Here is a 72,089-nt window from a genome sequence, read left to right as displayed (position 1 = left end):
GAGAGGCATAAAGTTGCTATACATATGGTTATGTTATGATGAAAAGTTGATACTGTATTGGTAATTTAAGAGATCAGGTGAATTATTGTGGAAAAGACTCATCAGTGGTTTTGATGAGTAGGTTATGACTGACTGGTTTTGGTATGATCCGGGGTATGGATTGGTTAAGTAAGTATGGGGCAATTTTAAATGGAAAGGAAAGTATAGTAACTCTTGGGCTTGGGAGTGGGAAGCCTTGTGACAATTGGCACTGTGCATGGATTTGATATGTTTATGACATTTGTAGTGAGAGCTAGAGTTTTGTGGCAGAGAGATGCATGGAACTCTTAGCTAGTGTGGTGGATACCACTTAGATTGTGCTAGTGGAGTCAGGACAGACTGAATTAGTCTGTGAGTTCTGGATGTGTTTCTAGGGGATTTGCCAGGGTTCCTTTATATGAAGAGATAGAATGGTAAATGAATTGGTGCCAGGAATGGATTCAGGTTTTAGGGCACTATTTTGAATGGTTCAATGGAGTTGTAAGAACTAAAGGTTCGGCTAGTGAGTTAGATGGTATTCTCTAAGGTGGATCTTGGATCTGGTTAGTACCAGTTAGAGACCAGGGAGAAGGTTGATTAGAAGACTATAAATTTGGATAAGGGCACTGGGAGGGCCGAGTTATGATTTGAGAATTTGTTTAATATGAGCGTTTATGTATCAGATGAATAGAGCATTCAAAGGATTATTTGAATGGGAATTGTGATCGTCTTGGACGATGGTATCGTGATGTTTTCTCGGCAGAGATTTTCCAAGGTCAAGGAACACCTTGGTAGGCAGAAGTTTCCTTGGATGACCAAGATATTATATGTGCCATGAGAAAGAGTTATGAGTCTTCTTGCAAATCAGAATCAGTAAGTAGGTGGTTATGACACCTCAGTGATAGGGAGAAGTGAGTGCTTATGTTATGTGTTGGTTAAAGGATTTGAATAGATTTAGAGTAGAGTTTCTGGTGGGTCAGGTGGCCAGATTTATGCTTGAGATGACTATCTCAGAAAGATTTAAAAAGGAAAAAAAAAACAATTAAGTGAGCCATAGATGGGAAAGATTCAAGGGATGGGGCAAAGCATTTAGCCTAGCTATGCGAGGCTGTCCGAGGGATGGTGCAAGGCTCCTGGGTGCTATCGGACCTCGCGAGATGCGCATGGTGTGAGGGGGGTCGTGCCTTGCTACGCGAGGCTCCTTGGAAAGGTTGCACCTTGCGAGACGCGCGCGGGTGAGATGGGCTGTGCTTCGTCGTGCGAGGCATCTTGGCGAGGCTGTCCCCTGCGAGATGTGCGCAGGTGAGATGGGTTGTGCCTTGCTGCGCGAGGCTCCTTAGCAAGGTTGCACCTCGCGAGACGCGCGCAGGCGAGATGGGCTGTGCCTCGCTATTCGAGGCTGTCCCCCGCGAGATGCGCGCAGGCGAGATGGGTTGTGCCTCGCTGTGTGATGCTCCATCGCAAAGTTGTGCCTCGCGAGACGCGCGCGAGGCTATGGTGTGGCATTTCTTTCCGCACGGGATGCTAGCACGACCGAGGCATATGACTTGGGTGCCTTCGCCATACATGGCTCGGGTGTCCTTTGCACGTAGGTAGGCACATGCCATAGGTGCCTTTGTTAACTCTCACGTATGTGAGTACATCTTAACCTATGAGCAAGTCAACCTCTCTCGGGCACTCCAGACCTCATTATGTGAGGGCCTTGTGCACCCATTCTTTTGCAGTGTTTATTTTGTCCCCTTATCTTAGCAGGGCCAAACCCCATGACTCATAATGTGTTGCTTCCCTTGAGACAACCTCCCGTTTTCGAAAGGCCTACAGGCTCAAGCCCGATAGCATGACTAAGCGACCTTTATCCCTGTGTTCCAACCAGGGACTAGAGAGTTTTTTTAGTGGATTTTTGGCATCCACAGATAGATACAGAGAAAAGAAGAGAAAATAACGAAGAGGCTTAGAAATTGACTTGTGTTTAGAGAGAATTTAAAACCTATCAGAAAATCTGACTTGTGACTTGTCAAACTTGTGTTTTGACTTCTCTCTAAGCACTCTTTTTATAGACTCAATTATGCCATTTAATATAATTAAAAAGTCAAAAAAATAATTGCTAATTAACAGCCCTAGGTCAAAATGATCATGGGCTTTAGGCCCATAAAATTTCCCATTTGATTATAAGCCCATTAGACTTAAAATCAATGTCTGTATTATTTTCTATTGATTTAATTAATTAAATAATTATTTAAACCCTTTATCAAATTAATTATTTATAATTTGAACCTTGATTTAAACTTATTTATTAATTTAGATACCAATTTATCTTAATTAATAAATCTGCCCTAATTTCTCTTTTCTTCTCTAAATTACAAAACTCTGTGAAACTATCCAAAATTTACCTGGTCAACTTTGATAATTCTAATTGACAATTAAATCAATTAATTGAAACTATCTAGATAATTTTATCCCAGGTACAATGGGGACCATGGGCCTATGAAATCAAGCTCCAATAAGTTATCATAAATCTAACAAATAAATTTACTAACTTATTAATTCCTCGTGACTCTACTATAGACTCGGAATTGCACTCTTGAATTCATAGAACACTCTATAACAAATATAGATACGCTATTAATTATCCATTGTTACAACCATAATTGTCACTCAATCCTCTATAGATGATCTACAATGAGATGGGACTAAAATACCGTTTTACCCCTCATTGTTTTTTATCCTTAAAATACTTAGTTCCTTGAAAATGATATTTCAGTAAACTAATTTAATTACTGAAATGAGATCTCTATCATTTAACACCTTGAACCAAACTAAAAGGAAACCATCGTTTCACTTCTTCATCAGAAGCTATAGATGCTCATATCTATGATTAACACTCCCACTCAATTATACTACCGAGTTGGGCTAGTGCGTAGGGTAAGCTGGTAATGAACAAGTCAAAGAACTCAAATCATACAATCAGTTAGAATACTAACCACTTAGAATTGAGATTGAAATGACCTATGGTCAACTATATGATACGACTATAATAGATAATAACGGTATGTTTACTTATCTTATCAACTGTCAATATCGGTCCAGTCCGTTGTAACAAATACATCCGATCTTATCTACTTTGCTAATGTTCTGGAAAGAACATAACACGACAATGTGTCAGTAGATCATATCGTAGATTGGAAAGTCAGTGTAAATCCTGTGCACTGACTAATCTTAAGACTAACTTATTTTGAACATATAATCATATTTATATTCCACTGTGATTACGTCACAATAAATACGATTAGCTATATGAAGTTTATATTAAACAAATAATCATGAAAATAAAACATGTGAGCAAAGTGATTGACCAAGTAAAAAAATAATTTCTATTATTTTTATTGATAATAAAATGAGATTACAAAGAAATTGGGTTTTAATTAGGGCATAAAACCCCAACAGTTCTATATGTCGAATGGATTCCGAAACTGTGAACACTGATATTTTAATCGACCTCATAAGTTCCTTACTTTGTGACTTCAGCTCGTGAAATTTTGTTCTTTTCAAGATATTTCTTTTGTACATGTCTTAACTGAATTTGTTTCTCATGCAGCCATATTTGCGAGGACGGAGAAGTCCGTCCCCTCGGGGGTCAGTACGAGAAGTTATCTGGGGTTCCACCCAGTGAGAAGGACTACTGCCAGGTCATGATGCTGGCGTGCAAGTTATGGGTGATGGTCAAACATTGCCCTTAAGGAGTCGGGCTACCCTTTCGGTGATCCATGAGCTCCCATCCTCTCAAGAAGAGGCCTTGCAGCTACTGAAGGCGAGGAGGAGGAAGAGGACGATGTGCCTCTTGTGCGAAAAATGGGGGTTCCCGAGGCTGTTCGAGAACCTGATTTAGAATGAGTTGCGTTAGGGAAGCAGCCGGCCCCTTCGGCCAAGGTAACCCATACTCTTATAGGGAATTAGATAGGGCTGTTGCCGATTTTAGGTTAGTTCGATTTAAGCCAAATCAGCTTGTCCACTGCCATCCTTATAACCCGGGTCGATATATAACCCTGCTGCAGTGCGTAGACCACCTAGTGGTATGTCATGACAGCAGTTATCCCAAGGTCACAGTCGTAGTAGATAACACTTTATACTTTAGATCCACTATTTTATAAGAGTATGGGACTAACCGTAGGACCTGGCCTTCTCTGCTCCAGGGTGCATTTGCCCCTGGATTTAGACAGTATGTAGAGGAATCCAGCCCTGAGGAAGGACCTGAACCTGAACCCCTTAGGATCCCAGAAATATTAGTTGTAGAATCCCCCTCTCCTCCATTAGTTCCAAGACCGGAGGCCGTGATAATAGACTCCTCCTCCAGCCCGGAGGGTAGGATCTTTGTTTATTTTCTTTCTTTATATATATTTCTGACAACCTTATTTGTAAACTAATTCTTTTTTGTTCTTTTCAGGCGAAGATATGGAATAACCTGGAGCTCCTGACCTCCGAACTGCTTTCCAGACTAAGAAAGTCGGCTTGGGCCCCGTCATAAAGAGGCTCAGGATCACGAAGAAAACCCCTCCTACAGCGGGAAACCCCTCAAGATCCCTTGCCAAGGGGAAATACATGAGCTCAACTCGGGAATCAGTTATGGTGAGTTCTGTTATCGCTAAGGTTCCCCCTCCTCCTCCTCCACCTTGATTCGTACCTCCTCGGGCTCAAGTGATACAAGCTAAGCCCCCAGCTCCCACTGTCCCAGCTCCTACCATCCGAATACCAATAAATCCTCATGACATGGAGAAGACCCCTGAAACCTTTCAGGTATCATTTATGAGACTGCAAGCCATATGGTGGGGCACGCCTATAAGGCCAACTCGAGGGATCTGAGGACCATCGAGGAGTGCAGCTCGAAGAATGTCATGGAATTAGCTATGGGGATGAACCTCACTGTAAGTTGTCTTTCCTTGGTGGAAAATTTCTTCTTATTGTGATCAAGGGTATATCTCTGACTTGTTTTGTTATTTTGCAGTCTGTCCTGGCCTAGTATCGCTGCATAGCCCGTGCTAGGGCTAGAAATGATGAGCTCAAGGCCGATCTGAATGCTGCCAATGTTGCCCTGATTGCCGCTCAAGAAGGCGAGCAGGGCGCCAAAGCTGCCTTGGCAGCTGCTCAAAAGAGTGAGCATGACGCCAAGGATGCTCTTGCCTCATCCCAAGAAAGCGAGTAGGTTGGAAAGACTACATTGTCTGCCCTCCAGGCTCAAACTGCATAATTTCAGGGCGAGGTTGATGAAGCCAAAACAAAAATGCTCGAGGCCGAGGCCGCAGTCAAAGAAGAAAAGGTGGCCTCATCATCGTCCATGGAAGAGATGCTATACCAGTGCTGGGCCTTCAACTCGAATGAGAACTTCTCTTTCATGGGGGTCGAGCTGTGGGATCCGTACCTTGCAAGATTCAAGGCTCGGTTCTTGCAAGAATCATCAGAGACTGGTGAGGCTTCCAGAGTAGCTGAGGGAGATGGCGAGGAGGTCACCTCGGCGGGGCAAACTGGTGGAGCTCAATGATAGCTCTTTTGTATTTTTCTATAATTGTTTAACATTTTTTTATTAAACAATTGCCTTCGGGCTTAGTTCGAGGTTTTTCTCCTCAGGATAATTTGCCTGCTTTATTTCTTTATACATCTAACTTTTTGATCCATTTATCTTTCCTTTACTATCTCTCATGTTTATGAATCCTTATACTTGTACACTCGAGATTTTACGAATTGATTTTTAGATCGGGATAGAATTTATCAAGCTTGGTTATATCCAAGTTTTCTGTGTTGATTTGTATCATACCTGTTAAGAATCAGGCCTTGAACCTGTTTTTATCCGAGGTTTTTAATAATTTAAACATAGTTCATGTTAGGTTTATTGATAACTCGAGCTTTAACAAGCCCTTGATATTAAACAATTTTCCCAGCTTTCCAAGTTTCAGACTTGGTTGCGTCCAGGATTTTAAATGATTTCAACATAGTTCGTGCTAGGTTTATTGATAACTCAAACTTTAAAATGCCATTGAATAATCAATATTTCGAAGCTTCTAAATGTCAGACCTGGTTACGTCCAGGATTTTAAATGATTTCAACTTAGTTCGCGCTAGGTTCATTGAAAATTCGAGCTCTTAAAAAGTCATTGAATAATAAATTTTTCCAAGCCTCTAAGTTTTGGACCTGGTTGTATCCAGGGATTTTAATGATTTAAACTTATCAAGTAAACTTAATTTTTCCAATCTCGGGTTATATGCACCCCACTTAACCAGAATGTAGAAACTTTCTTGGTTGCTTTTACAAAACTAGAACACGAACTCATACTATCTTAAAGATTATTTAATAATCCACCTATTATTTAATAAAATGGCTTTTATAAATAAGCCTTACATTGATGGTGGTGCTACTGATAATAATTTTTAAAATGTAGGGCGTTCCAGGTTCGTGGGACTACTTCCCCATTCAGCCGAGCTATCTTGGAAGTTCCTTCTCGCAAAACCTCAACGACCTGATATGGTCCCTCCCAATTCAGGCATAAAACACCATTCTTAGGATCTTTATTTGCTAGAAATACCCTTCGGAGAACCACGTTACCCAATCCAAATCTACGCATCTTAACTTTAGAATTAAAATAGCGAGTGATATTTTGTTGATAATGGGCGAGCTGTAACTGCGACTCTTCTCGTTTTTCTTCAATCAGATCGAGGGATGCATTAAGTGGTCCCTCATTCTGCTCCTGGTTGAATGTCCTTTTCATGTGAGTGGCTACCATGGCTTCGACTGGAAGGACGACCTCGCTTCCAAAATTTAAGGAAAAATGAGTATGTCCCGTGGAGGTTCTGTGAGAAGTTCGGTGTAACGCCCTACTTCCTTAGAGCCGTTACTAAGTGAGTTTAAAATGTGCAACTAACTCGCTAATCGAGGTTTTAGGACAAAAGTGCAATTAAACCATAATCAGAGTCATAAACTTGAGAATAAACCTTTCATTGAAAATTATAAGACATTTAACACTTGGGATCCCAAAAACATTGTTTAGAAATATTTACAACTAAAAATATAACCAGGGTCGACTAAACGACAAAATTCAATTTTAGTACAATCATCTCCCAAAAACACCCCTGGTCGTGGCAGCCAGGCAGACCAGACATGTACGAGCCGCTCGTCACGCTCACCATACTCAAGGTTGATCGACTTTCCCCTTGCCTTTACCTGCACCATAGAGCACCCGTGAGCCGAAGCCCAGCAAGAAAACCCTCACAAGCAGATAATATATGCATATCAAGCACTTAACGTAAAATCAAGCCATCATCAGGTTATACACGTACGACCATGCCATCCCAGGCGGTTTACCAGGCCCTGGGTTCGCGGTCTATATCGTAAGGACATCCCAGGTATCCCTTGGGGTCCCGCCCTGGCAACTCGCACTCCGCGTGCTAAATACTGCTCCTGGACCCTTGTCGTTCTCGACCTTCGCCGTTCCTAGCCCTTGCCATTCCCGGCCATCGCCGTGACCGGCCCTTGCCGTTCTCGACCATCTCCATTCCATCATTTATATACACACATAATATAACTAAACAGACATAAACACATATAAATTCAATCAAAGGGCCACGCCCTGCAACACAAGCTCCATGGGAACAGTAGTTTTCTTACCTGCGTCCCGAGCTTTCCAGGCACCGATGTCCCGAGCACAATTCCCTAGTCCGAGCCTCGCCGAAACCCTAGTCACAATGCATTAACAATTTCCACCATCAAGTTCTAATCCATTAAATAGCTTTGGATTATGATTATAGTCTCCAGGACATTGAATTCTATCAATCCGTGTGATAAAATCCTTCCCAAGCCTAAAACCCCTCTAGAACCCAAAAATGCACTAAGTGTCGTGGCCCTAAGGACTCACGCCGCGGCCCCCAGCTCAACCCGAGGCCTTGCCTCAAAATAGCCTACATGCACCGCGACCCTTCTTAAAGGGCGCCGCGGTGCGCCTTCAATTCCAGATACCCCAAGTTCTAAGGGGCTGTGGCTCAGCAAGAACAGGGCCGCGGCCCGACCCTTCAAACCTAGAAAATTCCTCCATTTTCTCTCTTAAAACCCAGCCAATTATCAATAAAAATCAACCTAACAATCCAAACATTCATCACATTGGTTTTAACACAATCTTAGCATCAAAACCTAACAAAGACTAGCCCCAAAACTCAGCCAAACAATTAAGAACTAATCTAAACTTAGCTTACATGCATACCCTGAAACATCAGTAGAAATTCAATATAACTCATCAATTTAAGAGCTTACCTTTGCTTGATTGCACCTCCAAGTGATGCTGAGCAATTCTCCAAGCTTAAAGCTCAAATCCTAGCTTAATTTGCAAAGCTTCCCCTTTGTATGGTTGAGAGAAAATAAAAGAGAGGAAGGAGAGGTTTGGGCCAGTTCATACTGTTCTGAAAACTTCTAATGTATTGTTTCATTAAACTTAGTCTTAAAGGTTACCTCAAGGCTCGGGGTACCAAAAACGTCCCCGAGGGCAAATTGGTAAATTTCCCCAATATTCCCTCCTAGACATTCTAACCTCAAATATATCTCCAAATATTTATTTCCATAACCCGATAAACCCATAAAGTGACTAACAAACGATTTACCCCTCAACTCACCCCGAGTCAGATTTTTGACCCCGTTGTGACTTTCTAGCTAACCGCTCCCCAGAACTGTCTCGGATCGTGCAACACAGATATATCACAAGTATATCACAATTATCATGTTTATACCCTCAACGGCTAAAATTACAATCATGCCCCTAATAACCAGACGGGGCCCACATGCATCACTAATCACATATTCACACAAATTCACATATTAAACAATAATTCACTTATTGCCCTCCAGGCACGCTAATCAAGGCCATAAGCCTTATCATCGAATTCGGGTCGTTACAACTATCCCCTCCTTACAGAAATTTCGTCCTCAAAATTACCTGAATATCTCAAGATACCGCTCCTGTAATGCCCCGAATTCTCCGATATGGTTTAATGGCGGGAATAGTAGGCCGGGAGGGCCATACTTGTTTAATTATGCCATTAATTGATAAAGTGCATGTATACATGAATTATATTATAATATGATGTTAAATGTATGCATGTGGGTCCACGTTTTTAATTACAGGGGTGTGATGGTAATTTGGCCCGTTGAGGGTATCATTGTATATTTGTATGCATGTCGGTGATATGTTGTTGAGACCACATTATAATGTGGGTTTGTTCGAGCGATTTGGCATGAGACAATCTTGGATATTGATTAGTGGTTTAGTCATATTTAAGTTCGGGGCTCGGGTTGAGTCTCGGGTTGTTTTTAATGATTAGAGCGTTACCAGGAATTAAAGGGTAACAGGTTATGAATTATTGGTGTTTGAGATTATCGAGGATAGCGGGAATTGGAGAGCGTTAATTATGATTAACGAGATAGGTTGGAAAGGAAAAATATGCCCTTGGGAGCCTTTAGAAACCCATAATTGACCTAGGGGTATATTGGTCTTTTTACCCCTAGGATAGATATAAACTTCTTTATGCTGTGAAGTAGAGAGAAAAACAGAGTAAGTTTGGAGCTTACCCGTACCTTCCTCCTCCTTCATCTTCTTTGTGATTTTTGGTGATATTGTTGAGGATTCAAGCTTGGGAAGTAGACTTTGGGAGTTTGGGAGAGTGTTCCACCAGTGAAGAGCATCACAACTTGAGTTTGAGGTAAGTTTCCAGCCATTAGTTTTCTGGTATACTCTGTTTTGGCTTTAGTTTTCAGCTTGTGATTTCTTTGTGGATAGTTGGAATTAATGGAAGTTTTTGTTGGGGTTTGACTTGGGTTTTGATGAGGGAGTGATATAGATCAAGTTCAAGGGTTGTATTGGGTGTTTGAGTGGTGTTTGATCTTGGTTTGAAAGGTTGGTTCCAAGAGAAATCGCAAGGGAAGAAAAACAGGGATTTTGGCTGAACTGGAGGTTGGGCCGCAGCATGGCCAGGGAGGGCCGTGGCCCTGGAAGAGTGCTGAAGGAGGTTGCCTCTGTTTGAGGGGCGGGCCGCGGCATGGCCAAGGAGGGTCGCGGACCTTAGTGGCTTTTTGGCCAGAAATGGCTTTTTGGCTCGGGGATGCTAGCCTTAGGCCTCGGGGTCGATCCTACTACCCGGTTTAGTAGTGTTCGATGTCTCAGAGGCTAGGTTTTGGGTTGGGAGCCCTTTATTATTCATTTTATTGATGGAATCCCATGATTTGTTATGACCAGGTAACTGCTAAAGGACTAAAAGGTTGATCGTTCTCAAGGGTCGTTCTTATTATTATCTCTCGCTTGAGCAGGAGGTAAGAAAACAATGTATGAATACAATTGCACCTTGTATATGTATATGACATGCATGATTGCTATTGAGGCATGTTGATTGATAAATGTGGATGTGGATTGCATGTTAGATGCTAGTGAATGTTGCTTACTTGTATATGGCACTGACTAGTCAGGGACACTGACCTAAGAGTCAGAAACGACATAAGCGTCCTGAAGGAAGGGCCGAATGAAGATTAGATCTAATCGATATCAGTGTTGAATGGCTATAAGGCATTAACACTGGACTGACCCTAAGGTCGATGAACTTATAAGCGCTTGGCTAGTCTAAGACTGGTTACTGAGAGCCAGGGCATAAGGCCCGGGTGATTGCTTGTCACATGGCTAGGGAACGATGTTCCAGGGTTATGACTCTATGGTCATGAGGAAGGTTATGTTGGTGACCAGTCACTATGCACCTATCTTGTTTAAACTAATGAAAGGTTTACTTACCTGTTGAGCCCCGGTGACCCTATCGTCACAAGGTTGAAGGGAGTTTTTCCCAATTTAGTGGAGAGCTTAGGTGGTGATGTGTACATATGCGGCCGCTTGACCACCACGGCCAAGGAGTTCTCAGAGGAACTAGGGGGTTTACCCTATTTTTGTCGCTTAGGTTGGCGGGATTGTGAATTTGAAACAGTAATGACCATTTTGTACTGAGAACAACTTGTAAATGTTTTGATTAGCTCTGTAGAGCAACTTATAATATAAACTATCCCTTCCTTTTATTGATTTTTCCACCTTAACATGTTAATCACATTTAGAGCACATTTTTAACCAAAGGACTCGGGTAGCGGGTCAAATTTCCGGTTCACCGTAATTGTTCAGGGGTAACCAGGGCGTTATAGTTCCTGCATCTTTGATTCTAGTTCCCAAGTCGCCTCCTCAACCTTGTTGTTCCTCCACAACACTTTCACCAAGGCGATGGTCTTGCTCCGCAAGACTTTGTCCTTCCGGTCGAGAATCTGAATTGGTTTCTCCTCAAAAGACAAATCTTGATCCAGCTCCAAATTCTCATAACTCAGAACATGCGTCGAATAAGACACATACTTCCGGAGCATGGACACGTGAAACACATCATGAACCCCTGATAAGGCTGGAGGCATCGCCAACCTGTAAGCTACCTCTCCAACCCGTTCCAGAATCTCGGAGGGGCCAACAAATCTAGGGCTTAGCTTGCCCCGAACACCAAACCATTTCACTCCCCTCAAAGGTGAAACCCTAAGGAACACATGGTCACCAACCTGAAACTCCACGCTCTTGCATTTCCAATCTGAGTAACTCTTCTGGCGACTCTGGGAGGCGAGCATTCGAGCTCTAATCTTCTCAACTGCCTCATTGGTCATCTGAACCATTTCAGGACCTAAATACCTCTCTCACCTGTCTCATCACAATGGATAGGTGATCTGCACTTCCTCCCGTATAACATCTCATACGGAGCCACTCCGATAGTTGCTTGATAACTGTTGCTGTATGAGAACTCAATCAAAGGAAGATACTTACTCCAAGATCCCCCAAAATCTAGCACACAGGCTCGTAGCATGTCCTCCAATATCTGAATCGTCCTCTCAGTCTGACCATCTGTTGGGGATGATAAGCGGTACTAAACCGTAACTGTGTGCCCATAGCCTTCTGCAGACTTTCCTAGAACTTGGAAGTGAAGGTGGGGTCCCTGTCGGATACTATCGACCTCAGAGCCTCATGTAGTCGAACAATCTCCTTCACATATAACTCTGCATACTGCTCCACAGTATCAGTCATCCTGATTGGTAAAAAGTGGGCGGACTTGGTGTACCTATCCATAATCACCCACACAGAATCATGCTATCCCACGGTCTTCGGCAACCCAATTACAAAGTCCATGGCAACATCTTCCCACTTCCACTCCAGAATCCCTAGAGGCTGCAACAACCCTGCCGGCGTCTGATGCTCAGCCTTGACCTGCTGGCAAGTTAGGCACTTGGCCACATAATCCACCACATCCCTCTTCATGCCTGACCACCAATACAAAGCTCTTAGATCCTGGTACATCTTCGTTGTACCTGGATGTAAGAAATAGGGAGTGGTATGCAGTTCATCTAAAATTTCTCGCCGGATATCTGAATCCATCGGAACACAGATCTGACCCTTATACTTCAGTAACCCTATCTCCGAGATAGAAAAGTCCTTAGCCGCTCCGACTAAGACGTTCTCCCTGTGACCTCTCAACTGGGAATCCTTCCCCTGCGCCTCCTTGATCCTTTCAAGGAGCGTAGACTGCAGAGTGATGTTGGCTAATCGACCAACCACCAACTCTATTCCCGCTCTGGTCATTTCACCCGCTAACTTACTGGATATCTGCCTTGAACTATACAACTGTTCTGGGCCCTTCAACTCAATGTATCAGCCACTACATTAGCCTTCCCAGGATGGTATAGGATATCGTAATCGTAATCCTTAACCAACTTCAGCCACCGTCTTTGGTGCATATTCAGATCCTTCTGAGTAAAGAAGTACTTCAAACTCTTATGGTCGGTGTATATCTTGCACTTCTCACCATATAGATAATGTCTCCAAATCTTAAGTGCGAACACGACCGCTGCCAATTCTAGATCATGCGTGGGATATCTCTGCTCATACTCCTTTAATTGTCTCGATGCGTAGGCTATCACCTTCCAACCTTGCATCAACACACACCCTAAACCCTGTTTGGAAGCATCACAATAAACCACGAACTTCTCATTGTCCGTCGGCAGACTCAACACTGGTGTGGTGATCAGTCGTCGCTTCAACTCTTTGAAACTATTTTCACATCTGTCTGTCCAAACATACTTCGTCTTCTTCTTTGTCAGTTCTGTCAATGGTGTGGCTATCCTAGAGAACCCCTCAACAAATCGCCGATAATACCCTGCTAATCCTAGAAGACTCCTCACCTCAGGACACTGCTCAGTCTAGGCCAGTCTCTCACTACCTCAATCTTATTTGGGTCAACTAGAATCCCCTCCTTATTGACGATATGGCCTAGAAAGGTAACTTGTGGTAACCAACACTCGCACTTACTGAACTTAGCATATAACCTTTGCTCTCTTAACCACTGCAAGGCCAGACGTAGATGCTGCTCATGCTCTGTCTCTGACTGAGAGTACACCAGATTGTCATCGATGAACATAATCACAAACTTATCTAAATAATCCTTCAAAACCCTATTCATCATATCCATAAAAGATGCTGGGGAATTGGTTAATCCAAATGACATAACCAGGAATTCATAGTGTCCATACCTCGTGCGGAAAGTGGTCTTTCGTATGTCCTCCTCTTTGATTCTTAATTAATGGTAACCTGACCGGAGATCTATCTTAGAAAACACTGTCTTTCCCTGCAGCTGGTCAAACAAATCATCAATCCTAGGCAGTGGGTACTTCTTCTTACTGGTCAACTTGTTCAACTCCCTGTAGTCAATACACATCCTAAGAGATCCATCATTCTTCTTGACAAACAACACCGAAGCACCCCATGGCGAGAAACTCAGTCTAATGAACCCCAAATCCAATAACTCCTGCAGCTGAATCTTCAACTCCTTCAACTCTGTCGGAGCCATTCGATAGGGTGTCCTAGATACTGGCTCCGCTCTTGGCACCAACTCTATAACAAAATCAATCTCCTGTTGCGGCGGCAGCCTTGGCAGATATGTTGGAAATAAGTCCGGGAACTCACATACCAATCTGGTCTCCCTCGGTCCAACCGACACAACCTTAGAGGTATCCACAACACTCGCTAGGAATCCTGTGTAACCTCCCTACATCAGGTCCCTAGCCTTCAAAGCTGTAATCATAGGTACCCACGGTCCACCAGCTGTTCCCACAAATACAAAGGGTACGTCCCCTTCTGGTTCAAAAGTCACCATCCTGCGCTTGCAGTCAATTGTTGCCCCATACTTTGATAGCCAATCCATCCCTAGGATCATATCGAAGTCATCCATCACAAGCTCAATTAGATTAGCAAACAATTCCCTACCATCTATCTTTACTGGTAAAGCTCTAATCCACCTCCTAGATACTACCAGTTCCCCAGTCGGCAACAAAGTCTGAAAATCCCTAGCATACAGAACACTAGGTCTACACAGCTGATCTATCACTCTAGCAGACACAAACGAATGAGTAGCTTCCGAATCAAACAATGCACTATAAGAATAACCAGCACTAGAGATCTGACCTGTCACAACTGAGGGGCTAGCCTCCGCCTCAGTCTGAGATAAAGTAAACACCCTGGCAGGAGTGGGACTGTCGCCCTGCTTTGGCTCCTTCTTCCTGGCTCGTGGGCAGTCCTTCTTCAGATGATTGGCACTCCCACAGAAAAAACAGGCCCTAATCCTGCACTCACCCTGATGTCAACGTCTGCACCGAGGACACACTGGAAAACTCCTCCAGTTGTCACTTCCGCCCTGGCGGCCACTAAAACCACCCCGTGCCCCCCTATCAGAAATGGGAGGAACAAAGGAATCTGGAGCCTTCCTCTTCTGCTAACTAGAGCCACTACCCTGACTGGGTCCAATAAAAGGAGGCACTGTCCTCCTGGCATCACGCCTAACAACGCTCTCATTCCAAATCTAGTCCTCGGAGCCCTCAGTTGTAAGGGCCTTGTCTACAACCTGAGCGTAGGTAGTAGTCTCTGGATCCAAGGTGATCTTCACATCATTGGCGATCATAACATTCAATCCCCGTATGAATCTGTCTCTTCTTGCTGAATTTGTCGACACTAAATCTGGCACAAACTTCGCCAATCGGTCAAATTTCAGAGCATATTCTGTCATAGTCATCCGGTTCTGAGTCAGGTTCATAAACTCATAAACCTTGGCAGCTCGGACTGCAACACTATAATACTTCTCATTGAAAATGTTCCTGAACTCCTCCCAGGTCATAACTATCACATTTCTTCACTGAACTACTACATCCCACCAGATGCTGGCATCCTCTCTGAACATGTAGCTTGCACAAGCTACCCTCTCGTTTCCCTCAACCCTCATAAAATCAAGAATAGACGAGATCATATTCATCCACCACTCTGTCTGTAGTGGGTCTGGTCCACCCTCAAAGGTGGGAGGATGTTGTTTCCTGAATCTCTCATATAAGGGTTCCCACCTGTTTTCCACAACAGATTGAACCGACACTAGCGCCACAACTTGCTGGACTGGCAACCCAGTGACCTGTGGAGGGACCTGTTGCCTCAATTGTCGAAGTTCTTCTTCTGTACGCTGCAGTCTTGCTTCCATTTCGACAAACATCTCTTGCCAATTCTGTGGGGCAGGTGGAGGGTCCTGACCCTGGTTATCATCCCCGGCCCGACTGCCGCGGAGTCTAGATGATTGTCGAGGCATCTCAACAAATATGCCTGCAATCAATGAGGCCGCTCATTAGGCATGATAACAACATCCAATACCACCTCCCAATTACATCAGTCATCCATGAGCAAAAATCCACATAACGCACAGATAACATATCACACACAACGGGCCATGCCTTGACATCATGCATACATTAAATCATTCATCATGCTCTATAAAGAATAAGTAGGCAAACATCGAATTTAAGCACATATTTCAACATAATAGTCAATCATACCAACAAACCTTGAGTCGAGCTTGCTATTGATAGCGAGCGTACATGTTTGGTCATTCTCAAGAAACCATAAACCTTGGCTCGCTCTGATACCAAGTTGTAACGCCCTACTTCCTTAGAGCCATTACTAAGTGAGTTTAAAATGTGCAACTAACTCGATAATCGAGGTTTTAGGACAAAAGTGCAATTAAACCATAATCACAGACATAAACTTAAGAATAAACCTTTCATTGAAAATTATAAGACATTTAACACTTGGGATCCCAAAAACATTATTTAGAAATATTTACAACTCAAAATATAACCAGGGTCGACTAAAGGACAAAATTCAAGTTTAGTATAATCATCTCCTAGAAATACCCCTGGCCGTGGCAGCCAGGCAGACCAGACATGTATGCGTCGCTCATCACGGTCACCATACTCAAGGTTGATCGACTTTCCCCTTGCCTTTACCTGCACCATAGAGCACCCGTGAGCCGAAGCCCAGCAAGAAAACCCTCACAAGCAGATAATATATGCATATTAAGAACTTAACATAAAATCAAGCCATCATCAGGTTATACACGTACGACCATGCCATCCGAGGCGCTTTACTAGACCCTGGGTTCACGGTCTATACTGTAAGGACACCCCAGGTATCCCTTGGGGTCCCGCCCTGGCAACTCGCACTCCGCGTGCTAAACGCTTCTCCCGGCCCCTTGCCATTCTCGGCCTTCGCCGTTCTCGGCCCATTCCGTTCCCGACCATCGCCGTTCCATCATTTATATACACACATAATATAACTAAACAGACATCTAAACACATATAAATTCAATCAAAGGGCCCCGCCCTATAACAGATTAATATAGGGTCGAGCCCTGCAACACAAGCTCTATGGGAACAGTAGTTTTCTTACCTGTGTAACGACCCAAATTCACTAATAAGGCTTAAGGGCCTTGATTAGCGTGCCAAGAGGGCATGATGGGATTTATGTGTGATTTTATGAGTTAAATGCATGATTATGATTTAAAGTGTGTTATATGACTATTTGATTATTTGAGATGCATGACTATGTGTATTAGTATGCATGTAGGCCCTGATTGTGTTAGAAGGGTGTAATGGTAATTTTGGCCATGATGAGCATAACTGTATTGATATGTGATGATTGTTGAGACCACATTGTGATGTGGATGTATCTGTAATTTGTGACTCGAGGCAGTCCCGGTGAGCAGACTAGCGGAAAGTCGAGGCAGAGATTTATACCCGGCTCGGGGCAAGCCTGGGGGTATAAATAGGAAGTTAATGAGTATATTGGGGTTTATTTTGATATTAAGGAATATTATTTGGTGACTTTTCAGGTATTGGGAAGCAAGCGGGAAAATATTAGAGACACTTGAGGATTAGCGGGAATTGGGTAAAATGACTAAAATGGCCCTACGTGGAGAAAGGGTTTAGAATTAATAGGGAGGGCATTTTGGTCAATTGGCTTTTAGAGATTGATTTATAAGGCTTTACACTTAGTGGGATTTATAGAGAAAGTGTGTTGGCTGTGGAGAGAAAGAAAGAAAAAGGAAAGAAAGAAAAGAGAGAAAACAGAGGGTTTTTCTAAAGGATCGGTTTGTGCATTCTTGCACCATTTCTCTCCATTTTTCTTGGAGCAAAACTCAGTGGGGAGCTAGGATAGGTTGAGCATCAAGGATCTTAAGGTTATACTTGAAGATTTGGCAAGGATTAGAAAGAACGCATCAACTTTTGAGGTAAGTTTTTAGAGTTTTCAGTTTTAAGGGTTTGGCTGGTTTGAGCTGTGTTTTGAGCTCAGATGATGGGAATTTTAGGGAATTTCTGGGCAAGCTTTGAGGGAGAGCAAGCTAAGGAGGCCTAGGGTTGAGTCAAGGTCGAAATTGCATCAATGGTATGTTTTCTAAGTCCTTAACTTTGTTGTTTGACTGAATTTCTGGGTTTAGGGTTCATCTATGGTGAATCTTGAGATTTGGGATGTTTGTGCTTGGGTTTTGAGATTTGGGGATGCTTGGGATGAATGGAGAGTGTTTATAAGCTTGATTTTGAGTTTGGTAAAGATTTGGGGAAGTTTGGGTTGAGAATGGTTGAAAGAAATCGCAGAAAAAGAAGTTGAGAGTTGCCTGCCTGCAACTAGCGCTTCAGTGCTAGTCTTTGGGCGCTGTAGTGCTAGGCCCTGTTCTGGGGGGTGTGTTTCTGCTTGTAGCGCTACAGCGCCCTCTTTAGAGCGCTGTAGCGCTGCACTGTTCACAGAAAGGGATTTTTGGGCTTTTGTTGAGGGATTTTGACCTAGGGTTCGGGGCTCGATTCCGCCACTTTGTTTTGGGGATCTAGGACTTCCCGGGGGCTCAGGAGTGGCCCCGAGGCTAGGTATTCGGACTTGGGGTTCGGTGTTGACTTTGACCTATGTTTGTACCTAGGTGTACGCTAAGGCTCGAGTGGGATCGTGCTCAAGGAGTCAAGTGTTGAAAGCTATCGAATTGAAAGGTAAGAAAACTATAGCACCCGTAGGATAGGGCATGGGCCCATAGTGTGATTGCGGGGTACGGCCCTATATTCCATTACATGTTAGGGTGTAGACTTAAATGAATTGATATTTGTTTGAATGTTGTTTGAGCTATGCTATATGTGATTATTGTGGAATGAAACGGCAACGGAGCCGAGAACGGCAATGGAGCCGAGAGCGGCGAAAGGCCGAGAACGGCAATGGAGCCGAGAGCGGCGAAAGGCCGAGAACGGCAGTGGGGCCGGAAGTAACACCTAGCACATGGGATGCTTATAGTCAGGGTAGGACCCAGTGGATACATGTGATATCCTTACGGTGAGGACCGAGACCCCAGGCTTTGGTAAAGCTTCTGGGGCAGCATGGCTGTGTTTGCTTAGTCTAATGGTTGACCCGTTTATCTGTGGACTATCTGATATGATTAACTGTATAATTTGCATATGTTATGAACTGCATGAGTTTTCTTGCTGGGCTTCGGCTCACGGGTGCTCTGTGTTGCAGGTAAGGACATAGATTGAGTCAACCAACCATGAGTACGGAGAGTGTGAAGCGACGCGTACATGTTTGGCCTGCCGACTGCTTTGGTTGGGGGTTTATTTGAGAAATGGCTGTAATAATCTATGATTTTTATAATTAATCAATTGTAAACTTATTTTAAGATGTAAATAGTTTTCAAACCTTATTTTGGGATCCCAAATGTTTAATACTAGAAGTTTTTAATGAAACGACGCATTTTCAAAGATTACAGCCTTAACTTTTATTAGTCACACTTTTGTTTTAAAAACCTCGGTTAGCGAGTTCATTGCACTATTTTGTCTTAAAACTCACTTGGTAACGGCTCTAAGGAAGTAGGGTGTTACAACTTGGTATCAGAGCGAGCCAAGGTTGATTGGTTCTGGAGATCGACCGAACATGTACGCTCGATGTCAGTGACAAGGTCGACTCAGGGTTGGTTGGTATGAGTGATTGACATGTTTGAACGTATGTTTGAATGCCCTGTTTGCCTGCTTATTTATATGGTGCATGAGAAATGAGTGGACATATGCAGGAGATATTGTTGGGGCTGGGCCCTTGACTATTGTATGTTGAGATTAAAGTGTGCTAAATAATATTATTATGCATATGGATGAATATTGGCATAATGGTTCGCATATTGAGTTTATGTGGTTGATTGTTTAAATTGAATTCATATGTTATATCCGTTTATTTGCTTGTATGAAGCATGTTGAGACCTGGGTATACTTAGTGATGTTATAATCTGGTAGCTAAATGTATATCATTGTGGATTTGGCCTATATATGCTTTGTGTGTGCATGATAACTGTGATCATTTGGATCTAGTTGTGGTTTGGTTTAGAGTATGAACCGCAGAGCTCGGGAGTTTGGTCAGTTTTGACAGACGAACTCGAATTGTTTGTTCCAAGAAGAGTATGTGGACCTGATATTGTGTTGAAAAGGGGGATTCTAGATATAAGTTGGAGTTGAGATCTCCAGTTATCCCGAAAAGCGGTGGAGTTTATTAGTCGAGATGGAACAGAAGGATAGCAGATTTCTCTGGGGAAATAGCTGATATCAATGTTTTAACAGTAAGGTTACCAGTGTTAGTTTACTGTGAGGTATGGACAGATAAGGGTATTATATGAAAGGCTTAAAGGGTATTATCCTCTAGTTTTGAGGAAAGTTCGGGTTGACAAAGAATTTATCAGTGGATGGGCAAGGTTAATTCCACCCTTGGTTACAAGAGGATGAGAGCCCATGACTGAAGGGTTGTGTTAAGTATTGTGCTAGGGGGATGCTTGGAAATGGTACTCGGGCTGAGGTACTGGCTTAATGGGATGGAAAGAACCTAGATGCTGAATTGTTAGAAGAGATTATAAAGACATGATTGGAACTGTGGAGACTGGTGGGCTTATAAGTTTGGTTTGGACTGTTAGGGTAACAACAGTGTTAATCAATGGGTTTGGTGAATTGGGTAATTCATTTCGGAAATTTATACTGATGGATGTATCTAGAATTGATGGCGACCCATTTAAGGATTTGAGATCTGGAATAGTCTAAGGTATTTGGGCCACTCTGATGTAAGGACTTATCGTCTGTATGTGGATGGTGGAGAGGGCCATGTTGTTCGAGGAACTGATGGTCGATGTATAGAGCATGAGTGCTAGAGCCGCAATGGCAGTGCTTCCTTTGATGAAATTAGTAAAGATAGATTCGTGATAATCAAGTTAAAAGAACCCCGGATAGTGTTGTGGCTTCTGGTTTTGCCAGGAATGGGGAAAAGTTTGATTGATAAGATGGTACTTGTATTGATAGAATGCAACGAGGACAGATTCTCAATTTTGAGGTAGAAGGACCCCAGACAGTGCTTGGGCACCTAATTTGAGGCTGGAAAAAAGCCTGATTGAAAAGGTAATTATCAAGATGGTGACAGGAACCAGGGAGGTTAATTGGTATGCACATGAGGGAGAGGATGCCACCTGAGTGGAGGTCAGGTGAGGGCATGACTTCTACATAGAATGACTCGATATGTTAGGATGGATTTCCCATGGTGAGGGAACGGAGAACTAGAACGCATCGATTCATTCAAAGTTCGAGGCTGATTCCTCGAGGGAGAGTATTTAACTGACTGGAGTATGCTTTGGTCATGTAACGAACTGGAAGAACTCGGTGTTGAGAATGCTCCGAGAGAGAGATGGATTTAGAGAGGTTGCCTCAAAGGTACTATTCGAGAGGCTGAGGACAGTAATACTTATTGAGAAGAAATTAGAAACTCTGGCAGATGGATTGGGACATAAGTGATCAAGAAGTGCATAGTAATAACGACAGAGTTTGTCTTAAGGGAGCCTTAGCATGAGTCGCAGTGAGCGAATTAGTCAGTTAAGAAATAACCATGGATTGTAGAGGATATCATCTGGAGTATGTAAATGAATTGGGTGGAAACTGAGCTGACTAGTGGGAAAATTATATGAGTATGTAAAGAAAGATTGGGGGTATTTCAAGGTCGGACTACAGATAGGATTGGTATAAGGAATGTTGTAAAAGATGGTATTGGCAGACAGAAAGTCTATTGAAGCAATCGAAGGAATTGGCCCTGGAGTAGCCAGAGTGTTATACTGCGGGGATTGTTAGCATCGTCGGGTTAGAACGAAAAGTACAATGTTGGATACAAGATGGGACGATGTCTCTAAAGAGTTGATCTAGGACCTGGTTATTACCAGTTGGAAACAAAGGATAGAGACATTTCATGAATTTGTCTATTTTGCACCGGGTAGGGTGTGAGGAGTTGGTAACAAAGATTCTAGAATGGTTCAAGCTGCAGCAGCACGGGTAAGTTCTTTGGGCAGAGAATGCGTGAACGGTATGGGCAAGTCCCCTTCAAGCTCACGAGCAGTACATGTGGATTACTCCCAGACGGAAATGGTGAGCAAATGATTATGCTGAAGATGTTGTACCCAGAAGGCAGAGTCACAGGTAAGGTTTTGCGGAGTGTTAGTTTGGGTGTCGTTAGGAGTACTCAGAATAGAGCTACAAGAAGAAAGGACATGCATGAGGAGATTTGATTTGAAGCCACAAAGAAGCTAATGATGAATATCGGAAGAATAGAAGCATAACAGGAATGATAAGCGCATCACCTATTGCATAAGTATCTCCGGAGACAACTACATCAGAGATGAGGAGAACAGTAAAACTTGAGGTTAGACGGACTGGGTGGTGTCAAATCAGAAAGAAATTCAGAAGACAAGGTAAGAGTTGATTGGTGTCTGGTGATGCTGGAATATGTGGATGTTATGGTTAAGTATAGAGTGATGGCATAAAGGACCTGATCTATGGTAAGGATATGGAAATGGGGGAGTGTATCACGTTCTGGGCACGCCCAGGAATAAATTGATGCGAGGATGGATCGAACCTTGCGGGAGGTGAAAGAATGAACATGGTTGATATACTTGGAGCGTTAAGTTGACAGCTATGCATATCATAAGGTGCTTGAGTATTAGGTATTAGTAAGAAAGATAACGTTGAGACCCAGATGTGGTGAAAAGTAACAGACGGATGATCAGTGTTTGAAATCCTCGATTGAGCGAGGGGAAATTTAATCGGAGGCGGAACTCCTAACTGTGAGGCGTGTGTCAGTCAGGGAATAACGCCATAGATTGTAATGGAGTGGACAAGGCAACGACTGAGTTCGGCGTAACGTTATTAGGTAATGGTTAGCTGGTGAGTGTCACTGAACTATGGAATCTGAAGTGTTGGCTTTGGTCGAAGCAGGGAGGAACCCTGCCAAGGTGGTACAAGTTAAGATACCAGGATTGGATGAAAGATCCAATTAGATTTGGTTCATGAATGAGAATTCTGAATGGACATCATTCCACCTCCTAGGGTACGTTGTACCGGAAGGGTGGAGCAAGTGACAGAATCTAGTGTTTTCCTTTGGACCCAGAGGGGTTAGGCGATGTGGTGGTGTATCGTGGGATTAGACCACAATAGACCTTAAGTAAGGTATCCAGACATGAAAAGTTTTAACTCAGTTGATCGAGTTAATGTAGTTGGGTCAAGTGAACTGGTTTCAGAATGGAGCGTCGATGATACAGAATTGAGACCCTATAGTATTTTAAATTTTGGAATGGATCTAGAGAATGAAAAGAACAGAGTGGGAATCTGGAATTATCAGTTGATTGCAAGTGGAATGGCAGTCTGGAAGTTAATCAGATATCTTAAAGAATTAAGCGTTGACTATGCAAATACTTGAGGTATTGAGGGAAGTGTAATCCCTGATGAGTTAGTCGTGGTGGAAGTTGCTAGTGTCTTGTTAATGTAACACGACATAGGACATGGTAAGAGGTGAAGGATAGTGAATACTACGATTTGGCATTGGTTCAGAGAGAAAGTGGAAGAGGTTGTTGGAACTCTTAAGGCAGGAGTGTCTGCCTATCTGAAAGAATAAAAGAACTTGTAAATTGTTAAATTTTGGGAAAATAAAGTTCCAGAAGGAAAGATTTGTAACTCTACGTAATATCAGACAAGGATTTGTATGGTGTTCAGGGAAAGAAGGGAGAGTTCTGACTCTTGATTCAACATAAAATCCTGAAGTTGTACTAAGGGTTAGGCCAGTGGGGCCTACGAGTTGATCCCACCTGGTAGGGGTGATGACTTATGAGTATCTTTGGAAATGGGATCTAGGCAGCAAGGTAATCATTGTAATTTAAGCAGACTCTAAAGTTTCAGCAGGGTTGTGGTGTAAACAAGAAGCTAACAAAGGTATGGCTATTAGACAAAATCTTGAGGAGCAAGATTGTTACTCTTATGAGAGTGTTGTTGAAAAGTAAAGTAAAGGCGGTGGACCTTGGAAATTATGGTCAGTATTGCGGGTTGTTGACTGATGTGTTTGGATAAATTTCGAGGACGAAATTTTTATGAGGAGGGGATAGTTGTAACGACCCAAATTCGCTAATAAGGCTTAAGGGCCTTGATTAGCATGCCAAGAGGGCATGATGGGATTTATGTGTGATTTTATGAGTTAAATGCATTATGATTTAAAGTGTGTTATATGACTATTTGATTATTTGAGATGCATGACTATATGTATTAGTATGCATGTAGGCCCTGATTGTGTTAGAAGGGCGTAATGATAATTTTGGCCATGATGAGCATAACTGTATTGATATGTGATGATTGTTGAGACCACATTGTGATGTGGATGTATCTGTAATTTGTGACTCGAGGCGATCCCAGTGAGCAGACTAGCGGAAAGTCGAGGCGGAGATTTATACCCGGCTCGGGGCAAGCCTGGGGGTATAAATAGGAAGTTAATGAGTATATTGGGGTTTATTTTGATATCAAGGAATATTATTTGGTGACTTTTCAGGTATTGGGAAGCAAGCGGGAAAATAATAGAGACACTTGAGGATTAGCGGGAATTGGGTAAAATGACTAAAATGGCCCTACGTGGAGAAAGGGTTTAGAATTAATAGGGAGGGCATTTTGGTCAATTGGCTTTTAGAGATTGATTTATAAGGCTTTACACTTAGTGGGATTTATAGAGAAAGTGTGTTGGCTGTGGAGAGAAAGAAAGAAAAAGGAAAGAAAGAAAAGAGAGAAAACAGAGGGTTTTTCTAAAGGATCGGTTTGTGCATTCTTGCACCATTTCTCTCCATTTTTCTTGGAGCAAAAACTCAGTGGGGAGCTAGGATAGGCTAAGCATCAAGGATCTTAAGGTTATACTTGAAGATTTGGCAAGGATTAGCAAGAACGCATCAACTTTTGAGCTGGTTTGAGCTGTGTTTTGAGTTGAGATGATGGGAATTTTAGGGAATTTCTGGGCAAGCTTTGAGGGAGAGCAAGCTAAGGAGGCCTAGGGTTGAATCAAGGTCAAAATTGCATCAATGGTATGATTTCTAAGTCCTTAACTTTGTTGTTTGACTGAATTTCTGGGTTTAGGGTTCATCTATGGTGAATCTTGAGATTTGGGATGTTTGTGCTTGGGTTTTGAGATTTGGGGATGCTTGGGATGAATGGAGAGTGTTTATAAGCTTGATTTTGAGTTTGGTAAAGATTTGGGGAAGTTTGGGTTGAGAATGGTTGAAAGAAATCGCAGAAAAATAAGTTGAGAGTTGCCTGCCTGCAACTAGCGCTACAGCGCTAGTCTTTGGGCGCTGTAGCGCTAGGCCCTGTTCTGGGGGGTGTGTTTCTGCTTGTAGCGCTACAGCGCCCTCTTTAGAGCGCTGTAGCGCTGCACTGTTCACAGAAAGGGATTTTTGGGCTTTTGTTGAGGGATTTTGACCTAGGGTTCGGGGCTCAATTCTGCCACTTTGTTTTGGGGATCTAGGACTTCCCGGGGGCTCGGGAGTGGCCCCGAGGCTAGGTATTCGGACTTGGGGTTCGGTGTTGACTTTGACCTATGTTTGTGCCTAGGTGTGCGCTAAGGCTCGAGTGGGATCGTGCTCAAGGAGTCAAGTGTTGAAAGCTATCGAATTGAAAGGTAAGAAAACTATAGCACCCGTAGGATAGGGCATGGGCCCATAGTGTGATTGCGGGGCACGACCCTATATTGCATTACATGTTAGGGTGCAGACTTAAATGAATTGATATTTGTTTGAATGTTGTTTGAGCTATGCTATATGTGATTATAGTGGAATGAAACGGCAACGGAGCCGAGAACGGCAATGGAGCCGAGAGCGGCGAAAGGCCGAGAACGGCAGTGGGGCCGGAAGTAACACCTAGCACATGGGATGCTTATAGTCAGGGTAGGACCCAGTGGATACATGTGATATCCTTACGGTGAGGACCGAGACCCCAGGCTTTGGTAAGGCTTCTGGGGCGGCATGGCCGTGTTTGCTTAGTCTAATGATTGACCCGTTTATCTGTGGACTATCTGATATGATTAACTGTATAATTTTCATATGTTATGAACTGCATGAGTTTTCTTGCTGGGCTTCGGCTCACGGGTGCTCTGTGTTGCAGGTAAGGGCATAGATTGAGTCAACCAACCATGAGTACGGAGAGCGTAAAGCGACGCGTACATGTTTGGCCTGCCGACTGCTTTGGTTGGGGGTTTATTCGAGAAATGGTTGTAATAATCTATGATTTTTATAATTAATCAACTGTAAACTTATTTTAAGATGTAAATAGTTTTCAAACCTTATTTTGGGATCCCAAATGTTTAATACTAGAAGTTTTTAATGAAACGACGCATTTTCAAAGATTACAGCCTTAACTTTTATTAGTCACACTTTTGTTTTAAAAGCCTCGGTTAGCGAGTTCATTGCACTGTTTTGTCTTAAAACTCACTTGGTAACGGCTCTAAGGAAGTAGGGCATTACAACCTGTGTCCCACGCTTTCCAGGCACCGATGTCCTGAGCACATTTCCCTAGTCCAAGCCTCGCCGAAACCCTAGTTCTAATCCATTAAATAGCTATGGATTATGATTCTAGTCTCTGGGACATTGAATTCTATCAATCCGGGTGATAAAATCCTTCCCTAGGCTAAAACCCCTCTAGAACCCTAAAATGCACTAAGTGCCGCAGCCCTAAGGACTCACGCTGCGACCCCCAGTTCAACTCGAGGCCCTGCCTCAAAATAGCCTACACGTGCTGCGACCCTTCCTGAAGGGTGCCACGGCACGCCTTCAATTCCAGACGCCCCAAGTTCGAAGGGGCCGTGGCTCAGCAAGAACAGGGCCACGGCCCGGCCCTTCGAACCCAGAAAATTTCTCCATTTTCTCTCTTAAAACCCAACCAATTATCCATAAAAATCAACCTAACAATCCAAACATTCATCACAAAGGTTCTAACACAATCTCAGCATCAAAACCTAACAAAGACTAGCCCCAAAACTCAGAAAAAAAAATTAAGAACAAATCTAAACTTAGCTCACATGCATACCCTGAAACATTAGCATAAATTCAATATAACTCATCAATTTAAGAGCTTACCTTTTCTTGATTGCACCTCCAAGTGATGCTAAGCAATTCTCCAAGCTTAAAGCTCAAATCCTAGCTTAATTTGCAAAGCTTCCCCTTTGTATGGTTGAGAGAAAATAAAAGAGAGGAAGGAGAGGTTTGGGTCGATTCATACTATTCTGAAAACTTCTAATGTTTTGTTTCATTAAACTTAGTCTCTAAGGTTACCTCAAGGCTCGGGGTACCAAAAACGTCCCCGAGGGCAAAATGGTAAATTTCCCCAATATTCCCTCCTAGACATTCTAACCTTAAATATATCTCTAAATATTTATTTCCATAACCCGATAACCCCATAAAATGACTAACAAACAATTTACCCCTCAACTCACTCCGAGTCGGATTTTTGACCTCGTTGTGACTTTCTAGCTAACCGCTCCCTAGAACTGTCTCGAATCGTGCAACACAGATATATCACAAGTATATCACAATTATCATGTTTATACCCTCAACGGCTAAAATTACAATCATTTCCCTAATAACCAGACGGGGCCCACATGCATATTTAATTCACCTAAACATGCATCACTAATCACATATTCACACAAATTCACATATTAAACAATAATTCTCTTATTGCCCTCCAGGCATGCTAATCAAGGCCCTAAGCCTTATCAGTGAATTTGGGTCGTTACATTCGGTATGCCCAAAGTACTTGCGGGAGCTGTAAGGGCCATAATCCTTTGGCCTCGTCTAACCTCTTCTTCAGGCTCGCCTTTAGGGTTTTGTTCACAGTCTCAACCTGTCCATTGGCTTGCGAATACGCTATTGAGGAGAAACTCTTAATAATGTTGTATTTTTCACATAAATCAGTGAAGAGATCACTGTCAAATTGCGTCCCATTTTCTGGCATGATCTTTTTAGGAAGCCCAAATCGACATATAATACTCTTCACCACGAAGACTAGGATTCTCTTTGAAGTGATGGTGGCCAGAGGTTTGGTTTCTACCCACTTCGTGAAATAGTCGATCACCACCACCGCGTAACGAAATCCTTCCTTTCCCATAGATAGGGACCCTATTAGGTCGATTCCCCATACCGCGAATGGCCACGGGGATGAGATCATCGTTAGCTCAACTGGAGTAGCTCAGGAAATTATGGCGAAACATTGGCATTTGTTGTACTTCTGGACATACGAGATTGAATCTTTTGTTAGAGTGGGCCAAAAATAGCACTGGCTCAGTATTTTTAGTGCTAGGTTTTGCCCCTAGCATGATCTCCACAAAAGCCTTCGTGCACTTCTTGCAAAATGGTTTTAGCTTCCTCGGGTAGACCACATTGTAGGAGAGGCAATGAATGACCATGTCGGTACAATGTTCCATCCACTTTCACATACCGCAGAGCTTGATATAGTATTTTTCTTGCATCCTTTCTATCATCAGGTAGCCTTCCTATTGTGAGGTATTCCATTATGGGAGTCATCCATGTCGGTCTTGTGTCGATCATTTCGACTTCTACCATTTTTGTTACACTCGGATTCTCTAAGGAATCCATTGGCACTACATTCAATATCTCAGCTTCTTTGGTGGTGGCAAGCCTTGCTAAAGTGTAAGCATTAGAGTTCTGCTTGTGAGGTATCTGTTCAACAGTACTGTACTCAAAATCGGACAGCTCTCCCTTCACCTCAGCTAGGTAGGCCGCCATCTTGGTACCTCGAGCTTGATATTCTCCCAACAGCTGATTAATCACGAGCTGAGAATCATTATATCAATGGACGAATTTTTCCTTGAGCTCCCTTGCCACTCTCAGCCCAGCTAGTAAAGCCTCATATTCGGCTTCGTTATTGAATGCTTTGAATTCGATCTTAGAGTTGTATGGAATCGAAGTCCTTCTGAGGAAATTAAGATGATCCTTGCTCCTAATCCGTTCTTGTTTGATGATCTATCCACGAAGATTTTCAATAACTCCTGCACTGGTTCTTTCAAAAGCCCCTCTGGAAATCCGGTGCATTCAGCCACAAAATCAGCAAGGGCCTGACTTTTGATTGAGGTTCGTGGCATGTACAATATCTCAAACTAGCTAAGCTTGATAGCCCATTTTAAAAGACATCCCAACGTTTCAGGTTTTTGCAATACCTACATTAATTGTTGGTCGGTCATGACGTTGATTGAATGGGACTGGAAATATGGTCGGAGCTTCCTGGAAGCCAATATCAGACAGAACGCCAGCTTCTCTATCAGTGGGTATTGTGACTCAGCTCCGTGAAGTCTCTTGCTTATATAGGGCCTGTTTGGCATAGCTTTTACTTTTACTTTTAGACATAAGAATAAGAGAAGTAAAAGTTTGAGCTTTCTAATTCCTGTTTGGATTTATATTTTGAAAGAGCTTTTTTATTTGTTGAAGAGCTTTTCAGAGTGTTTGGTATATACTGCATAAAAGCACTGATAAAATAAATATCAAATTTAACCATAAATATATGTTTATAATAATAATAATAATATATGTTATGTTTGAACTCATTTGAAAATTAATCGTTCTTTTGAAGAAAAAAATCTAATTGCATACATATATGAATTAATATTAATTAATAAATAAAAAATCATAAAAATCTAAACGTAATTAACAAAAAATCTAAAATATTAAATTAAATATTCAAATATAAAAATCTAAATGTAGTTAGAGAAAGAAATTCTATATATAAAACATTAGTAAGAAAAATAAAAACTAAAAAAAATTGTACATAGATTTTTTTAGAAAAATTAGATAGAATACTTTTTAAGAAAAAAGAAATCGTATTATATAACTATTATCTTCAAAATTTAGGATAAAGATGTAATTTATTTTTTTGTTTTATAAAAAATAGGGAAAAAATTGGTATTATGAAAGATTCATTAAAACAAGAAAATAGCTTCCCGTGTTTTTTTAGAAGTCCTTCCTGAAAAAGCTGGTGAGTCACTGCTTCTCTAAAAAGCTCTTCTAAATTGAAAAAGTTCTTTCTATATTTCATTCAAACACACCTAAAAGTAACTTTAAGACTTAAAAAGCTCTTCCAAAGCCATGCCAAACAGGGCCATAATATACTGGTTTTTGAGCACGGTCTTCTTCTCAGACTAACACGGCACTGACTGCATTTTCTGTCACGACCAAATAAAGGAACATGGGTTCTCTAGTCATAGGCTTAGATAACACTGGGGGCTCGGCCAGGTGCATTTGTAGGTCGAGTAATGCCTGTTCGCACTCCTCAGTCCATTGTAATTTTTTGTTTCCCCCGAACTAGTTGTAAAATGGCAGGCACTCGTCAGTGGATTTTGAAATAAAATAATTTAAAGGTGCCACCTTTCCAGTCAGACTTTGAACTTCTTTATGCGACCTGGGCAAGGGAATTTCTAACAACGACTTGAGTTTCTCGGGATTTGCCTCTATTCCCCTCGTGTTGCCTATGAAACCCAGAAATTTTCCAGATGCCACTCCAAACATGCACTTCTAAGTATTTAGCTTCATGTCATACCTACTTAAGATTCCAAAATATTCTTCTAGATCAGATACATGGTTATCGATAGTCTTTAACTTAACAAGCATATCATCGACATACACTTCCATACTTCTCCCAATCTGATTAGCGAACATTTTTTTGACTAAGCGTTGATATGTAGCACCGACATTCTTTAGCCCGAAATGCATAACTTTATAACAATATACGTTATTTGGGGTCATGAAACTAGTATGTTCCTGGTCCGCAGGATTCATCGCGATCTGGTTATATCCATAATACGCATCCATGAAGGACATGAACTCGTGACCTACCAGGGAATCTACCAACTGATCAATCCTTGGTAGTGTAAAGCAATTCTTAGGACAAGCTTTGCTCAGGTCGGAGAAGTCAATGCATGTAATGCCCCAAATTTCCTAATAAGGTTTAGGACCTTGATTAGGAGGCTGGGAGGGCCAGAATTGATTTATTATGTTATTAAATGATTATATGCATGTTTAGGTGTATTGAATATGCATGTGAACCCATTTCTGATTAATTGGGTGATTTTCATATTTTGGCCATTTCAGGCATATTTGACATATATGTGATATGTGTGTGGTGCTTTATTATTATTAGGTTATGCTAGGGTTATCCAGCACGAGATAATCCTAGGAGATAAGCTAGTGGGAAAGACACAACGGGATTTATTCTTGACTCAGAGTGAGTCAAGGGGTATTTAGAGCATTACTAGGTTATTGGGTAATGGGAATAAGAATTTGATGATAAAAAGGGAGTTAGTGAGATCAGGGGGAAATTCTGGAGGTTTTGACTATTTTTCCCCCGGGGAAATCTTCGGGACGCCAAGTGTTAGGATTTTTTTGAGGCTACTTAATCTTGAAGTAACCTTTTAAGAAATAAAAAGAATGATCAGAACGTTCTCTCTCCCTCAAAGTTCCATTTTCATCTCTCGATCGCATTTTCGAAGGAAACTTGAGTTCTAGGACTCAGATTCAAGCGATGATCGATGCATAGCGATCCTAGGAAAGATTAGAACCTTATTAGCTAGAGGATTTAGTTGGGAAACAACTCAATCAGAGGTAATTCAATTTTTAAGTTCTAAGTTTTTTAAGTTTTTAAGCTTGAATAGGACTTTGTGTTTGATGAGTTCTTGATTGATTTGAGACTTGGGTTTTGATGGTTTTGGATCATGGGGATGTTTGGTAACTTTGATTTTTGAGTTTGAAAATGTTTGGATAGGTTTTTGGAAGGTTTTAAAAAGGAGAAAACAAGGTTTTTTTGCGCTGGTTCGAAGTTGGGCCTCGGCCCTGTTCTAGGGCGTTGCAACCCAAGCTTGAAGAAGGTGAAGATAGGCTCTGTCAGGGGGGCGGGCCGCGGAATGGTCCATGGAGGGCCGCAGCCCTTAAGGGAAAAATTGCCAATAATTGTGTTTTTGTCATGGGAACTTAACTCTAAGGGCCTGGGATCGATCCTACTACCTAGTTGAGTGGGATTCGATGTCCCGGAGGCTTGGGTTGGGTTTGGAAGTATTTATTTACTCATTTTGATGAGGTTTTATATCATGGTTGTGACTAGGTTATCATTAGAGGCTTGGAATTGGGATCGTGCTTGTGGCTCATTTTTTGGTAACCTGTGCTTGGACCAGAGGTAAGAAAACTGCACCCCATATGTGACATGCATGGTTATTCTTGATGCATGTTGGATTTTTAAATGTAAACATTGATAGCATATCAAATGCTTAGCAATCTTGCTCACTTGTGTATGGTTATTATTGAGCCATGTCGGGTGTTTAAATGTGATGCATGTAATGCACGAGAAACATGTGTTTAGGGCATGCCATGAATGTTGAATATGAGACTGATCAGAGCTTGAGTCTCTGTGTTTGTGCATGATCATAATTGTGATATCAACTGTTAAGTAAGCATGTTGAATGCCCTACGTTTTGATATTTGACATATGATATATGCCTGGTAACATTGCTTACTTGTGCGTGGCACTGACTCATTAGTCAGAATTGGCAATGGTGTCAGTATCAACTGTGAAGCTGTGACTCATTAGTCAAGTTCGGCAGTGGTACTGAGCACTGGTCACATGGTATTGACTCATAATCCAGAACGGACTTAGCGTGTTTAACGCAAGCCAATAAAAGATTAGATCTAATTGACATCTACATTGAATGACTCAAATGAGCATTAATGCTGGACCGACCTCAAGTTCGATGAAAACTAAAAGTGCCTGTCTAGTCTAAGGGCTAGTTATTTAGAGACAGAGCCAGAAAGGCTAAGGTGACCTACAAGTCACATGGCTAGGAGGGTATGGGACCTCCAGAGTGTGACTCATTAGTCACTAATACAGAGTGTGACTCATTAGTCACCCATACAGGGTATGACTCATTAGTCATCCACACAGAGATAGACTCATTAGTCATCTATACAGAGGTGACTCATTAGTCACCTATACAGAGTGAGACTCATTAGTCTCCTATACAGAGTGTGACTCATTAGTCACCTATATAGAGTGAGACTCATTAGTCTTCTATACAGAGTGTGACTCATTAGTCACCTAGACAGAGATAGACTCATTAGTCTTCCATATAGAGTGTGACTCATTAGTGACCTATACAGGGTATGACTCATTAGTCATTGTAACGCCCTAAACTCCAGGGACCGTTACAGTGTGCCTTGTAAACAGTGCTAAACTCGCTAATAGATTCATTTGGCCAAAATCGTATAACTAAGTATGATTAGCGGTTTAGGGATTAAAATTTTTGGTTAAGAAATAACGTTTCATTAGAACGTTTACCGTATACATTGGGATCCCATAAATATAATTTAAAGGTCTATTACAAGAAAATATTTACAAACAGGCGATCGAAGCGGCAAAACAGGGTTTAATCCTAGTTCCTCTCCTTCAAACCTCGACCGTGGCGGTCGAGCAGCTGCATATGTACACATCGTCACCTAAGCTCTCCAAATCAAGGATGGTCCAACTTTCTTTTTCCTTTACCTGTACCACATAGCACCCGTGAGCCGAAGCCCAGCAAGAAAACTCAATATGCTCATGAACAGTCATATCATGACATCAAATCATAAGGCACACGCCTAGTAGAGATAGCCCTATTCAAGCAGGAAAATGAGTTCATGTAATGATGAATATACAACATCAACCGATGATCATAATAATCATCCCGGGATTTTAGCCCCAAATAGAAGAGTGACAGTTGTAATAGTCACTAAGGTGGGTTCCTTTCCCAATAGCCATGTGACGATAGGGTCACCGGGGCTTAATAGATAAGTGATCATTTCACTAGCTTGAACAAGATAGGTAGTTGATAAACTAGTCACCAATATAACCTACCACATGACCATAGAGTCACAACCATGGGATTCTGCTCCCTAGCCATGTGACAAGCAGTCACCTAGGCCTTTGGCCCTGGGTCTGAGTAACTAGCCTAGACTCGTCAAGCTCTTATAATGTTCATCGACCTTTGGATCGATCCAGCATCAATGCTCCCAGAGTCATTCAACCTTGATATCGATTAGATCTAATCTTTTATCGGCCCTGCGTTCAGGACGCTTATGCCATTTCTGACTCACAGGTCAGTATTACACGACTAGTGCCGTCCTTGACTAGTCAGTTCCATACACAAGTAAGCAATGCTACCAAACATATATCATATGTCAAATATCTGAATATAGGGCATTCAACATGCTTACTTAACAATTTCTAGCATAATTAGGACCATGCATAAACACAGAGGCTCAAGCTCTGAACAATCTCATATTCAATATTCATAGCATGCCCTAATCACATGTTTCTCGTGCAACACATGCATCACATTTAATCACTTAACATACCTCAACAATAACCATGCATGTCACATTTAAACACCCAACATGCATCAAGAATAACCATGCATGTCATATATACACGGGGTGTAGTTTTCTTACTTTTGGTCCAAACACAGGTTACCAATAAACGAGCCACAAGCACGATCCTTACTCCAAGCCTCTAGTGATAACCTAATCACATAAATGGTGATCCAATGAGTTCAAGTTCTAAAACCACTCCCGGAACTAAGACCAAGCCTCCGAGACATTAAATCCCACTAAACTGGGTAGTAAGAACGATCCCGAGGCCTAAGGTTTGAGTTCCCCTAACCAAAACATCAATTTGGCCATAAACAGCACCAAGCGCCGCAGCCCTCCCGGCAAGCGCCGTGGCCCTTAGGTTAAACAGAACCTCCATCTGCTTCTTCAAGCCTGGGCCGCGACGCCCAAGAACAGGGTCGCGACCCAACCTCAGACCAACCATTTTTCCCCATTTTTAACCTTTTAAAACCTTCCAAAAACCTATCCAAACATCTCTAAACTCAAAAATCAAAGTTCCTAAACATCCCCATGATCCAAAACCCAAAAAAGCCAAGTCTCAAATCACCCAGAAACTCATCAAAACACAAAGTCCAATTCAAGCTTAAAAAGCTTTAAAAACTTAAAACTTAAAACTTGAATTACCTCCGATTGGGTTGTTTCCAACTAAATCCTTCAGCTAATAAGCTTCTAATCTTCCCTAGGATCGCTATGCCTTGATCCTTGCTTGAATCCGAGTCCTAGAACTCAAGTTTTCTTTCTAAAATGCGATCAGGAGACGAAAATGGAACTTTGAGGGAGAGAGAACTTCCTGAACGTTCTTTTTATTTCTTAAAAGGTTACTTCAAGCTGAAGTAGCCTCAACCAAATCCTAATGCTCGGGGTCCCGAAAACACCCCTGGAGACAAAATAATGAAAACCTCCAGAATTTCCCCCTGATCTTACTAACTCCAAATTTATCACCAAATATTTATTCCCATTACCCAATAACCCCGTAATGCTCTAAATACCCCTTGACTTACTCCGAGTCAAGCATAAATCCCGTTGTAACTTTCCCACTAGATTACCTCCTAGGATCGTCTCATGCTGGGTAACCCTGGCATAACCAAATAATAATAAAGCACCACACACATACATCACATATATGCTAAATATGCCCGAAATGGCCAAAATATGAAAATCACCCAATTACTCAAAAATGGGTTCACATGCATATTTAATACACCTAAACATGCATATTATCATTTAATAACACAATAAATCAATTATGGTCCTCCCGGCCTCCTAATCAAGGCCCTAAACCTTATTAGGAAATTTGGGGCATTACAACTATCCCCTCCTTACAGAAATTTCGTCCTCGAAATTTATCTGAAGCGCCAGGAATATAATTTCCGCACAACTGATTCCAGTTTCCCAGGTCGTTCCCTCGACCTCACTGATTCTGTAACATACCTCAACTCAAGGTAAAACTTTGTTCCTCAGAACCTTATTCTTTCTATTTCATATCTGAATCGGCTATTCCTTACAGGACAACTTAGCCTCAATTCCCCAGATTCTCATAACTCAACTCATGAGTTTCTTTCAACCCATGTCCTCAGCATGGAAATACAAAATACACTGTATACAACTGACAATGGCAAAGATAAGGTCGATCTAAAGTCAACCTAACCAGTCTTATCCATGTCTCAAACTATTATACTACTCTAGGGCTCAATTTGCTCTTAACTCATCACCCCTTTCCATGGTGATACTTTAAGGAAGATACAATCTTCTACTTGAAATTATATGTTCCTGCTTTTCAATTCAGTAAAACCTTCCCACTTACTCTGAGAAGTGAGCATCCAAGTTTCAACCTCTAATAATCTCAATGGTCCCTTGAACCATCTCATGATCCAAATATAACATCTCCTCCATCTCATTCCAATGAACGGGTGATAAACATTCTCAAACATACCTCATCTCATAAGGTACCTTTCCAATATTGGATAACTTTTTCCTTCCCTCTCTGATTTACCATCAGTCTGAGAATAATGAACTGTACTAAATTCCATTTATACATTCATTGACTTCTTTAACCCTTCCATAACATGGAAGTAACAATAGAGTCTTTATCTGATAAGATAGATCTTGAATTTCCATGAAGGCACAGTATCTCTCTCTCACATAGAGATCTGAATACTGATTAGCTGTATTATTCGTCCTTGCTGATAAAAATAAACTTACTTAAAACACTGGCCCACAATGACCCAAACCAATTCACGCTGACTCACTAACCTGGGCAATCCCACCACGAAACCCATCGCGGTGTTTCCTTATTTCCATTACAAAATACTCAAAGGCTGCAATGGCCTTGCTGATTCCTGATACTCTGTCTTGACCTGCTAACAGGTTAAGAACTTTACTACACATTCCATTATGCCCCTCTCCATCTCAGGCCACCATTATAAAGCTTTCATATCCTGCCACATTCCTGTGATGCCTGAATAAAGAGAATAAAAGATTAGCATGAGATTCATCCAGAATCTCCCAATTAGTCCCAGTGTCCATCGGATCCCAAGTCCGGTCCTTATACCATAATAAATTCATACCTGACACAGTAAAATTCTTAGCTAATCCAGCTAAGACATTCCACTCATTATCCGTGGTTCACTTAATCATCTTTCCTTTTGATCTTCTTTGAGATAATAATCTCAAACATAAAACTGGCCACCTGGCCCACCAGAAACTTTACTCCAGTTCTGGTCAGATCCTTTAACCAACATGTTGCATAAGCAATCCTTTTCCCTATCATTGAGGTGTCATAACCACTTACTAACTGATTCTGACCTGCAAGAAGACTCAGAACTCTTTCCCAAGGCACCTGTAATATCCTTACCACCCAAGGACACTCCTGCCCCCAAGGCGTTCCTTGACCTTGGCAAATTTCTGCAGAAAAAAAAACCACAATACCATCGTCCAAGACGATCACAAATCCCATTCAAATAAACCTGTCCAGAAAACCCGTACAGAGTCATTGAGGTCACCTTCAATTCTTCTACAGACAACCCCATTTTTTCCAAGATGGACCTAAAAAGTAGATTCACAGAACTCCCATTATCTACTAGTGTCCTCTGGACCCTCCGGTTGGCGAGCTAAATGGTTATGACCAAGGGATCATTATGTGGGAATTGGACGTGGCTTGCATCCTCTTCTGTAAATATGATTGGTTCTTTTTCCAATCATTGTTGTTTCGATAACCTTTGTTCTAGGACAAACTCCACACCGTTATGTGATTTCAGTTCGTTAATGTACTATTGACCCTCGAATTGGTCAACGATCCAGAGTCAGATAAATAATATAAAATGAGATAAAAACAAGAAGAAATTAAGACAAAAATGTAAATGACATGAACAATTTATAGTGGTTCGGCTCCAATCAAATGGTAATGACCTACGTCCACTTAGTGTTATTATTGATGTAGAATCCCAACACTGTGATTAATGAACTAGGGTTCACGAGTTTCACCAGCTTCGGGATGATTACAATTTCGGTGAATAATAACACTATAATTTTCTCTCAGAATTCCAAAACTCCAAAAGACCTCTCCCTTAAGTCCTTTGATTCTTATTTATAGGCTCAAGAAGGGTGCATGGGCCAATGGGCCTTAATTACAATTACAATTTGCGTATCTAGATAATAAGAGAAATTACAATTAATGCATAATTACAAGATTGCCCATCTGAAGGAAATAAATGAATACATGCGACAAAAGAAAAAGAAAACAACCAAACCTCCTGCCGATCAACCTTCTCCTCGGGTTGAAACTCCTTCGACTAGCCCTTAACCTGAAAACATTTCCCAGCCAGAAATTCAAACAAAAGCCCAACTTCGAGATGTCCTTCAATCGGAGGTCGAATGGTACATAGAACCTCCTAGTAACATTACAGCTAGGATGGTAGGGAATTATCTTAAGAAGTACGGACTTCTTGGGATAACCCTAATCAAGCCTTCAATCGACAGCAGACAAACCTGCCTGGGGGCACCTTCAGTGCTTGGTCGAGGTATCACATTGAGGCAGGGGCAACCTTGCCTCTTCATCCGTTCTTCCAGGGGGTGGCCAATTATTTCGAGGTTGCTCCCTTTCAAATCACCCCAAACGGATATAGAGTGCTCTTTCCTCTCTATATTCTTTACAATCACAAGAAGTGGCCTGATCCTACGCCACACGAGATTAGTTATTTGTTCGATCTCAAATCTAGCCCCGACTACAATAACACGGGGTTCTTCCATTTCTACCACCAAGAATCTGCTCGCACCTTCCCGAGTGATATTACCCATAAGTCCAATGCGGGAAAGTACTTCCAGGAGTACTTTTTAACACCTCACCTGGTCGCCAACAACCTGGCCTTCACAGAAGGAGGTAAACCATTTATTTATTGGTCATTAGATTTTGTTTTGTTTTTCTATACATTCTTTAGAACTTCAGTGTCATTCAGGTCCATGGCATCGACCGGTCCTCACTCTAGAAATGGAGATACGAGCAGCGTCCTTGGCCAGCATGACAAATATTGAAAAAAGTGTCAAAGAGCTAGTCACAGAGAACAATCTAAGACTGGTTGGCCTTTTAGCAACTCACCAGGATGTGAGGGAATCAACTGCGGGAAGTGCTATTGGGGGAGAAGTTTCCGAGCAGCACCAAGATGTGTCATAACCCCTGAGGTGGAGGGCAACAAGAGTGACCATCAGGGAACCATCCAGGACCCCGCAAGCAGTGACTGTCCTTGCCCAGCATGGGAAAGGCAAGGAGAAACTTCATGATCATCCCGAGCCTATACTTGAGTCCTTGGATGAGAACGATATTGACTTCTCACTCTTAGAACATTTGCCAATTCCCTGTCTTTTATTTGACGGGGAGGACAACTTTAAATACACGCCTAGTTTAAAGTCAGACTTCTTCATGGCTGAGAGTGAATGTAGCAGTAGTACAATAAATAATGTAACGACCAGTAGTTGTAGCTCGGGTATTTTACTTATAATTTATTTTCTCTTCGTTTGTTTGTCTTTTTTTGCATGACAACTTGCCCTGACTGATCGTATACTTCTATTTTGCAGACATGCCTGTCAAGAAAGCTTTCGATTTATACACCAACCCTACTACCACTACTCCTGCGAGCAGGAAGAAATCGAACAGGTGCCATCCAAGAGAAGGATGTAGTGACCCATCTGCAAAGAGGGAGGACCCTCCTGCACCAACTCTTTACAAAGAGAAAAATCTCCCTCAAGGCCCTACCGACCAGACTCCTCCAGCGCCCACCCACCAGAATCCTCCAGCTCCTGCCAACCCATGTCCTACTACTCAGCCAGATAAAAATCTGGTCGAGGTGATCTTGAACTCCGCTTGCACTTCGGCGAGTGATAAGCTGAAGAAACTGTCCAGACACCGGCGTAGTTTGGAATCCTTTAGCAACACTCCTACTATGCCGGTCGACCAGCTCCTTAGCCGCGCGCTAAACGAGCTACTCACTGTATGCTGCTGCTTCCATTGTGATTTGATTATTTATCTCTCTGATAGATACTAACAACCTTTTATTCTCTGATAGCAAGGGATTCTGACCGAGAGTACCAGTTGGCACCGCTCGGAGGAGGTGGTTGCCAAGCATGCTGAAGAGATTATGGCAGCTGAAGAGCGGTTGGTCGAGTAGTACAAGGTGGTTGAAGCCAAGGTCGAGGAGGAATTGAAGAAGAAAGCGGACTCCGTTGCCAAAATTATTGCCTCCAAAGATAAGTACAAGGAAGCCTTGCTGATAAACTACCGAGAAGCCCACAAACTTCAATCAGAGTTGGAAATCATTCGCAAAGAGGTTGCTGAACTTGAGGAGACCAACGCGTTCAACCTGGAGAAGTATGAGGGAGCGACGTTCCAGTGCTTCTACATGTTCTGGAAAAGCAACCCCAAGGCTGACTTTACTTATCTACCAAACCCTATAAGGGAGGCTGAGTTGGCGAAGTGTGCTGCTCGCCTGGAAGAGGAGGAGAAGGCTCAGGGATCCCGTGAGAGATCCCTAGCAATAGGCATTGAGGGTGTCAACGAAGATGCTGGGGCCACAATCGACTAGTTGCCTCAAGAGCCTCAGCAGAATCCTCCGGATGCTTCATAATTTTATCTGTTTTTATTTTAGTTTGTAACTTGGGACATACGAACCTCGGTTCGTGATGTCAAGACAATATATTTTTGCTGCATGGGCAGCTTTTCCTTTTAATTAAAAATTACATCCGCGCAACAACTGCTCTTGGTGTAAAGGATTTTACTCTTGATATTATAATATTTTCATTTTATTATAACATCTGTTCGCATGACCGAACTTAGCATATCACTTTTCTTTGATTTAAAGAAATTTAAACAAAGTTTTGAAAAATACTCTAAGTACCGTAGTATGCATTCCCTTATTTTGCTCGTGTGTTTACATATACTTGTTGATATACTTTGCTTGCCTGGTACCTTATATGCCCCCCAAGTGATTGAGGAGCTTAAGGTCCTCAATCACTTGCCTTGACCAAGACCTGTTCGAACACTTCTGCTCGTTATGATTACTTATGAGAATGAGAATATAGCAAAACAACACACATAATGAACACAAACTTGTAATAAATACAATAATTGGCAAGAATAAATGGCTGCGCACAGTTCCTTTTATCTCGTAATTAATGGACAATTGTGTCTGTACGAGTGATCAAGAAATGATCTTACACTTATAAGCGATCAGTCATATGACTGATTGACCCTTGTTCATAAACTTGTAAAAAGTTAAATTAATACAAGCCAATTCTTTAAAAAGAACTGTTTATTGGTAATACTTGCGTAGGTGTTCTCCATTCCAATAACGAGGAATGAGATCTCCATTTAAGCGAGCACTCCAGCAGCTTGATCGGGGGTGCTGAGGAAAACTCTTCTAAGTACCAAATCTCCCACATTAAATTTTCTTTTTCGTACTTTAGAGTTGAAGTACCGAGCGACCTTTTGCTGGTAAGCTGTTACTTGAAGTTGGGCTTGCTCGCGCTTTTCATCGACCAAATCCAGAGATTCCATCAATAACTGGCTATTAACATCTTGATCGTATGCTAACCTTCGATGTGATGGCAGATCTAATTCAACAGGAAACATAGCTTCATACCCATAGGCCAAGGAAAATGGAGTATGGCCTGTTGCTGCTCGATGGGATGTTCTATACGACCAAAGGAGTTCTAGCAACGGCTCTGGCAATGCCCCCTTCGGTTCTTAAAGCCTTTTCTTTAGAGTATCATTTAGTGTCTTGTTAACAGCCTCAACTTGTCCGTTTGCTTGTGGATGAGCTACTGAAGAAATTTTTTTGATAATCCCATGCCTCACAAAAATCTGTGAACAGATCACTATCAAACTGTGTGCCATTGTCTGAGACAATTTTTCGTGGCAGTCCAGAGTGACACACAATGTTCTTGACCACAAAATCCAGAACCTTCTTGGTCGTTATGGTTGCAAGTGGCTTAGCTTTGGCCCACTTTGTGAAGTAGTCAATAGCAACCACAACGTACTTGACGTTGCCTTTTCCTATGGGCAAAGACCCAATCAAATCTATGCCCCACAATGCGAATTTCCACAGGCTTTCCATCTGTTTTAGCTCATTAGGGGCTGCTCGCGGTATCTTGGAGAATCTCTGACACTTGTCGCATTTTTGAAAGAAATCCACAGAGTCTTCATTCATCATTGGCCAGAAGTATCCTTGCCTTAGGATATTTTTAGATAAACTTTGCCCCCCAGCATGATCCCCATAGAAACCTTCATGGACTTCTCTCATTAATTCTTTGGCCTTTTCTTTTGAAACACACCTTAGGAGTGGCATTGAGTACCCCCTTCTGTATAAAATTCCATCGAACAGGATAAACCGAGCAGACTGCCTCTGGAGGGCTCTTGCTTTGTTTCTGTTCGTCGGCAATACACCATGCGTCAAGTACTCAATAAAGGGTGCCATCCGAGTGTCCTCTGACTGAATTAGCAGATAGGTTTCTTTTGTTTTGATGCTTGGGGTGGATAGCCATTCAACATGCACTATACTCAAGGTGTCAGCATCCTTTGCACTTGCTAATTTGGCCAAAGCATCCGCGTTTGAGTTCTGGTCGCGAGGTACTTGCTGGAGAGTATATTTTTCAAATTATGCCAACAAATCCTTTGCTTTTTCAAGTAAGCAACCATCTTCAAACCTCGGGCTTGATATTCTCCAGTAATTTGATTAACCACTAACTGGGAGTCACTATAGATTTCAAGCGACTTTATGTTCATGTCCCTTGCTAATCTTAATCCTGCGAGCAGTGCTTCGTACTCGACTTCATTATTGGACGTTGTAAAGTCGAATTTGATTGCACAGTGGAATCGATGTCCTTCAGGCGTAACTAGAATCACCCCTGCTCCAGCGTTGCGCTCGTTGGAAGAGCCATCTACGAACAACTTCCAAGAAGGAGTTTGTCTTTGAGGCTCAGGCTCTTCTATCGGTTAAATGTCCTAAAACCCAGTGAGTTCTGCGACAAAGTTTGCTAGAGCTTGTCCCTTTATTGCTGCTCGTGGCGAGTAAGAAATATCAAAATGTCCAAGTTCAACTGCCCATTTCAATAATCGACCAGTGGCTTCTGGTTTCTGCAGGACTTGCCGTAGGGGTTGGTCAGTTAATACTGCGATGGGGTGAGCTTGGAAGTACGGTCGCAGCTTTCTGGAGGCTAGGATCAAGCATTACGTTAATTTTTCAATGGAAGGATATCATAGTTCTGCTCCTATTAGCCTTTTGCTTATATAATACACATCTTTTTGCACATGTTCTCCCTCTCTTACCAGGACAGAACTAGCAGCATATTCTGTGACCGCCAAATAGATGAACAAAGTTTCTTTTTCAACCGGTTTAGAAAAAATCGGTGGCTGCGACATATGAGACTTTAGAGCCTGGAAAGCCTGCTCGCACTCCTTCGTCCACTCAAATTTTTATTGCCTCTAAGTAGATTAAAAAGTAGGATGCACTTGTCCGTGGATTTGGAGATAAATCTACTTAAAGTGGCAATTCTCCTGGTCAAACTTTGAACATCTTTTATCTTTGTTGGTGATATCATATCGACCAGGGCCTTGATCTTTTTGGGATTAGCTTCGATACCTCGTGAGTTCACTATAAATCCCAAAAATTTCCCTGATCCAACTCCGATGGAACACTAAAGGGGATTCAAGTTCATCTGATATTTGTTTAAGACGTTGAAGCACTCTTGCAGGTCCCCAATGTGTTCTTCTGCCTTCTTCAACTTAACCAGAATGTCATCAACATATACTTCAATATTTATATCGATCAACTCTTTGAACATGTGATTGACTAATCGCTGGTAAGTTGCACTAGCGTTTTTCGAACCGAAAGGCATTACTTTATAACAGTAAAGTCCTGTATCGGTCTGAAAGCTAGTGTGATCCTCATCAGGTGGGTGCCTACTGATCTGATTTTACCTAGAGTATGCATCCATGAATGATAGGATCTCATGCCCTGAAGTGGCATCGACCAGCTGGTCGATCCTTTGGAGCAGGAAACAATCTTTAGGGCAGGCTTTATTAAGGTCTGTGAAATCCTCGCATGTTCTCTGTTTTCCATTCAGCTTGGGAACAAGTACGGGATTAGAGACCCATGATGGATAAAATGCTACCCTGATGAATTCGTTCTCCTTTAGCTTCTCGACTTCTTCCTTTAAGGCTATTGATCTATCTTTGTTGAGAAACCTTCTTTTCTGTTGTACTGGTGGAAAACTTTTATCTATGTTCAAGACATGGCTGATAATTGTTGGGTCAATTCCAACCATATCTTTATGCCACCAGGAAAAGACTTCCTGGTTCTTCTTAAAAAATTCCACCAGTCTTTGTTTTGTTGTTGTCTCTAAGTTTTTACCGACTTTCACAACCCTGGTCGGATCTGCCTCATCGAGTTGGACCTCCTCGAGGTCCTCGACTGGTCCTACTTCTTCATCAAAATCCCCAAAGCGAGGATCTAAATCCCTATCCTCACTTTGGGCAACACCCTATTTGGTGACGTGCTCACCTGATTGGGCTTGTACCTCATCGGCTAATTGCAACTCTTTTCCAGTTCTTTCCCTCGATCCACCCCTTTTCGCCTTAGTAATTGAGGAATTGTAGCATTCCCTCGATTCTCGCTGGTTTCCCAACATGTATCCTATCCCCGTGTCAGTTGGGAACTTCATGGCGAGGTGCCAGATCGAGGTTACGGCTCGCAGGTCGACTAGAATAGGCCTTCCAATCACAACACTGTATGCAGAAGGACAATCAACTACTTTACAAGTAGTGAGTAATGTACTATTCACAAGTGTAGTTCCTGTTGTAACCGGAAGCCTAATTGACCCTGTTGGCGCGAGCCCTTCGCCAGAAAAACCATAAATGCTTTGGTTGCATGGCTCCAGGTCTTTCACTGACAATTTCATTATTTCTAGCGAAGACTTGTACAAAATGTTCACTGAGCTTCCTGTGTCCACTAACACTCGCTTAACCATCATATTGGCCATTTGGACATCCATGACCAAGGGGTCCAAATGAGGGAACTAGACATGGTGTGCGTCAAGCTCAGAGAAAGTTATTAGCTCTTCCTCTGTTCGAGCTTTCTTGGGAGTTCGCTCCTCCACATTCAGCATTTTGATGTCCTGGCCGTGGCGTAAGGTTCGAGCATATCGCTCCCTTGCCTTCCCACTATCTCCTGCAAGGTGTGGGCCACCGCAGATGGTTAGTAATGTACCCGCCATAGGAGCTTGCTGTAAAGGGGGCGAGCGTTGGCGTATAGGTGCTTGCTCGTTGCCTCCTTGAGCCTCTCACTGAGAACCTCCAGTGGCTCGTACTTATCTCCTCAGGTGTCCTTGTCTGATAAGGAACTCAATTTCATCTTTCAGTTGGTTATACTCATTGGTGTCATGACCATAGTCGTTGTGGAAACGACAAAACTTCAATGTATCTCTCTTGGAGATATCTTTCCTTATTGGCGCTGGTCGCTTGTAAGGGACATTGGTGCTGGTTGGCTGGTACACCTCCTCTCTGCTTTCAACAAGGGCCGTGTAGTTGGTGAATCTTGGCTCGTACCTATTGCCCTTAGGGTGCTTATTTTCAAACGTTGACGGCTCGTTGTTCGCCCTTTTTCCACAACTTTTCCCGTTGCCATTGGGTTTATCTAACCTATTGGCAGCTTTAGCGAGATCTTCCTTTGGTCCCTTGTGCTTTGCAGACGACTTCCCTTCGTTAGCAATCGCCTCTTCGAGCTTGATGTACATGTCTGCTTGATCCAAGAATTCTTGGGTACTCTTCACCCCATTCTTCCTTAAACTGTTCCAGAGAGGTGAGTGGCTCTGCACTCCAGCAGTAAGTTCTGTCATCTTTCCCTCATCGCCAACCGTTTCAGCTCTAGCTACTGCTCGCATAAAATGCTGGACATATTCCTTTAAAGACTCTCCTTCCTTCTGGCGAATCTTGACCAGTTGATTGGCTTCAGTCAGAGTTACTCGACCAGCGTAGAATTTCCCGTGGAATTCCTTCACGAACATTTCCCATGACACTATGCTAGCAGGAGGGAATTTAAAAAACCATTCCTGAGCAGTATCGGATAGGGTGGATGGAAAGATTCTGTAGCGGGCATCATCTGACACCTTTTGGATATCCATCTATATCTCGAACTTATTCACATGAGATACTGGGTCCCCATATCAATCAAAGTTGGGCAATACTGGCATCTTGAATTTGCTAGGGGTTTCCGCTAGTGTTATTCTTTTTATGAATGGAGTGCGTCTTCTCCGATCATACTCGATATGGGATGTTCAGCATCCCACCAGTTGCTGGATGGCCTAATTCAGCGCATCGATCTGAGCCTGCACTGCGCTGGTATCACTGGGGCGATTGGTGCTAGAGGGGCATACTCATCGTGCCTTTCACGTCCATCGTTGAGCACATCCCTCAAGTCGTCATCTCTACGCCTTTGCTCGCTAGTGCCCAACCGGTCAAAGACGTTAGATTGCCTAGGATGCCTCCTAGCGTTCTGGCTCGCAGGCCTATTTTCTCTTGGTGGAGGGTTCTTGTCTCCACCTCTCTCTCCTTGTCTTCGACCAGCATTTCCTCTTCCAGAATCAGCCTCATTGTAATCATGACCATCCCGAAAACGTGATTGGCTATGGCGCAACTTGCTGATCGCACTATTTCCTCCTCTTACTGGTACATCTTGAGCGTCAGGGGGAGACCTGTGTTGGTCGGTGGGTCCCCAGGAGTTATTATGTCATGGGGGGGCCCTGGCCGCAGAGCCTGACTTGGCATGCCTTCTGTTAGTAGAAGGACGTTGTCCCTTGCCCGGTGGATTCAGTTCCTCAGCAGTTTTGCGTCTAGGGCTTTTGGGAGGCTGCCCGGCCCTATTCTGCATTTGACGCTGGGGATTATCTAGACCAGCACGAGAAGGTGGCTGCTGCTCAGGATCTTGAAATGGAATATCCTGTTGAGCAGCAGGATGTTGCTCCGGCCTTAGAGGGCTTGCCGGTTGAGGTGGAGGACTTGGGTTTGGACCTTGTTGTAGTGGTGCACTTGGTGGTTGATCTGGTTGAAAAGTTGGTGCAGTTTGTCCCTAGGCCAACTGAATGGTTGCTTCCAGGGCGGCGGTGGCGTCTCTCTATCGGCAGTCCATGTTAGCCTGCCTTTCACTTAATTCTTGATGTTGACGGTCAATTTCTCTCTGTTGCAATGCCATTGTCTCCACCACATTCTCTTGATTAGCCCTCATATTGGCTAACTCCTCCTGAAGCACACTCAGTGTTGTCCTCAAGGTCTCAGAATCCATCTCCTCCACTTTGAAATCTAACCGTGGTTCATCTTCAGCCACATTTGGTGGAGGAGGCTGGGTGGATACAGCACCAGAGGTTTGTCCCATCTTTCTGGATGTTTTTGCCATTTGATTTTTCTTAAAGTCTTGAGTTGAACTCTCAACGAAAGCACCAAAATGTTTACCCTCGAATTGGTCAACGACCCGGAGTAAGATAAACGATATAAAATGAGATGAAAACAAGAAGAAATCAAAACGAAAAGGTAAATGACACAAACAATTTATAGTGATTCATCCCCAATCAGATGGCAATGACCTACGTCAACTTAGTGTTCTTATTGATGTAGAATCCCAACACTGTGATCAATGAACTAAGGTTCACAAGTTTCACCTGCTTCGGGATGATTACAATTTCGATGAATAATAACACTATAATTTTCTCTCAGAAATCGAAAAGTCCAAAAGTCTCGTCCCTTGAGCCCTTTGATTCTTATTTATAGGCTCAAGAAGGTTACATGGGCCAATGGGCCTTAATTACAATTACAACTTGCGTATCTAGTTAATAAGAGAAATTACAATTAATGTATAATTATACGATTGCACATCTGAAGGAAATAAATGAACATATGCGACTGGGTTGGTCGCACATAAGTATGATGCTTAATAAACCAATAATCTTTTGGTCGATGGCCGAGCAAGATACACTTACTTAAAACAGCCACGTGCCTCCCACGTGTAGGTCAATCCTGCCACGTCATTAGGTGGTCCATTTTTGGGTAAAGATGTATCTCTTTTGGGCCCCTCTTCTAGTGCCTGCTAGATGAGGTTCTCCCGAAATGGTGGTTATATCTCCCCTTATTATCAGAGGAGGATCGTCCTGATTCGCTTGAGCTCCGATTTGACTTACTAGAGCTTCGGGAGCTAACAGAGGGTTTGGTCCAGCGGGCTGATTAAGGACCACCTGATTTCGGGCTTACTGGGCCAAAGGTCCCTGTCTAATGAGAGTTTCGATCTCATCCTTCAGCTGTCGACAGTCATCAGTGTTATGACCGATATCATTATGAAATCGGCAGAGCTTCGAAGGATCTCTCTTCGCTCGTTGGTTTTTCAACGGTTCTGGCTTCTTCCATGGAAGGCGAGTAGAATTTTCCAGGAAGATGCACTCCCTAGTATCCGTGAAGTCGGTATAAGTGGCGTAAAAAGGCTTGAATTTCTCCTCAGACTTATTTTTCTTTGTTCTGCTCTAGCCGCCCTCACAATTTCCCTTCCTTTTGTTACTCCCCCCTTGGTTATATTGGGTAACGGTTTGAGCCGTAGCTGTAACGTCCGTTATTGCTCCAACGGGATGGACAGGGATTTGGTTGGTTCCTGCGACCGAAGCTTGCGCCTCTTCCAGGTTAATCCATCTTTGAGCTCGTGCCAAGAACTCGTCCACACTATTAACTCATTTTCTCTGTAATTCTTACCACAGGTCACCCCCAACATGGATTCTCGTCCTCATTGCCATGAGCTTGGAGCTGTCATTGGCATCCCTAGCTTGTGTAGCGACATTGGAAAATCTACTTAGATATGCCTTCAACGTTTCCCCAGGTTGCTACTTTACATTGGCTAATAAATCAGCCTTAACTCAAGCTGTGTGGGAAGCCCATAATGCTTTTTTGAAGACAGAAGAAAACTTCCTCCACGAACTTATAGAATGCCTCTTGTATTGTTTAAACCATTGCCTGGCTGGCCCGATCAGAGTTGAAGGGAATAAAATGCACCTTAGATCAAGTCTGACATTGTGGGCCATCATCATGGTATTAAACATCCCGAGGTGGTCTGACGGATCTCCATCTCCATCAAACTTTGACAAGTGTGGCATTCTGAAGCCTATCGGATATGTGGTCGCCGCAATATTGGAGCAAAAGGCTCGAGCTCATCCTCTGAGTCACATTCATCTTTATCTTTTCCAGATAAAAGCCTCTTCATTTGCTCTTCCATCAGAGATAGCCTTTTGAGGGTTTTGTCTCTGGTCCCTAGGTTATCTGGGGGCTGTTCAACAGCTCCCATCCTATCGTACACGTTTGATGGGTTATTGTCCCTCCAAGCTCGAGCTTGGTTTGGTGGGGCATTCCCATATCATGTACTATGAAAGGACCTCCCTCTTGTTGAGTATAACTAACATCTTCATTCCGAGCTGGATTCCTTCTCTGTGAATTCAGACGATCACGCAAATCAGGTTGTGAATTGTACCGAGGGTTTTGTGCCGAACTCAGTTGATTTCTCAGATCACCCTTGGACCTACCACTTTGATGAATTTCAGTCCAGTAACTTCCATTTATGAAGCTTACAGTTCGCGGTTAAGGCTGAGGATCTGGATTTTCAACACGTGTTCGTGGGACATAGGAATGGGCAGACTGAGGAGGATTTCTCCTACTATCTCCATAAGATGGAATGTCCCGCATAGGAAGAGGTGGTGTTGGATGTCTAATAGGTGACTGGGGATGCCTTATTGGTGAGGAAATCCTTGTTCCATCAGGGTGAACTAGATTAGCCCGCCTCTGCTCTGCCCCATTATTTCTAGCTCTCTGTGCCTGACGATCCTATTGTGACGTAGGAGGGTTTGCTGGAACATTTCGTCTCTGTGAGCCTATCCCAGCCCCTCCTCATGGATTACCATGGGTATTCCTAGGTGCTTGTGATGGAGGCACCGAACTTGGGGTTGCCGATCGACTGATATGCTAATGACCCCTATGAGGGCCACTGGGAAGAGCATTTTGGCGGTCTCGCCCTGTAGGCATAGAACTTGGGGTGGAAGTTCTGATTGACTGACTTGGTTTGGATCGGTTATTCCTGTGGGATTTATGAGACCCACTTTACCAGTTTCCGACATTAACTTCGGTTGCAAGAGGTGGTAACTGAGCCAAAACCTCCTCAATTTTCCTAATTTCCTTAGCGAGATGGCTTCTTAACTGCATGTTTTCCATCTCAACAACAGTTAAGTAGCCTGGGTTTGGATTCGGTGGTAATGATGCCAAACTCCTAGTGTCTCCGTGACCCACCAATTATTTTCCCAGACATTGCTGTACTTCAGGGCCATGCTCGTTCAAAACAGTGGTATGATGGGCCTCCTGCCCACCAGGCTGTTCTATCTCATTGTCGTGCATTGAGCGAGTGAGCACCATGATGAGATTCGATTGGTATTTTGATAAAGCACTAATTTTTCTCTCAATGAAAGCACCAATCTATTGACGCGGTTTTTCACCAACACTGTATTAAGAAATAATAAGGTAGATCAATGCTTAATAAAGCGTAATGAAAAATAAATGATTTCACTCAAGAACACATAACTTTTACGTGGTTTAGTGGTTAAGATCCACCTAGTCCACGAGTCTATATTATTATTGTTTCTCTCTCTATTTTGGCAGAGTTTTGGTATTACAGAATAATCGTCTTTCTCCCTGTCCAATTTTCCCAATATTTATAAGGGAATTCCATTGACAGGTTTGGGTAACTGCATGAGTCAATCAAGCATTTACATAATTATTACATTTAATACATATACTCTCCATTTATAATGTGATATGATTTGATCACAAAGTAAATGTTCTCCTAATATCTGGGACATTAAAGATGACAACCTAGTCATAAATAAATGCATAAAAGGACTCGAGTCTCTGGGGATCCGCAAGTGTGCAATATATTAGAATTACCACGAGCTGGTTGTCTCCTCCAAGCTCGTTCTTAGAAAGCTATTTTAATATCCTGAGCTCGCGTTTCACGACCTTCGTATTCCTTGCTTGGGTTAAACCCAGGACACCTAACACCACGCGTGACCACACGAAACTCGAGCTATCCATGTGCATAACAATCAGATATCACTCCCAGGCTACGTCTCCGTATATTCATTTGCCAGCTGTACCCGAGCTGGGTGAATAAACTCGAGCTAAAATTAGGGTACAACACTTATCATTATTTCTCTTTGAATTCAATTTTAGAAACATGTTCTAGGTCATCTCATATTAATTTATTTAATATTAGATCTACATGAAAATAAATAAAGAACATGTATAAGTTTCCTAACAACTGGCCTCAGAGCCTTTGGTAATCTTTATTTTCATGCATGAACATGTTAAAAATTGAATTATTTGATGTGTTTGAATAATTGGATGGATTTTCATGTTTTTATGAAGCATATTGATTTTATGTGACTATTAGAAATTTTTAGGATATTTTGTTGTGTTTTCTATGCCATTAATTTTTATATATTCTTTATTTTGTGTAAAACATGTTAAAAATTAATTAGAAAATGGTTTTGATTTGAAAAATTGCACAAAAAAATTTCTGGAATTTTTTTCGCCTGGCTGCCATTGCGTGTGTGCACCCGTGTGCACACTACGCACACCCACCCACGCGCGCACCCCTCGGCAGCCACCCATGTTCGCGCGCACACCTCAGCCACGGTGAATAGTACACGTCACGGGTACTGTTCACCCAATTTTTTTTTTAAATTAAAGAAATTAAAATGTGAAAATTGATTATTTATAATCAAAGCAAAAAATATCAGATTTGTTTTATCATTTAAAAATATTTTTTAAAATAAGATATTTTTGTTGTTTGAGATTTAAATAATTAGATATTTTTACAAAGATTCAAATTCAAATTTAAAAATAGAATAACAACTTAATTTTAAATATTTTAATATATTAAAATATTAGAATTAAAATATCATATATTTTCTTTTAAATACTTGTAATTTTATTAAAAATGTATTTGAAAATATAAATATCTGTTTATTCTATAGTTTTATTATTTAAATTATTTGAAATTTGAATTAAATCCTAATTAAATTAAATTGATATTTTTTTAAATTAACCTAAACCAAGTTGATTGTTGATAAATGAAATTTAAATTAACTATTGTTAATTATTGATAAATTTCATTTAAATTGACTTATTATTTGTAAAAAATTAATTAATTATAATTTTTTTGATAAATTCTAGAAAATTAATTGTGGTATTTTTGCATAAATTCATAGAATTGTTCATGTAGTAACATGATTAGGCCCATCCAATTTTTAACATGTGTGTTTGCACTATATGTGGTATTTTTGCAATTGGACTTAGATGCATATATTGGCCCATATGTTTGCTAGATATATGGATTTTGCCAAATAAAATATTCATAAAATGATAGGTTTTATTTGGGCACATTAGAAAATGTAAAGTTTAAATTCCTCTCTTGTGGGTGATTCCACTTGTGAATGCCCATTTTCTTTGCATGACTATAGTGAGCCTAATCAATTAATAACAATTAATAAAACGAAAGTTTAAATTCCTGCTTTTTGGACCGTGTATGGAATTATGGGGGTCTTTGTAGTGGGAACGACATACTGGACCCAACCCTCCTCCATACAAGCTCAATTGTTAAGGCCCATTTACCTGAGTTGAACTTAATTTTATAAGTTCATTATATTAGTTAAACCTAAATATTGATTAGCAACAAATGAATTCTAAATTAATTGAATTTGTTTCAATGTGACACTTTATAATTAATAGGAAATTATAGGTGTACGCCCTAAATATCCACGGGTTATTAGCGAGCTGGAAAATGGCATAATTCTATCAGCCACGTGGAAGCCACCTACCCGGAGTTGTTGTCACAAGGCTCTACCTCTTTAGTTCGAGATAACCAAAGGTTTAGTGCAATTACTGAGGCATCGGGTCAGCAGTGTGGACACCACGGGCTGAGACTATATCAAGCTCGGGACACGAGATTGAGGTGACACCTCTGACCTCTTATAAAGTCAACCACGCAATGTAAATGTGCATATATCAGACATCACGTGTCTACTTCATTCCTGAATTCTCGAACACGCAGCATAAACGTGCGTGTTCAGGCACCCACGACTGGGTTGGGCCATGCAGCCCATTATCCCCCTTACCTATTGATTAGACCACACTTCATTGTCAGGTTTTAGGAATTAATCATGAATGTCACAGAAGTGACATGATGGGTAAGAAGGTCACTGGATGACCCCCCTTACCAACACCCAGGTGCCATCTCCCTATAAATATGGAGACCCTGGGAGTTGCAAAGGGTTGGCTTCTAATTTGTAAAGAAATACCCTGTAAGGAATATCAGAGATATATCAATAATATTGGCTGGTGGACTAGAAGACTTTTAACCTTTGAACCACCTAAAAAAGTATTCGAGTTATAATTTTACTTTGAGATCATTCATCTATTACGGTTCATTATTTAGCACTAATCCCTCTCCTTATTCTTATAATTATCTGTTGCCGAAGAACCGCGTCAACAATAGGACTTTGGTTTTAAAAATTTAATCTTTTCAATTTTTTTGGAGAATCGTAGTCATTAATTTTCTAATAATAAATAATAAAAATACTATTTTTAATTTTATAATGAGCTTATTTTAAGAATTATATTCGACCTCCACCGTTGGTTTAACAAAGTCAATAACTTAATGGGGCCTCATGACGCTTTGATTCGTCCCCTTACGGAAGGTGTTAATTAGTTATTTTGACAAGGTTAGAGTTCGAAAGATAGATAATTATAGGTCAAATTCTACTAGACTCACCCCTACGGTGACTACTAGGATTAAATCTATGATTATCGAAACCGTGGGTATAGCTCATAAAATAAGAGATTTTGTTTTCTTATTTTGATTGAATAGTAGGTTGTTAAAAATGGTGTCCATTATGAAATAAGTTTACAACTTTATTTAACTAGTGGTATTTTTGACTCTCGTCAACCGTGACAAGGAAATCATAGATTAGTTAAAAACCTAAAGAAATAGAGATATGATTATTTTGGTATTTTTTCTCATATCTTACATATTTTTGGTATATGTTGTGCTATTTCTTGAAATTTGTGTGAATATGAGTTGTATTGAGCATATGTGATTGATTTCTATTTTATTGATAATTGGTAGTTTTAAGTATGGATGTGTCTACTCCCATCCTTTCTCAACTTTCGATGGAGAAACTCACTGGAGAAAACTTCCTTAAGTGGAAGCAGAGCATCAAATAGTGTTGATTGGTGACAACTCCGAGATTGTCATGACTAAGGAATCCCCATAATGAGCACCGTCTCCGCACGTTTGTGATGGCACCATAAATGCTCGGATAACACCATCTCTGCACGTACGTGATGGCACCATGACTGCTCGAATGGCACCGTGTCCGCACGTTCGTGATCAACTCAACTATGGTCTGACGCAACTCATGAACGAGCCTCATATTTTTTTTCCTATCATGGGTGGACCTAGTAAAGGAGGAGAAAATAAGACTACTACTGTTGTTGCTGATCCAGCTAAGGCTGAAGCTAACCAAGCTTCGTCTTCAAAAGCTGGAAACAAGAAGAAAGGTGGACAAAACAAGAACCCCGAGCCTGCAAAGACTGCAAAGATGAGTGCACAACCAAATGCACAGACGCCTAAGGGGAAGAACAAGAAAAATAAGAAAAGTAAAGATAAGTGCTTTTACTGCAAAGAGAAGGGGCATTGAAAACAAGATTGCCCTAAGTTTCTAGCAGTGAAAAAACAAAGGCAATGATTAAAGATCATTTATCTTAGAAACATGTGTTTTAGAGAATGATAAATCTGTTTGGATTATTGATTCTGGATCTACCAACCATGTTTGCAACTTTTTACAGCTTCTTGAATTGTGGGAGGAAGTGGACGAAGGCGGCTTAAAGCTTAGAGTTGGGAACGGAGTGTTCGTTGCAGTCCAAGCTAGAGGAAGAGCTCGTTTGAAATTCGAAAATAAATTTTTAATTTTAAATGATGCAGTTTTATTTCGGATTTTAGTTGAAATTTAATTTCAGTTTCCATGTTGCAATTAGAACGATTTGTTATAACTTTCACAAGTTCTAATATATCTATTTCTTTCAATGGATCACAATTGTGTATTGCATGTTTGGAAAACAGGCTTTATATTCTGCAACCTAATGAACCCTTCGCTCTTAACAATGATTTATTCAAAGTAGCTAAACCTAGGACCAATAAACGTCAAAAGACTGATAACGATAATATGACATATTTATGGCACTTGAGACTAGGTCACATTGGCTATGATAGGATTCAAAGACTTACAAAGGATAGGCCTTTGAGGGAACTCACCTTAGGTGAATTACCTGTCTGTGAATCTTGTCTAGAAGGCAAACTGACCAAGCGTCCATTCTTTGCAAAGGGCGATAGGGCCAAAGAACCACTTGGATTTGGGCATTAAGATGTTTATGGACCTTTGAATGTACAAGCCAGAATGGTTTTGAGTATTTTGTCACTTTAATTGACGATTACTCTAGATACTCATGTCTTTACCTAATGCATAGGAAATCAGAAACATTTTCAAAGTTTATGGAATTCCTAGAAATGGCTCATAACTAATTAGGTAAAACGTTAAATATCTTGCGATCTGATAGGGGTGGAGAATATTTGGATATGCAGTGTAGTTCCAAGATCATTTAACTAAATTTGGGATTTTATCACAACTTACTGCCCCTGGTATTGCGCAACAAAATGGTGTAGTGGAATGACGGAACATAACTTTATTGGAAATGGTTAGATGCATGCTTAGTTACTCAACTCTACCAACTTCGTTCTGGGGACATGCAATTGAAACCGTGAACGAAATTCTCAGTGTACTGCCGTCTAAATCAATCCCCAAAACACCTTTAGAACGCTGGAATGGTCGTGAACCTAGTTTCTGCCATTATAGAATCTAGGGGTGTCCTGCCCATGTCTTGAGGAAAAAAGAAGGAAAGCTAGAACCGCGAACTGAAGTTTGCATATTTGTTGGCTATCCTAAAGGTACTCGGGGTGGAATTTTCTATAGTAATTAAGAAAAGAAAGTGTTTACTTCTATGAATGCTAGTTTTCTTGAAAATGACTATTTCCAAAACTTTAAACCATGCAACAAAGTAGTTTAAGAGGAGATGGTTAAAGAATTGACTCCAACCAATGTTCCATCGTCATTAATGCGAGTTGATGATGAAATTCCCACTCTTCATGTCCAACCGACACAAGTCGATTTAAATGAAGAAAGTACCACTGTTCCTGAGCAAACAGTCGCAGAGCCTCGTCGTAGTGGGAGGGTTTCTAGGAACCAAGTTCGCTATGGTTTGGATGGTGAAACCAATATTGTTGTTGGTGACACTAGTGACGGTGATTCGTTGTTTTTCAAACAGGAAAAGACTAGCCTTGAAAAGGAACTATGGATCGAAGCCATGACACAGGAAATGGAGTCTATGTTGTCAAATTCCGTCTGGGATCTTGTGGAAACGCCTAGTGACTTTAGGGCCATTTGGTGTAAGTGGGTCTACAAGAAGAAACGAGGTGCTGATGGAAATATTGAGACTTATAAAGCCCGATTAGTGGCAAAGGGTTATACCCAAAGAGAGGGCGTGGACTATGAGGAAACTTTTAGTCCAATAGCCATGCTCAAGTCCATACGCATCCTCCTATCCATAGCAGCTGCTCTTGACTATGAGATCTGGCAAATGGATGTCAAGACAACTTTTCTTAATGGGAAGCTTGACGAAGTCATTTATATTGATCAGCCAGGAGGTTTTAAAATAGCTAGACAAGAAGGAAAAGTTTGCAAGTTGAATAGGTCCATTTATGGACTTAAGCAAGCAACTCATTCCTATAATCTTAGGTTTGATGAAATAATCAAAACCTATGGCTTTGAACAAAATATTGACGAGCCTTGTGTTTACCAACTGAAGGCAAATTAAATAGTGGTATTCCTGGTTCTTTATGTAGATGATATCTTACTCATTGGAAATATTGTTAAGAAATTGTCAGATGTGAAGAATTGGTTGAGCACTCAATTCCATATGAAGGATTTGGGTGAAGCAAGTTATGTTCTAGGTATCCAGATCATTAAGGATAGAAAGAACAGACTCTGAGCTCTATCTCAAGCAACTTACATAGATAAAGTGCTTGAACGTTTCTCAATGATAAATTACAAGAAAGGACGTTTACCGTCCCACCATGAAATTCATCTTTCAAAGAAGCAGTCTCCCTAAACTCCTGAAGAGGAAGATGCAATGAGAAAAGTTCCTTGCACATCTGCAGTTGGAAGTCTGATGTATGCTATGTTGTGTACTAGACCAGATATCTGCTATGAAGTGGGAGTAGTGAGCATGTATCAGTTAAACCCAGGACCAGAACATTGGATATCAGTTAAGCATATCCTGAAGTATTTAAGATGGACTAGGGATTATATGTTAGTCTACAAGGGTGGTGTTCTAAACCCTATATGCTACACCGATTCAGATTTTCAGACTGATGTCGATGACAGGAAGTCTACTTCTGGAACGGTGTTTAGTCTTGGGGGTGGAGTGGTGATATGGAGAAGCGTAAAGAAGTCTACAATCTTAGATTCCACCATGGAGGCTGAGTACAGAGTTGTGTTAGAAGTAGCTAAAGAAATAGTCTGGCTAAAGAAGTTTTATTCGGATCATGGTGTTATTCTAGAAATGGATAAACCACTTGTGCTGTTTTGTGACAATACAGGAGTGATAGCCAACTCGAAAGAACCTCGTAGTCACATGAGGAGTAAGCATATAGAAAGGAAGTATCACATAATTCGAGAATATGTGGCCAGGGGAGATGTGAAGGTTATGAAGACTGAATCTGAAGACAATCTTGTAGATCCGTTTACAAAGACACTACCAGAAGCTACATTTGATAAGCATATCAAAGAAATGGGATTAGTAGAATTAAGGTATTAGTTTCAATTAGTGCAAGTGGGAGTTTGTTTGGGTTTTATGCCCTAATTAAAACCCAATTTCTTTGTAATCTCATTTATTATCAATAAAAGAATAGAAATCATTTTTTGACTTGGTCAATCACTTTGTTCACATGTTTTATTTTCATGAATATTTGTTTAATATAAACTTCTATTAAATCCCGAGCATATAGCTAATAGTATTTATAGTGACGTAATCAAAGTGGAATATAAATATGATTACATGTTCAAAATAATTTAGTCCTAAGATTAGTCAGTGCTTAGGATTTACACTGACTTGCCAATCTACGATATGATCTACTTACACATTACAGTGTTATGTTCTTTCTAGAACATTAGCAAAGTAGATAAGATTGGATGTAATTGTTACATCAGACAGGACCGATATTGACAGTTGATAGGATACGTAAACATACCGTTATTATCTATTATAGTCATATCATATAGTTGACCACATGTCAATTCAATCTCAATTATGAGTGGTTTGTATTTTAACTGATTGTATTATTTGAGTTCTTTGACTTGTTCGTTACTAGCTTACCCTACGGACTAGCCCATATTTTACATCTTGGGAATTCAGTAGTATAATTGAGTGAAAGTGTTAATCATAGATATGAACATCTATAGCTTCTGATGAAGAAGTAAAACAATGGTTTCCTTTTAGTTAGGTTCAAGGAGCTAAATGATAGAGATCTCATTTTAGTAATTAATATTAGTTTACTGAAATATAATTTACAAGGAACTAAGTGTTTTAAGGATAAAATACAATGAGGGGTAAAACAATATTTTAGTCCCAACTCATTGTAGATCATCTATAGAGGATTGAGTGAAAATTATGGTTGTAACAATGGATAATTAATAACGTATCTATATTGCTTATAGAGCATTCTATGAATTCAAGAGTGAAATTCCGAGTCTTTAGTGGAGTCACGAGGAATTCATAAGTTAGTAAATTTATTTGTTAGATTTATGATAGCTTATTGGAGCTTAATTTCACAGACCCATGGTCCCCACTGTACCTTGGATAAAATCATCTAGATAGTCTCAATTAATTGATTTAATTATCAATTAGAATTATCAAAGTTGACCAGGTCAATTTTGGATAGTTTCACAGAATTATGTAATTTTGTGAAGAAAAGGGAAATTAGGGTAGATTTATTAATTAAGATAAATTGGTATCTAAATTAATAAATAAGTTTAAATCAAGGTTCAAATTATAAATAATTAATTTGATAAAGGATTTGAATAATTATTTAATTAATTAAATCAATAGAAAATAATACAGACCTTGATTTTAAGTCCAATGTGCTTATAATCAAATGGGAAATTTCACGGGCCTCAAGCCCATGATAATTTCGACCTAGGGCTGTTAATTGGCTATTGTTTTATTGAATTTTTAATTAAATAAATTACCTAATTGAGTCTATAGAAGGAATGTTAAGAGAGAGTTGAAAACAAAAGTCAAAATAGATTTCTGAAACATAAGGTTCTAATAGGCTTTAGATTCTCTCTAAACATAAGTCATTTCTCTAAGCCTCATTGTTCTTTTTCTCTTTTTCTCTCTGTATCTATCTCATGTGTTGAGAATTTCCCACTCTAGTCTAGGTGATTCTAAGGATACTTTGGAAGGCTGTGAAGAAAATTGAAGATTGATTCAGTTTCTTGTTAATACCCTGCGACAGAAAGGAAACAAGGGTTTAGAAAAACTGAAGGAATGACTCTATTATTCCTTTGCGTGTAATGTAAGTATTCTTATCATTATTTCTCTTTGAATTAAATTTTAGAAACATTTTCTAGGTTATCTCATATTAATTTGTTTAATATTAGATCTACATGAAAATAAATAAAGATCATGTATAAGTTTCCTAACAAGTATTTATCTACTGCCATAATGTTGACCCGAAGAAGTACTGCCAGAAACTCTACTGCCAACACTGAACCTAGATATCAACAAGCTTGGAAGAGAGGAAGACCCGCTACTAATCCACCCGCAGCAGCACCTGAGACTGTACAAGAACCTGCCACAGCAGCTGCACCAGCCGCTGCTCAAGCCCCACCACAACTATCTCCCGAGATGGCCTTCATATTGCAAGAATTCGAGAGGCTCCGAGAAGTGGTTCGAAGAAATGGCCGGTTAGCATCGGCTCCTACAACTGCTCTTGCACCAGCCCATGCTCCTACACCGACCCCTGTTCCCACACCGGTCCTTGCACCAGCGCTAGTGCCGAAAATGTTGGGAGTTGTGCCCTTAAAGAAATTGTAGTTGACAATGGTATTAATGAAATGAATAAATGAATTGAATTATTATGTATATGTAGCTTATGTACTATATTATTGTTAATAATATTAAGTAAATATCAGAAAATTCCCAAGTTCATCTATGTGGTCTCAATCTCATATTGGAATGAGAGGATCGAGATTGAGATAATGGACTTAAAAAGTTCGGTCCACTAGTGTAGTGTCTCAGAATTTTACTTAGGTAGATGACATTATCTTATGCGATAGTATTTTAGTTTTTGTGGATATTGGTTCAAGCCGAAAATTATTTGGAAACTCGTAGAGCTAGTTATGAATTTTATAAGTTTAGCCTATAGTTTAGAAATATTAATTTTATAATAAGGTTTAATTATTAAATCTGGTCCTAGAAATATTATTTATTATAGCCTAAGATTTAAATAGAATAATTAAGAATGTGACATTTTTCACATGTATGTTTATTAAGGATTTTAGATGAATAAAAATAATCAAGGATAAGCCTAGGAATTCTAGAACCTTCCCTCAGATGCTAGGATATCATATTATTCAGTCAAGTGATTTAAACAACTTTAAGTGTACTTAAAACGTGCAAAAATGTTGTTTAGTATGTAAGCGTAAGCCGATATATCGCAACGATAGGGGGCGATACATTGCCTATGCTAATACGGAAAAACATGTTGACTTTGCATGAACGAAACCATAAACCCTTGGGAAAACAGGGCAGACGATATATTGGCTCCATTAGCCATTTTTGAAATTCTGTGGAATTGGAAGCTAAAATCAATCCTCAACAACTTATACTTGTTCTTGAATGATTTTGACCGAGTTCTGGGCATTTGTTGAGCGGAAAATGCCATTTTTATTAATTTATTTATTCATTTTAATGGGAGTTAGTTTCACTTCTTGAACTCTATAAATAGGACCCTTCACTCAGTCATTTGCATCATCTTTCAAACACTTCTCAGAGCCTCCAAGATGTTATTTTCATTCTAGAGAGAAACACTAGGGTTTTGGGGTTAAAGCTTTCAAATTTAAGATTTTCTAAACACTTGGGAAGTAAGCTATAGTGTGATTTCAGTGTTTGATGTATAGATCGAAGCTCTAAGCTATCTAAGGTACTCTTAATCCTTAGGTCTAGTCTATTTCTATTCTTCTTATTCTTTTCTTTTACTTCAAATCCTAACTCGTTATAATGGCTTTTGGTTAGGTACTTGGTTTCTTTGAAACTTAAGGTTTTCGGTAAGTCTTTACTCTAGTGGTTTAGATATTCTTTTCATTTTCTTTTCTCTAAGAAACTTATGGTTTTAATGTTTGATTTTACGAGTTTCCAATCCTGCACTTATCTCTAATATTTCAATTTTGGTAAGGAAAATAAGTTAGATTTTACGTGCTATCTGATTGCATATTTTTTTTTATGTCTTTAGTCGCTCGGGAAATATGGTTGCTTAGATAGAAAATCCTGAGATTTTTATTATTATCGTAGACTATAGTTGTGTCTAAACCTACTTCTAAAATAGTAGTTAAGAGGACTATAGTAGTTTTGATCACATACTACGATAATGAGTTAATGGCCATTAATATTGTAGTCCATTTTATGTTTTATGTTTTAGTAGTTTTTCCTTACTGGGCATTAGGCTCATCCTTTTTATTTCGATTGTGCATGTAAATGAACATGGAAGGCGGGAAGGATCCGATGTGGCTTTGGCTTGTGTATTGGGCAAGGAACTAATGGAATGAACCGATGGAATCGATCGAGGATGACGTTGATATTTTGAGTCTGTTAATTATGTCTTTATGATTTCCGCACTTAGTACTTTGAACATTTAAATAAAGGTTTTGTTTTCTTTATTACTTTATGTATGAACAATGTGATCTCGTATTCTATTTTACTTTTGGATTTTCTATGTATTAATAATAAAGTTTGATTATTTTATGTATATATCCAAAAGATAGTAGTTGTGTCTTAGTAGTTTTAAAGGTTTGAGGTCATTGGATTACCCGGGTCCTCACAACTAGTATTATGAATACGTGTGACCTAGATCCAGGTTACTAGTGTAGTAGGGCATTTTAGTGGATGTACTTTGCATACTGAGAGATGTAGAACTGGAGCAGATTTGATTTGATAATACTTGTTTAAATACCGTTTCGTAGTATTATAAAACACATCAACTGATGATCATATACAAACTGATCTTAATCTAAAAAGTTACTATGAACTCCTACATATGTCATTTGATCCTTTGATTCATGCGTTACGGTTTGTCAGAATGATCAGGCTAAGAACTATTATTTTGGGGACTCGATGATGTATATGGCTGGGGACATAGCTTAACATATATGGAATCTATACCTTCTTATAGATTGAATGATGGTTCCCTATTAGGTTGACTTTTGGAACTGAAAATTTTATTGACGTCAAATTCATAATTAGATTATGAATTAACCTTCACTAGTAAAGTCAATGGTACACTAGGAATCGAGATATAATTCAAAGGGTAAAACTATAATTTTATTTCTACTTAATTATGAATCATAAATGGAGGATTAATTTGTATGTAATGATTATATCAATGAAAACTTTATTGTTACAATAAAGTACTCAATAAATGCATGTCTTTAATTCTTAAGAGTCCAGTCTCATATTTATAGTGGAGTAATAATGAGATTAATAAATATGATTATTGAATCAAAGCATTTTGGTTAATAATCTTGTATTTATTGGAGCTTGGAATTATTGGTCCATAAATCCCCAAGGCGGCTATAGCAATTAAATGTAAGAGTTGATACAAGGGTCAAACTGTGAATGGACTATTTGAGAGAATATTTATTCTTTGGGATAAATATACAATTATGTGGTAATTGAAGTTGCACAATTTATTATTGCATTAATGCAATTTTCAAAATTGTGTAGAAATAAAAGAAATTGATTTTAATCAATTATTTTATTTAAGTGAGAAATGATAAATATGGATAATCAAAATTGGTTATGATTATTATATTTATTTATTTAATAATAAGATGATAATGGAAATTCAAATTTTGAATTTTGAATTTTAAAATTTAAGTTGTTATATTTTCCTTAAAAAGATGACACCTTATTTTAACTTATAATTATTAATTAATTAAAATAAATATGCATGAAATATTCAATCCCCTTATTTTAGGGAGGTGTTACATGCATAGAGCTTCCTAGACTGCCCTATGTGTGTACCACTACAGATAATGATCAGTTGTTGGTTTTTTCATTTATTAAATTTATTAATTAAATATTTTGAAAAATGTTTTTAAAATGGAATGTAAGAATTTGTCTTTAATTATCATTTATTTTATTATTATTAAGATGATCACTTTTATTTGATTATTATTATTATTATGATAATAATACCTATATATTCTATATGATAGAAAATAGAAGAATAAGTTTTAAAAAGAAGAATCAGAAAAACTAATCATCTTTTTCTCACAAAAGAAAAACATTTCTCTCTAGCCTATAATCAAAAGTCTCATGTGCTGAGAATACTTTTGATTCACAAATTTGATTCTTGTTCTCTATGTGCCCACCCACATCTTAAGCTGTAGAGAACGTCTTGGAAGATCTTGGTATGAGTACTCTAGCGAGGATAGGAAGATTGAAATATATAAAAAGATTCAAGGATTCTTGATAGGCTACAAGAGGTAAATCATTTCGTATTGCTTTTAAATATACATATTTTTTGTTGATTAACATATTGCATATTAAAGGATCCTCATATAAAGTTGTTTATATGAAATTTTGTTGTTGTATACAACACTACCATTGCCACAATTTTCGCTGCGCACTAGGAACAATTCTTAACAATTTGTACGGGAGCAATCTTTAATCCCTGCATATGTTAATTATTGTGTGGGTATCATATACATTTTTTATATTATGTGTAATATATTAATGGATGGATGTTTATGTTCTTAAGGGTTGGTTTTCATGGTGCTTTTGGGTTAGGAAAAGTTCTTAAATTTTCTTGACATACAAAAATTGTAAGCCATTTTGGGGCATATGAATTTTGTAATTTTTTAAAAAAAATTTATGGATAAACTTCTGTTATGGCTCGAGCCCCGAGCACGAACCCTGAGGCCCAAGCCGCTGCCCCTGTGCCCATGCTGAGTCGCCACCCCTGCACCCAGGCCGTGTGCGCCTTTGCCAGCCACCGTTTATGTGCGCCAGCCACCACCCACGACCGTGCCCTCCTCCACCGTCGGCCTCCCTAGTCGCCACCCACCATGACACACCCATTAGGGTTTGTTTCATGAAAACTCTAATGGATGTGTAATTATCTATTTGGGCTATTTTGAGCCCAATATAATTAAAAGTGTTTTAATTATAAGTTTTGAATTAATTATGGTGAGTCTAAATTCCAATTGGGCCTCAATAACTTGTTGGGTATTAAAACCCAAAGTTTTATTATTTTAAAGTTTTTTAAAATATTTAAAATGTTATTTAATTCATAATGGATAATTAAAATGGTAATGGCCCAAAGACTAAAAGAGAAGGTCCAAAGATCAAAAGAGTTGCTCTTCATTAGACCTTAGTTAGTATAATTATTTTTGTGTATTTTTTTACAAGTGTTGTAATTTTCTAGAAATACCCAAAGCACCCAACCCACATTTATTTATTTATTTGATTGAACATGATTAAATTTTTTAATACTTTATTGTGCATTATAACAACCCATACATATTATCCACATAATACATATTAAACATGCATCTAATGTTTTTTAGAAACATGCTTAGGATTGATTATATATTTTTATTTGATAACTCATATAATTAATTTAGTCTTCATTAGTTAAGATGGAAAATAAAATTTAAAAGTTGTTTATTTTCTTATTTAATAAAAATGTTTTATGAAATTAAATGGTATTCTACTTAAAAAGAAAAATAATATTAATCTAGGGCACGATTATTTATTTTGCATAATTGGATTAGTATTTATTAGATTATCATTTGGTCAAATTAATTTAATTAGTTTTACAAATAAATTGAAAATATTGATTTTGAGAAAAACACATTCTTCTAAAATAGTGAGCGGGAGAAGGAATTACGACAATAAGTCCCATAGTCTCAATTATTGGTTGAACACCGAGAGGCATAGGAAGGGCCTTGTGTCGCCTTCGTTTGCGGCCTCCCTAAGGAAAGGCTTCCGAATATGTTTATTTTATCTCAAGGTTGACTTCTCGTAAGAGAATAAGACCAGTGATGTATTTCAAGTTTGACTGACCTTAAGGCACACTCTTGAGTTAAGTCATTAATAAAAAAATAATGGGTTACACTCCCAAGATGTATCTAGGCTTTCGAGCACGACTAGTACATCTTGACCAAACTAACAGTAATTAATAAGTCAAAAGAGAAAAAAGAGTATTTAAGTTTTCACTATGGAGTTGAGATCTTGTCTCAAGGTTAATTTGTGATTAGTCTGACCTACCCCAAAGCTGGTCCATTAATTTTCAAATTAATCTATCGTTGACTAATAACAATTTTTTTATGTGTTGCATTCATGCATCATTTTTACTATTCCAAATATAAAGTGATATTTATTATATGCATTAATTCATTATATTTTACTTATTTATTTTTTGAGCAAAATGTCCATTCCAAACCCTGTTACTGCTTTACTTGCTAATGAGAAATTGACTGGTGATAACTACATGAAATGGAAATTGAACATGAATATTGTTTTGATATATGAAAACCACATGTTTGTCCTGAATGAGGAATGTCCTGTGGTTCTTGGTCTCATTGCTGCCAAAATTGCTAGAGAAAAGTTTGAGAATTGGATCTTATCTAACAATAAGGCCAAATGTTATATGCTTGCTAGTATGAGCGATGTGCTCAACAAGAAGTTTGAAACTGTTGAAACAACTTATGAGATTTGGGATTCTATACAAGGTATGTTTGGCCAACAGTCTGATAATTGCAGACATGATGCTACTATAAGCTTCATGAATATGAAAATGAAGAAAAATGTTTCTGTCAGAGAACATGTCCTAGACATGATCAACATATTGCACGATGCAGAAATCCATGGTGCGACCATTGATGAGAGAACTCAAGTAAGTCTGATACTTGAATCTTTTACACTAGCTTTTGCAGCATTCACTACCAACTATGTTATGGACAAGTTGGAGTACAACATGACCCAACTACTGAAGGAGTTGCAAACTTTTGAGTCTCTAAACAAAAGTTCCACTAAGGATGAGGAGGCAAATGTTGCTGAAACTAAGCCTTCCACTTCAAATGGTAATTCGAAGAAAAGGAAGGGTGGCCAAGGAAAAGACAAGAAAAAGGACAAACAACTAGAGAAGACCAACAAGTCTTCCAAGAAGAATAATTATGAAAAGAGCTCCAAAAAGAAGGCACCGAAAGGATCATGCTTTCATTGTGGAGTTGATGGTTATTGGAAAAGGAATTGTTCTAAGAACCTAGCTGCACTGAAAGACAAAAAGAAGGGTAAATCTGATTTACTTGTTTTTGAATCTTGTTTAGTGGAAGGTGATTTTGCATCTTGGATAGTTTATTCCAGAGCCACTAATCATGTTTTTTTTTCTTCGCAGAGTCTTAGAACTTTGAGGAAGCTGGCTCATGGAGAGGTGACCATGAGAGTTGGAAGTGGGTATGAGATCTCGGCAGCTGCACTTGGAAAATATTGCCTAGTTTTTTATAATTATAAATTTATTGTGTTGGACAATGTTTATTTTATTGCTGGTTTTTCTAGAAATTTGATTTCCTTATCAAAATTGCATGAACAGGGTTTTAATATTTCTTTTAATAATAATTCGATTGTTATTTCGAAATTTGGTTTTGACATTTATTCTGCAAAGTTTGAAGGTGGACTTTACAAGTTAGAGTCCAATGTTGAGCATGTTTATAATTCTGAATTATTTAAAATTGCATATCCCAGATCTATTAAAAGATAGAAGACAGATTTCGATAGTGAAACATACATGTGGCATTTGAGATTGGAACATATTGGTCTAGGCAGAATTAACAGACTAACAAATGATGGTCCTTTAAGAGAACTATCTATTGGTTCTCTCCCAGTCTGTGATTCTTACCTAGAAGGCAAAATGGCCAAGAGACCTTTCTCTGCTAAAGGTTCAAGAGCCACAGAATCACTTCAACTTGTACATACAGACGTTTGTGGTCCATTAAATGTCCAAGCTAGAGGAGGTTATGAATATTTTTTCACTTTCATTGACGATTATTAGAGATATGGTTACCTATACTTAATTTGGTATGTTTAAAGAATTCTGAGTAGAAGCTGAAAAGAAATTAGGTAAATCACTAATAGTATTTCGATCAGATCGAGGTGGAGAGTAATTAGATTATGAATTTGAGAACCATTTACGTGAGCATGGTATTCAATCCGAACTCACTACACCTGGAACGCCGCAACAAAATAGTGTTTCAGAAAGATGGAACAGAACCTTATTGGATATGGTTACATCGATGATTAGTTTCTCATCATTTCCTTTGTCATTCTGGGGTTATGCAATAAAATGTGCTCTATACATACTCAATGATGTTCCATCTAAGTCTATTCAGAAAACACCATTAGAATTATGGAATGATACTAAACCTAGTTTACGCCTTTTCCGTATATGGGGTTGTCTTGCACACGTGCTTAAAGGAAAGGCTAGGAAGTTGGAATCACACACTGAAGTGTGCATGTTTGTAGGATATTCCAAAGAACCAAAAGGTGGTGTATTTTATAGTCCCAAAGATAACAAAGCATTTGTATCTACAAATTCTACTTTTCTGGAGCACGACTATATAAATAACCACAAACATCAAAGTAAAGTCGTACTTGAGGAAATGGTCGCAAATAAACAAGACCAATCACCAACAGTGGCGAATGAAAAATGATCAGAGGATATCACTAATTCTAGTAAGAGCAATGGAGAGCTTCATCGTAGTGGGACTGTTGGTAAACAACCAGTTCGCTATGAAGATGAAGTTCAGATGCTTGTGTTTGACACAAACAAATATGATCCATTGGCATATATAGATGGCTAAATGGATAAATGCCATTAACCTTGAAATGGAATCGATGTATTCCAATTCTGTTTGGACTCTTAAAGATCTACCTGAAAATGTTAAACCTATTTGTTGCAAATGGATATTCAAGAAGAAGAGAGTTTCATATGGGAAAGTAGAGACTTTCAAAGCAAGGCTAGTAGCAAAAGGCTACACACATAAAGAAAGAGTTGGTTATGAAGAAACTTTTTCACCTATGGCCATGCTTAAATCTAGCCGCATACTCTTATCCATAGCTGTTTGCATGGATTATGAGATTTGTCAAATGGACGTTAAAATCAACTTTTCTGAATGGCGATCTTGACGAAACCATTTACATGTCTCAACCAGAAGGGTTTGAAGTTAAAGGTCAAGAGCTAAAAGTTTGCAAGCTGCTTAAGTTTATTTATGGATTCAAACAAGCTTCAAGATCTTGGAATCTTAGATTTGATGAAACAATCAAGATGTTTGGTTTTGAACAAAACGTTGATGAACCTTGGGTTTACAAAAAAAAAAAAAATCAAAGAAAAGATTGTGGTATTCCTCGTTCTTTATGTTGATGATATTCTACTCATTGGGAATCACATAGAAACACTATCAAAAGTAAAGAAATGGTTAGCTGAACAATTCCAAATGAAGAATTTGGGAAAAGACAAATATGTTTTGGGAATTAAGATCTGTAGAGATCGAAAGAACAAAATTTCGACACTGTCTCAAGCAACTTATATTGATAAAGTGCTAGAACGCTTTGGCATGCAAAACTCCAAGAAAATCACTATGCCTACTTGGTCAGGAGTTAAATTGTTTAAAGAACAATGTCCACAAACACCTCAGAAAGAGGAAGACATGAGATAGTATCCCTGAAATCTGTTATGTAGTAAGAATAGTCAGTCGTCATCAATCCAATCCTGGTTTGAGTCATTGGACAGTAGCAAAGAATATTCTCAAGTATCTCCGACATACTAGAGATTACATGCTTGTGTATTTAGGAGGAGACTTGAACCTCACTAGATATACTGATTTTGATTTTCAATCAGACAAAGATAGTCGAAAGTCGACATCTGCATCAGTTTTCACACTTAGAGAAGGTGCTGTAGTTTGGAGAAGTATTAAACAATCCAGTATTACATATTCCACCATGGAAGTCGAATACATAGAAGCATGTGAAGCAGCTTAAGAGGCTGTGTGGCTCAGAAAGTTCTATATTGATCTGGAAGTTGTTCCAGGCATGGATAAGCCACTTGTTCTATATTGTGATAACAGAGGGGCAGTAGCTAATTCAAAGGAACCTAGAATTCATAAGAGGGGAAAGCACATCGAGAGGAAATATCACTTGATTCGAGAGATTGTCAATCGAGGAGATGTTACTGTCTTGAAGATTGCCTTTGAAGATAATCTTGCATATCCGTTCACAAAGACTTTATCTATTAAATATTTTTAGGGTCATGTAAGAAGCATGGGGCTAAGGGAAATGCCTCATTTGCTTTAGGGAAAGTGGGAGATTGTGGGAGTTGTGCCCTTAAAAGCAATTATAATTGACAATGGTTTTAATGAAATGAATAAATAAATTGAATTATTGTGTATACGTAGCTTATGTACTATATTATTGTTAATAATATTGAGTAAACATCAGAAAATTCCCAAGTTCATCTATGTGGGCTACATCTCATATTGGTATAAGAGGATCGAGATTGAGATAATGGACTTCAAAAGTTCGCAGTAAAATAATGTTGTGGAATCTTTAGATTAATTACTGCTAGTATGGTCCACTAGTATTATGAATATATGTGACCTAGATCTGAGTTACTAGTGTAGAAGGACACTTTAATGGAGGTACTTTGCATACTGAGAGTATGTAGAATTGGACCACATGTGATTTGATAATACTTGTTTAAATACCGTTTTGTAGTATTATAAAACACATCAACTGATGATCATATACAAACTAATCTTAATCCTAAAGTTACTATGAACTCCTATATATGTCATTTGATCCATTGATTCATGCGTTACGATTTGTCAGAATGATCAGGCTAAGAACTATTGTTTTGGGGACTCAATGATGTATATGGCTGAGGACATAGCTTAACAGATCTGGAATCTATACCTTCTTATAGATTGAATGATGGTTCCATAATGGGTTGACTTTTGGAACTGAAAAGGTTATTGAAGTCAAATTAATTATTAGATTATGAATTAACGTTCACTAAAAAAGTCAATGGTACACTAGGAATCAAGATATAATTAAAAGGGTAAAACGTTAATTTTATTCCCACTTAATTATGCATCATCAATAGAGGACTAATTTGTATGTAATGATTATATCAATGGACATTTTAGTGTTACAATAAAGTACTTAGTAAATGTATGTCTTTAATTCCCAAGAGTGCAACCTCATATTTATAGTAGAGTAATCGTGAGATTAATAAATATGATTATTGAATCAAAGAATTTTGATTAATAATACAATTATGGGCTATTTGAGAGAATATTTATTCTACAGGATAAATATACAATTATGTGATAATTGAAGTTGCACAATTTATTATTGCATTAATGCAATTTTTGAAATTGTGTAGTGTTTACCCAAAAGCGGCTGCTTATGACGTGGCAAGGATTTCTCACACATGGATGACACGTGGCAGAATTGAAATAAGGTGGTGCTATTCGAGTATCGACCAGCTATACATTGCTTCATCAAGCCTGACTATTAGATACGACCAGGCTGGTCATATGATTCGGTTTATTTCCTTATAAGATTGTGATCTTGTAATAATTACGTGGATTATTTCATCTTTATTGCCTTGATACACGGATATTAAGGAGAGTTAAGGCCCAATGGCCCATGTAACCCCCCTTGAGCCTATAAATATGCATTAAATAGCTCAAGGAGGGGACCTTTTGATCTTGGAAGCTTTTTATGAATATTGAAAGAGAGAGAATATAGTGCAATTATCCATCGTCTTGTTGTAATTCTCCCAAGGTTTGTGAAACTCAAGAACCTTAGTTCTTTGATCACGACATTGGGATTCAATATTAATAATAGTACTAAGTGGACGTAGGTCATTACCATTCATTGGGGCCGAACCACTATAAATTTTTGGTGTCAACATTCTGGTGCAATTACCATTTCTTGTCGTATTTTTGACTCCGTGTCGTTGGCCAAATCGAGGGTCAACATTTTGGTGCTTTCATTGAGAGCTTGATAAAAAAAAAACTGTAAGAAAATCTAATGGCGAAAACATCCAAGAGAGCTGGACAGACTGCTGGCGCTACATCATCCCAACCTCCTCCCCCAAATGTTGCTGAGAATGAACCACATTTAGAGTTTGAAGAGAAGTTAGATTCGGAAACGCTGAGGGCAACACTGGGGGTGTTGTAGGATGAGTTGGTTAATCTGAAGGCCAATCAGGAAAATGCTATAGAGACAATGGCACTGCAGCAGAGAGAAATTGAACGCCAACACTAGGAGCTGAGTGCGCGGCAAGCGGACATGGATCGTCGGCAGAGGGATGCCATGGCCACTCTCGAAGCAACCATCCAATTGGCTCGGAGTTAGGCTATGCCAACCTCTCAGCCAGATCATCCACCGAGTGCGCCGCCTCAGAGAGCTCCCAATCCTAGTCCTCCGCTCCAGCCAGCAAGCCCTCAAAGGCCAGAACAGCCACCTATGGCTCAGGATAATGTCCCAGCTAGGGATCCTGAGCAGTAGCCTCCATCTTAGGCTGGTCGAGGAAATCCCCAGCGCCCGAGGCAAAATAGGGCCGGGCAGACGCCCCGGAGCCCTAGACGCCCAGGGGACGAAGAGCCGAATCCACCGAGCAGAGGACAACGTCCTTCTGCCAATAGAAGGAACATCGAGTCAGGCTCTGCAGTCAGGGGCCCCCCATGGCATAACAATGCACGGGGACCCAACGACCAGCGCAGGCCTCCCCCTGACGCTCAGGAAATACCAGCTCGAGGAGGAAATAACATGAATAG

Source organism: Humulus lupulus, chromosome 4, assembly GCF_963169125.1.
Source record: "Humulus lupulus chromosome 4, drHumLupu1.1, whole genome shotgun sequence".
Taxonomy (NCBI): Eukaryota; Viridiplantae; Streptophyta; class Magnoliopsida; order Rosales; family Cannabaceae; genus Humulus; species Humulus lupulus.
The sequence above is the reverse complement of the archived record's forward strand: the minus strand, read 5'-3'. Positions refer to the sequence as shown.